This window comes from Gorilla gorilla, chromosome 12 (assembly GCF_029281585.2).
Source record: "Gorilla gorilla gorilla isolate KB3781 chromosome 12, NHGRI_mGorGor1-v2.1_pri, whole genome shotgun sequence".
Taxonomy (NCBI): domain Eukaryota; kingdom Metazoa; phylum Chordata; class Mammalia; order Primates; family Hominidae; genus Gorilla; species Gorilla gorilla.
Window position 1 is genome coordinate 68,584,106 of NC_073236.2, and position 71,760 is coordinate 68,655,865.

Genomic DNA, 71,760 nt, shown 5'->3' on the forward strand with positions numbered 1-71,760 from the left:
GCGGAGCTTGCAGTGAGCCGAGATCGCACCACTGCACTCCAGCCTGGGTGACAGAGTGAGCCTCCATCTCAAAAACAAAACAAAAAATATATATATATATATATATATATATTCACTTGTGTTCCACTAGAAGCAGAGCCTGAGTCAAGGATTTGGGTGCAAGCATTTTTTTAGAAGGTGATTCCAGGAAGCCCAGGTAAGAGGGTGGGAAGTGAAATAGGTAAGGGAAGAAAGCTAACAGACAGTGCATTAACGAGCAGGTTGCCACAAAGGGTAACTGGGGTTCAATCTCACTGGGCCCTTCAAAGTTATTCCAACTGAGGGGTGGGGAAGCTGCAATATTTATCCACCAACTCCCATTCCTCATGGCTGTTTTAAAATGCACTGAATATTTATTTTAATCAGATATGGTAAGACACACAGACATGGACATGACTGTCCTGAAGGAAAGAGTTTTTTTATACTCAAAGTTTCCTAGAAACAAGAGCCACGGCATGCTATGCAGGGATACATAGGGAGGCACCAGGGTTGGTCAAGAAGTCAAAGGAGTGAGGGGAAAACATGGGCAAGAGCTTTATTTGTGGCATCCAAGGGAAAGGCAAGGTAAGCAGGCACAGGATTAGCTATTAATAGTTTGAATAATTTCATTCAGCTCTGGGGCCCAGGGCTCTCCCCAGTTGTCTGGCTCATGGCCCTGGGATGATGAGGGCTGAGGGACAGTGGCCCAGTGTAAGAGCCCGATGAAGGAGGTGGTTGGGTCTATGGGCTTTGGATTGGCTGGTTTGCATATGGAAGGTGCACTTGCAGGTGAGTCCTTTACTATCTCTAGGAACTGGCTAGCCCTGGGAGAAGCATTCTCTCCAGGATCAGCAAGGCCCCAGCTGTCAAAACATCAGGAAATACAGGAAATGAAAAGGAATGATGAATACACTGAGTGTGCTCTTGAAGGCATGTATGTGGCTGGCAATGCTGAGGGCTATGGGGAGGGCACCAATGGTGTCTGCTACACTATTCTTGGCCCCTCAATGACTACATGAATTTTAGGATCAGCCTGTCAAATTCCACAAAAACTTCTATTGGGATTTGTGTGGGAATTGCTTGAATTTATAGATTAATTCAGTGAGAAGTAATATGTTTATAACATTGAGTCCTACCATTCATAATATATACAGTATATATTTCAATTTAGTCAGTTCTTCCTTTACGTCCCTGGGTAGTTTTTATATTTGTCTTAGTCCCTTTGTAGTGCTATGACAAAACACCTGAGACTAGGTAATTTACAAACAACTGAAGTTTATTTTCTCAGTTCTGGAAGTTCAGAAGAACAAGATCAACGCTCCAGCAGGTACAGTGTCTAGTGAGGGCCTGGTCTCTGCTTCCAAGATGGTACCTTGAATGCTGGTTCCTCTAGAGCAGACAATGCTATGGTCTCATGTGGCAGAAGGCAGATTTACCACCATCCCTAAGCCCTTTTATAAGGCACTAATCTCATGCATGAGGGCTTGCCCTTATGACTTAATCACTTTTTAAAGGCCCCACTTCTTCATACCTTGGCAATTAAGTTTTAACACATGAATTTTGGGAGACACATTCAGGCTATAGCAATACTCTTCATGAAAGGTCTCATGTATATTTTGCTAGATATATTCTCAGGATTTTGTTGCTATTGTGAATAGAATCTCTTTTTCTATTACATTTTCTTAATTTGTTATTACTGACGTATAGGAATGCTAATCTTTTTTTAAGTTGATCTTGAATTCAACAACCTTGCTAACTCTCTTACTAGTCTTAATAATTTATCTGTATATTCTTCTGGATTTTCTTCATAGGCAATTATATGGTCTGCAAGTACAGGAATTTTTCTTTCCAATTTAAAATTTTTATTTCCTTCATTTTTTTTTTTTTTTAAGATGGAGCCTCACTTTGTCGCCTAGGCTGGAGTGCAGTGGCACGATCTTGGCTCACTGTAACCTCCACCTCCCAGGTTCAAGAGATGTTCCTGCCTCAGCCTCCTGAATAGCTTGGATTACAGGCACCCACCACCATGCCCAGGTAATTTTTGTATTTTTTTTTAGTAGAGATGGAGTTTCACCATGTTGGCCATGCTGGTCTTGAACTCCTGACTTCAAGTGATCCTCCTGCCTCGGCCTCACAAAGTGCTGGGATTACAGGCATGAGCCACTGCACCTGACCTTTATTTACTTTATATATCTCACCTATTACTGCTGCAGTTTGCAGAAGAGAGGATGCCCTCAAACCTAACTTCTCCAAACCATCCCAAAGGGGAAGTCTGCTCCACATCAACAATGTTATTGTTTTTAAAGACCATAAGTCAACATGTTAGATTATAGCAAAATGATGTCCAAGGGGCAATATGAAAGCAAGACTGAGAGTCCTGGAAAGAAGGTGGCAGAGCAGCCTTTTTAAAATGGTCATCCCCTCAGACCCTACCCTTCCTGCCTTCTTCCTCCAGTTGTCAGATTTGCCTGTTGGGGTCCACACGGGGAAGGAGATAGGGGGCTGGACTGAGAGGGAGATGGAGAAGCTGCCAGAGGCCCTTTTGGATCCAGAATTGAGGCAGCAGTTCCAGCTAGGTCCAGAGGTGGGGGCTGCCCCCCAACGCCCAAGGGAATGGCACTGATTCCAAAATGTGGCAAGAACTCTCTGGCTGGGAGAGGGATGTGCTTGCTCCCTTGAATCACCTGAGCCCAGGCTGGAAGGCCCAAGGGGGAGCACAGGCCAGCCCACTCCAGCCCCATCCCCTCCCTTTAACCCTAAGCTATTCACTCTCCCAGATTCCACTCCCTTTTCCTAAGTGACCTCCCTGCAAAGTCTGCAGAGAGCAGCACTCCTTTGTGCCAGCTCACCCCGCACTGTCCTGTCTTTCAGCAACCCCCATGGGTATGAACTTGAGATGATTCATTTTCCTAAAAGCCTCTTTTGGGTGAGGGAAGGCGTGGGTGGCTCTGCAAGGTTTAGAGTGGGGGCTGCCTCTTCTCAGAGCCACTGGGAGAGCCAGTGTCACCCTCCATGGTGGGTGTCTGCAGGATGGGGAGCAGCCATGGATGACACCATCTTTGCAGGCAGCCCAGGTCATCCCCAGTGGTCTGGGAGACTGGGGGTGCACCAACTCCCACTCCCAACAGGGCCAAGGCTCCTTCCTCACCTAAGAAGTGACTTTCTTGAAGAGTGGGGACAGAGGAGCCGGCAACCTGTGCGGCGTAGGCACCTGGGAACAAATCTGCGGCTCAGTCTCAGAGAGAAGTCTCCTCCAACACAGCTATTGCAGAAATGGGGAAACTGGGCCTAGAGGGAAGGGGGCTTGCCCAAATCACCAGCCCTGGAATGTTTTGCGCTTTCAGGGTGGATCTCCCAAGAAATGCATTTTATGGCACTGCTGCCTCTGGTCACCCACCTCGAGGTGTGGTGGGCCTGGACAGTCACCTTGACTGAGGGCCAGGCTGATGAAGTCAAACCTACCACTCAGGAAGGAGACCCAGCCCTTCTCCAGGCAGAGTTCAAATGTGAAGACTGCCTTCTTTGGGCCTCAGTTTCCCCACCTGAATTGCAAGGGCCCTTCTAGCTCCTACACTCTGGGCCAGGCTTTTCCTCTGAGCCCCAGTCAGCCTGGAGGACCAGGGCTACATCTTCCTTGGACAGAGACCCACCATAGGGGTGGCAGGACATAGGGGTGGGGGTAGGCAAGGTTCCTGTAGGGAGGTGAAGCTGTCATCAGAGATGGTGTCTGCAGGCAGTGGGTGTGTCATGGCTCTGCTACTACTTGCTGGGTGATTTCCCCATTCTGGACCTCAGTTTCCCCATCTGTTTTATGGAGATAATATGCCTGCCTACATATCTGGGGACTTGGATGTGTGTGTGGGCCAGTTGCAGTGTTTCTTAGGTGTGGTCCTGGGGCAGCCTGCACCATCCCATAGAGATTTCTGGGCCCCATCCTAGGCTCACAGGATCAGAATCTCTGGGAATTTGCATTTACACAGGCATCCGGGTGATTCAGACACATGATTGAAGAAGCACTAATAGTATATTGTAAGCTCTTTATAAAAGGTAAATTCATAGCTGCCTTTTAATAAACATAAATTTCATCTTCCCTTCCTCAGTTAAGGACACACAATCCAGGTGAAAATCACTCTGCCTTTCCAGATGCGGAATCTTATCTTTCCAGTAAGATTCTGTTAACTGTTACTTTCTGTAGTTTGTATTCCAAAACAATGAGTATATCTTTCCATTTTTTCAATATAAATGTTTAGGTTGGATGTGCTTTTTCAAATGGGACACACACTCACACTGTTTAGAATTCCAGCTATGGCTTCTGTCAGGCCTCTGAGCCCAAGCCAAGCCATCGCATCCCCTGTGACTTGCACATATACACCCAGATGGCCTGAAGTAACTGAAGATCCACAAAAGAAGTAAAAATAGCCTTAACTGATGACATTCCACCATTGTGATTTGTTCCTGCCCCACCCTAACTGATCAATGTACTTTGTAATCTCCCCCACCCTTAAGAAGGTTCTCTGTAATTCTCCTCACCCTCGAGAATGTACTTTGTGAGATCCACCCCTGCCCACAAAACATTGCTCTTAACTTCACCGCCTAACCCAAAACCTATAAGAACTAATGATAATCCATCTCCCTTCACTGACTCTCTTTTCGGACTCAGCCCACCTGCACCCAGGTGAAATAAACAGCCATGTTGCTCACACAAAGCCTGTTTGGTGGTCTCTTCACAAGGACGCGCATGAAATTTGGTGCCGTGACTCGGACCAGGACCGCACCCTGTAGCCTTTCTGTGCAAACAGCTTGACCTTACTGTTTTAGCCTAACCCTCATGTCTGCGTGCAGTGGCTGCCACTGCTTTAATACTTTTAGAGGCCCTAAAAATCACAAACTATGCTCAACTCACTCTCTACATTTCTCATAACTTCCAAAATCTATTTTCTTCCTCATACCTGACGCATATACTTTCTGCTTCCCGGCTCCTTCAGCTGTACTCACTCTTTGTTAAGTCCCACAATTACCATTGTTCCTGGCCCGGACTTCAATCTGGCCTCCCACATTATTCCTGATACCACACCTGACCCCCATGACTGTATCTCTCTGATCCACCTGATATTCACCCCATTTCCCCATATTTCCTTCTCTCCGTGTCTCTACCCCTTCTCTGCTTTTCTGGGGGAGGGGCAAGTACCCCTCAACCCCTTCTTCACCCTTAGTGGCAAGTCCTGCTTTTCTGGGGAAGGGGCAAGTACCCCAACCCCTTCTCTCCTTGTCTCTACCCCTTCTCTGATTTTCTGGGGCAGGGGCAAGAACCCCTCAACCCCTTCTCCTTCACCCTCAGTGGCAAGTCCCACTTTTCTGGGGGAGGGGCAAGTACCCTAACCCCTTCTGTCTGTGTCTTTACCCCTTCTCTGCTTTTCCTGCCTTGGTCCTTCACCCTTAGCAGCAAGTCCCGCTTTTCTGGGGAAGGGGCAAGTACCCCAACCCTTTCTCTCCTTGTCTCTACCCCTTCTCTGCTTTTCTGGGGAAGGGGCAAGTACCCCAACCCCTTCTCTCCTTGTCTCTACCCCTTCTCTGATTTTCTGGGGCAGGGGAAAGAACCCCTCAACCGCTTCTCCTTCACCCATAGTGGCAAGTCCCGCTTTTCTGGGGAAGAGGCAAGTACCCCAACCCCTTCTCTCCTTGTCTCTACCCCTTCTCTGATTTTCTGGGGCAGGGGCAAGAACCCCTCAACTCCCTCTCCTTCACCCTCAGCGGCAAGTCCCACTTTTCTGGGGGAGGGGCAAGTACTCCAACCCCTTCTCTCTGTGTCTCTACCCCTTCTCTGCTTTTCTGGGGGAGAGGCAAGTACCCCAACCTCATATCTCTGCACCCCGATCCCTTATTTCTGCACCCCGACCTCGTATATCTGCACCCCAACCCCTTCTCTGCTTTTCTGGAGGGCAAGAAACCCCCACCCCTTCTCCGTGACTCTACTCTTTTCTCTGGGCTTGCCTCCTTCACTATGGGCAAGCTTCCACCTTCCATTCCTTCTTCTCCCTTAGCCTGTGTTCTTAAGAACTTAAAACCTCTTCAACTTTCACCTGGCCTAAAACCTAAATGCCTTATTTTCTTCTGCAATGCCGCTTGACCCCAATACAAATTCGACAGTAGTTCCAAATAGCCAGAAAACTGCACTTTGAATGTTTCCATCCTGCAAGATCTAAATAATTCTTGTCGTAAAATAGGCAAACGGTCTGAGGTGCCTGACGTCCGGGCATTCTTTTACACATCAGTCCCTTCCTAGTCTCTGTGCCCAGTGCAACTTGTCCCAAATCTTCCTTCTTTCCCTCCCGCCTGTCCCCTCAGTCCCAACCCCAAGCGTCGCTGAGTCTTTCTAATCTTCCTTTTCTACAGACCCATCTGACCTCTCCCCTCCTCGCCAGGCCGAGCTAGGTCCCAATTCTTCCTCAGCCTCTGCTCCTCCACCCTATAATCCTTTTATCACCTCCCCTCCTCACACCCAGTCTGGCTTACAGTTTTGTTCCGTGACTAGCCCTCCCCCACCTGCCCAGCAATTTACTCTTAAAAAGGTGGCTGGAGCTAAAGGCATAGTCAAGGTTAATGCTCCTTTTTCTTTATCAGACCTCTCCCAACTCAGTGAGCATTAGGCTCTTTCATCAAACATTAAAAACCCAGCCCAGTTCATGGCTCATTCGGCAGCAACCCTGAGACGCTTTACAGCCCTAGACCCTAAAAGGTCAAAAGGCCGTCTTATTCTCAATATACATTTTATTACCCAATCTGCTCCCGACATTAAATAAACTCCATAAATTAAATTCCAGCCCTCAAACCCCACAACAGGATTTAATTAACCTCGCCTTCAAGGTGTACAATAATAGAAAAAAGTTGCAATTCCTTGCCTCCACTGTGAGACAAACCCCAGCCACATCTCCAGCACACAAGAACTTCCAAACGCCTGAACTGCAGCAGCCAGGCATTCCTCCAGAACCTCCTCCCCCAGGAGCTTGCTACGCGTGCCGGAAATCTGGCCACTGGGCTAAAGAATGCCCATAGCCCGGGATTCCTCCTAAGCCGTGTCCCATCTGTGTAGGACCCCACTGAAAATCAGGCTGTTCAACTCACCTGGCAGCCACTCCCACAGCCCCTGGAACTCTGGCCCAAGGCTCTCTGACTCCTTCCCAGATCTTCTCAGCTTAGCGGCTGAAGACTGACGCTGCCAATCACCTCGGAAGCCCCCTAGACCATCACAGGTGCCGAGCTTCCGGTAACTCACAGTGGAGGGTAAGTCCACCCCCTTCTTAATCAATACGGAGGCTACCCACTCCACATTACCTTCTTTTCAAGGGCCTGTTTCCCTTGCCTCCATAACTGTTGTGGGTATTGACGGCCAGGCTTCTAAACCTCTTAAAACTCCCCAACTCTGGTGCCAACTTAGACAATACTCTTTTAAGCACTCCTTTTTAGTTATCCCCACCTGCCCAGTTCCCTTATTAGGCCGAGACACTTTAACTAAATTATCTGCTTCCCTGACTATTCCGGGATTACAGCTACATCTCATTGCCACCTTTCTTCCCAATCCAAAGCCTCCTTTGCGTCCTCCTCTTGTATTCCCCGACCTTAACCCACAACTATAAGATACCCCTACTCCCTCCTTGGTGACCGATCATGCACCCCTTACCATCTCATTAAAACCTAATCACCCTTACCCCACTCAATGCCAATATCCCATCCCACAGCACGCTTTAAAAGGATTAAAGCCTGTTTTCACTCGCCTGCTACAGCATAGGCTTCTAAAACCTATAAACTCTCCTTACAATTCCCCCATTTTACCTGTCCAAAAACCGGACAAGTCTTACAGATTAGTTCAGGATCTGCGCCTTATCAACCAAATTGTTTTGCCTATCCACCCTGTAGTGCCAAACCCATATACTCTCCTATCCTCAGTACCTCCCTCTACAACCCATTATTCTGTTCTAGATCTCAAACATGCTTTCTTTACTATTCCTTTGCACCCTTCATCCCAGCCTCTCTTCGCTTTCACTTGGACTGACCCTGACACCCATCAGGCTCAGCAAATTACCTGGGCTGTACTGCCGCAAGGTTTCAGGGACAGCCCTCATTACTTCAGCCAAGCTCTTTCTCATGATTTATTTTCTTTCCACCCCTCCGCTTCTCACCTTATTCAACATATTGATGACCTTCTTCTTTGTAGCCCCTCCTTTGAATCTTCTCAACAAGACACACTTCTGCTCCTTCAGCATTTGTTCTCCAAAGGATATCGGGTATTCCCCTCCAAAGCTCAAATTTCTTCCCCATCCATTACCTACCTCGGCATAATTCTTCATAAAAACACATGTGCTCTCCCTTCTGATCATGTCCGATTAATCTCCCAAACCTCAATCCCTTACAAAACAACAACTCCTTTTCTTCCTAGGCATGGTTAGTGTGGTCAGAATTCTTACACAAGAGCCAGGACCGCACCCTGTAGCCTTTCTGTGCAAACAACTTGACCTTACTGTTTTAGCCTAGCCATCATGTCTCCGTGCAGCGGCTGCCACTGCTTTAATACTTTTAGAGGCCCTAAAAATCACAAACTGTGCTCAACTCACTCTCTACATTTCTCATAACTTCTGAAATCTACTTTCTTCCTCATACCTGACGCATATACTTTCTGCTTCCCGGCTCCTTCAGCTGTACTCACTCTTTGTTAAGTCCCACAATTACCATTGTTCCTGGCCCGGACTTCAATCTGGCCTCCCACGTTATTCCTGATACCACACCTGACCCCCCATGACTGTATCTCTCTGATCCACCTGATATTCACCTGATTTCCCCATATTTCCTTCTTTCCTGTTCCTCACCCTGATCACGCTTGATTTATTGATGGCAGTTCCACCAGGCCTAATCGCCACACACCAGCAAAAGCAGGCTATGCTATAGTACAAGCCACTAGCCCGCCTCTTAGAACATCTCATTTCCTTTCCATCGTGGAAATCTATCCTCAAGGAAATAACTTCTCAGTGTTCCATCTGCTATTCTACTACTCCTCAGGGATTATTCAGGCCCCCTCCCTTCCCTACACATCAAGCTTGAAGATTTGCCCCCACCCAGGACTGGCAAATTAGCTTTACTCAACATGCCCTGAGTCAGATAACTAAAATACCTCTTAGTCTAAGTAGACACTTTCACTGAATAAGTAAAGGCCTTTCCTACAGGGTCTGAGAAGGCCACCGCAGTCATTTCTTCCCTTCTGTCAGACGTAATTCCTCAGTTTAGCCTTCCCACCTCTATACAGTCTGATAAAAGACCAGCCTTTATTAGTCAAATCAGCCAAGCAGTTTTTCAGGCTCTTAGTATTCAGTGAAACCTTTATATCCCTTACAGTCCTCCGTCTTCAAGAAAAGTAGAACAGACTAAAGGTCTTTTAAAAACACACCTCACCAAGCTCAGCCACCAACTTAAAAAGGACTGGACAATACTTTTACCACTTTCCCTTCTCAGAAGTCAGACCTGTCCTCAGAATGCTACAAGGTGCAGCCCATTTGAGCTCCTGTATAGACGCTTCTTTTTATTAGGCCTCAGTCTCATTCCAGACACCAGACCAACTTAGACTGTGCCCCAAAAAACTTGTCATCCCTACTATCTTCTGTCTAGTCATACTCCTATTCACCATTCTCAACTACTCCCACATGCCCTGCTCTTGTTTACACTGCCGGTTTACACTGTTTCTCCAAGCCATCACAGCTGATATCTCCTGGTGCTATCCCCAAGCTGCCACTCTTAACTCTTGAAGTAAATAAATAATCTTTGCTGGCAGGACTATGCTGAATCTCCTTAGGCACTCTCTAATCAGATGTCCTGGGTCCTCCCAATTCTTAGACCTTTTGTACCTGTTTTTCTCCTTCTCTTATTCCATTTAGTTTCTCAATTCATCCAAAACCATATCGAGGCCATCACCAATAATTCTAAATGACAAATGTTTCTTCTAACATCCCTACAATATCACCCCTTACCACAAGACCTCCCTTCAGCTTAATCTCTCCCATTCTAGGTTCCCACACTGCCCCTAATCCCGCCTGAAGCAGCCCTGAGAAACATCGCCCATTCTCTCTCCATACCACCCCCCAAAAATTTTCACCGCCCCAACACTTCAACACTATTTTATTTTTCTTATTAATATAAGAAGGCAGGAATGTCAGGCCTCTGAGCCCAAGCCAAGCCATCGCATCCCCTGTGACTTGCACATATACACCCAGATGGCCTGAAGTAACTGAAGATCCACAAAAGAAGTAAAAATAGCCTTAACTGATGACATTCCACCATTGTGATTTGTTCCTGCCCCACCCTAACTGATCAATGTACTTTGTAATCTCCCCCACCCTTAAGAAGGTTCTCTGTAATTCTCCTCACCCTTGAGAATGTACTTTGTGAAATCCACCCCTGCCCACAAAACATTGCTCTTAACTTCACCGCCTAACCCAAAACCTATAAGAACTAATGATAATCCATCTCCCTTCACTGACTCTCTTTTCGGACTCAGCCCACCTGCACCCAGGTGAAATAAACAGCCATGTTGCTCACACAAAGCCTGTTTGGTGGTCTCTTCACAAGGACGTGCATGAAAGCTTCCTCTCAAATTATTAGCCCTTTTCTGCCAGGGAGTAGTTTTTCCCAAGGAGGTCTGGAAGACAAGCCCCTGGACAGAGGCTGGTGGTACCCCCTGCTGCTCATCAGAATCGCTGGATCATGACTGACCCCTAGTGGCGGCTTCTCTGCTTAACTGTCAGCCCATGGACTGGGGTGTGACCCCCAATGCTGCTGCAGAAGCTTTCACCCATCCTGGGCCACCCCTGCCATCTGTGGAGAAAGGCCTGTCCTTTGTCTTCTGAGCCCAGCTGGCCTCACAGGCATTCAGCAGATTGGAAAGTCTAAGCATGTGCTGGGCTGGGCTCCCCCACGCCCCTTTTTGGAGTAAGGCAGAGTGCATTCCAGCCCCCAGCATCCCTGCTGTTTATTCCCACCCCTCACCCCCGCCCCCATACACACTCACGAGTACAAACACGGGCGCAGTCACGGGCACACACCGCCACGGAGAGCATTTCCATTTCCAGCCTCGGCAGAGCAGTCTCCTTTTAGGGAAGTTAACGAGGCAGTAAAGGCTCAGGGGTCAGGGAGGACCTCTGTCGGGAGGAGGCTGCTAGACCCAGTTCTGCCTCTGACTTGCTGGGGGCCCTTGAGAAAGTTGCTTCTCCTCTTTGGTTTCAGTTTCCCCAGCTGAGAAATGGAGGGTTTGGCCAAATGGTCTAAGGTTCTGGGAACCTCTAACTTAGAGCCCGTAACTGGTGGTCAAGATGAGGGAGAGTCCCTCGGGGTCAGCTGAATGCCTGAGAGGCAGGACAGGCCCAAAGGTGAGCAACTTGAGCACACCAGGTGGGCTCCGAGCTGGAGGTGAGCCCCACAGCCTGCAGAGCAACCCTGGACTCGTGAGCCCCATCGCACCAGTCCGGTGGGACTTCAGAGATGTGGAATCCAGCCTCCTCTAGTATTGCAGAGCTGGGGGATGGGAGCTGCGGATTCTGACACCACAGCTGCCTTATATATGCCAGATGGGCTGGGGCAAGACACACCCCTTTCTATGAAATGAGCAGTCAGTCCAAACAGATGAGCTAAAGAAAGGCTGTGGGAGGGACCCAGCTCTAGCCTGAGGCTACAGACTGGCTTCCAGGGTACTCAAGCAGCTGCCTCTGGGGGAGGGGTCCCAGGTATGAGAGGCAGGGCTCAGAATCTAGGCCAAGCCTCCACAGGACCCCACTCTGGAGAGCTCGGAGCAGTCTCGGGGGGAGGGTCAGCAGGCAGCAAGTGCACTAGGAGCATCTTTCACAAGGCACCCAATATTGCATCTGCTCCAATAGGCAGCGAGTTGGAAAGTGGATGGAATAGGCAGGGTGGCAGCTGCTCCCCAGGGCCAGGAGTCCAGCCCAGCACTCACCCAAGTCCACCTCAGGCCTGCTCAATTGGGTTGATCCGTGCTCTGGGCCCTCTGGCCCCACCCTCAGAGGGAGGGGTTTGGGGCAACCAAGTGAACTGGCCCTTGCGGGAGGCAGGCAGCCCCTCACCAGGATCCCCACCCCCACCTCTCCAGCCCCTCTCATTCCCTGATCCTTCCACCTGCTCTCCCGCCCCAGTAGTTTCCTCTGCTCACTCTCATCCCTTTTCCTGCTCCCAGGCTCACCTGCTCAGATGTCCTTGACTCTCCTCTGAGTCTCCCTCTTTCCAAGCCGCCTCCCCTCTACCTAACACAGTCTCCCTGAAGACACCAGAGTACACAAGCTCAATTTCCCGCACCTCACCTTTACTCCCAGACATGGGAGAGAGATGATAGGAAGACCCGAACGCCACTTGGCAAGAGATCTGGGGCGTGCAGGGGGCAGATCTGAGGCTGTGGAAGCTCCAGGGGCTCCCTGCAGAAGGCTGCATTTAAGCTGGCTTTTGAATGTGGCTCTGAGCTGAAACCTCTGCTTAAAGCTCCAGACCAGGAGCCAGCTGCCAGCTGGACCACTTCATTTGGTGTCTCAGAGGAATCTTGCACTCCATAGATCTAACTCTGAACCCAGAAAATGCCCCCATCTCAGCCCTGTTTCTTCTCAGGGAAAGCACTACCTCATACCCAGTTCTGCACCAAACCCAAACTATGAGCGCTCTGGATAAGCCAGTGCCAAGAGGGAAAGAGCTCTGAATGCCAAGCCAAAACATGTGAGTTTTAACTCCACCTCCAGCTCCGAGAGTTGTGGGGAGGGAAGGGCCTTAGTCCATTTTGCTGTAGAAAGACCAGTCTGGCACTGTATTGTACATGGATGACAGGGGAAGAGTGAGGGTGGAGAGACCAGAAGGAGGGCAGGACTGGGGAGGTAGGGACATGGCTGTAGCGGTGGAGATGGGAGAACAGACAGGACTTGGTGGTTACTTGGATGAACCAAGGGAGGGATCAGGAAGAGACACCCAGTTTTGTACCAGATGTCTAGAGTGTGGGATGCCATTTATTGCTCGAGGGAAGAGGAGGAGGAAGAGGTACGGCATGGGAGGAGATAGCTGAGCTCTCTCTTGAATGTCACTTGAAGTCCTCAAGGAGAGACAGGCCTGCCAGCACCTTCATGAACTGCTTCAGCCAGCCCTTGGGGCACCTGTGGTCCCTGGCCATCTCGACTCTCCCCTTTGTGCCTGTCAGCTGCCATGGGGGTCAGCTGCACAAGGGCCCAGCAGGTCTGTGTGTTTTCCCAGGGGACTGCCGCATGGCCAATGCTGAGGAGAAGCTGATGGACGACAACCTTCCCTTCTGAACAAAACCCGTTATAGCTACCTGATCCGCCCAGCCACCAGCAGAGGCCCTCACAGCTCATCTGCATTGAGATGGAGCTCTCCCTGGCCTAGCGTGTCAGCATGGTAGGTGCAGAGGGTAGCTGCGGCTCAGGCTCAGGCAAAGAGGCAGCTCATGCCCACACCCCAAGCGATCATTGGCCAGAGGAATGAAATTACTAGGGTTGACTTAGACCTACCATTACATGGCAGGGAGGCTGCAGAAGAGTCCATGAAGTTCATACGTGTCCAACATTTAATGAAGTCAAGGTTTTGTTTACAAAGAAGAAATAAGGGTGGGAGCGGGATGACCACTGGGTAGGCAGCCGATGGGCCTGCTCAGCTGAGTCTCCAGCACGACCATAAGCTTCTCCTCATCCTCACAGCCCCACCTGATTATCTCCCCCCACCCTGCTCAACAGATGACCTTACATGCTGCCTACTTGTTGGGGGAAATAAGAACCAGACTGGGGGAACTGACGGGTACAGAGGCCCAGGTGTAGGGGCAGGACCAGAGGCAGTGCAGCGCCTACTGAGCCAGGCGGGTGAGGGTCTGGACAGTGCGCGTGGCTGCTGCAGGCATGGAAAGGAGGCGCAGATGGAGGCACTCCCAGGGGCCATTGTCAGGCTCTCCATATGTGGACGTGTGCAGAGGTGGGGGTGCTGAGGAAGGAGGAGGTGCAGGGAATTTCTCTTCTCCTCTCTACTGCCTCTGAGTTGGAGATGTCAGATGAAACCATGGCCCATTGTAAATGAACACAATGTCCCCACTCACAGGGTTAGAACCCCGCCCTTGGAAGCAGCTCTGAGGGGAGCATTCACATGGGGAGAGTGAAGGAAGCTGTGTCCAGCAGGGGAAGGAGGTCACCAAGGGGGCTGACCGTCCCCTGGTGAGGTGGCTGCCTTCTGACACACCAGATGCTCTCTTTAGCATGGTTGGCCCCCACACACCCAGCCTGTCAAATTTACAGCCTTCAAGAAGGCTTTGGCCAATTAATGAGCAGCTCCCTCTCCTAGGAGGAAGGACGTCTAAAGGATGAGGAGGGTAGTAGAACCCTGTACGCTCTGCCCCCTCCCGCCACAGTTGGACCGAAAGGAAGGGGGCTTTCAGACAGGCTTGCCCAGGCTGGGGTCTGAGTGTCACTGTCCAGCCAATGGTCATCCCACTCCCATCCTCACCTTCTTGCTTAATGGGTGAGCCCAGCTGCTGCCGCAGCTGCCACCCTAGTGAGGGTGAATGAGCAGGAGGCTGCGCTGCACTTCCAGGCTCAGGCTGCCTGGCCAGATCTGCTCTGAGAGCCCTGTAGGCTGATAGAGGCTACCAGGAGGAGGACGGGATGCAGCTGCCAGCCCCCACCTGTGCAAGTCGTACTTCTAAAAGCTTGGGTATACAGTAAATATTAGGTCCTGGGCTGCGGGGCCAGGAAGGGGTATTCTCCTCCTATTTTTCAGGGTTTGTTTATTTATTTGATGAGGGAGGGTTATAGGTACAACCAGTTTAAAGATGGAAATTTTTAGAGTGCAGGCAGGGATTTAGGGTAAGCCAAGCAGACTTGTCCAAGCAGCTCTTTTGGGGAGGCCAGAGTCCTGTACCAATGTCCTCAGGCATGTTCAGCAGCTGCTGGGGGAGTGCTGGACAGGATTAAAGCACAGGAGAACTTTCTGGATGACAGAAATGCTCTATATCTTGAAAGGAAGTAGGTTACATGGGTAATGCATTTGTTAAAACTGATCAAAATGTGCACTTCACATCTGTACATTTCACTGAATATAAATTATACCTCAAATTAAAAACATTTTTTAAAAGACAGATGGGTCAGGCGCAGTGGCACACGCCTGTAATCTCAGTATTTTTGGAGGCCGAGGCGGGAGGATCACGAGATCAAGAGATTGAGACCATCCTGGCCAACACGGTGAAACCCTGTCTCTACTAAAAATGCAAAAAAATAGCTGGGTGTGGTGGCACGCGCCTGTAGTCCCAGCTATTCAGGAGGCTGAGGCAGGAGAATCGCTTGAACTCAGGAGGCGGAGGTTGTAGTGAGCCGAGATCGTGCCACTGTACTCTAGCCTGGCGACAGAGTGAGGCTCTGTCCCAAAAAAAAAAAAAAAAAAAAGCCCTGAGGTGGAAGATTGCCTAGTGGGCTCTAAGAAAACCAAGGAGGCCAGAAGACTAGAGCAGAAACAAAGCAAGGGAGGCAGCAAAGAGCCAGATCATGGAGGGCAAGTGTTAGCAAATTTGTTCTGTGAAGGGCCAGATAGTAAATATATGAGGCTTTAGGGGTCACGTGGCCTCCATCATAACTAGGCAACACTGCTATTGTAGTGTGAAAGCAGCCACAGACAATACGTAACATATGAGCGTGGTTGTGTTCCAATGAAACTTTATTTACAGAAACAGCTGGCTAACTTGCCATCCAGCTACTGTTTGCCAGCACCTGATGTAGGACCCTGCAGGTCATTGCATGGATTTGAGCATCGAGTTTGAGTGAGATGGGAGGAGGAGAGACAAAGATTTTGAGCATAAGCTCTGAAAGGACCCCTTTCCCTGTTGCATTAAGAATAGATCATGGGGTACACAAGGATGGAAGCAAGAGAGGGAGCGAGGAAAACAGAAGGCTGATGCAGTAATCCAAGGGGAGATGATGGTGACATTTTGGGTTGGGATGTTGGCATTGCCATTGATAAGAAATCGTTATATTCTGAATATATTTAGAAGACTGAGCCAGCAGGATTTGCTCATGGTGAAGGTGGTAACGTACAAGAGAAGAGTCAAGGGAAACTCTGAGGACTTTAGCCTAGCAACTGGCAGGATGGAGCAGAAAGAGTAAGAGTTCAGTTTCGGACATGTAAATGTGAGATACCACTTAGACGTTCTTGAGGATGAAAACCCTTGAACTGATGTAATCAAGTCAGGTCAGACTGGAAATACAAATTTGGGAGTTGTTGGGGTTTAAATGGTATTAATACATGGGACCAAGGATTGACTGTAGATAGAGAACTAAGAGGTCAAAAGACTGAGCATTTCATTAACAAAAGGCAGGGCAGTAAGAAGGAGCCTGCAAAGGAGACTGAGCTAGCGCAGTAGGAGGAAGAGACTTGGCAGCCAGAAAACCAAGTGAGTGATATATGTCAAGGACTGAGGGGCATCAAATGCAGGCAGAGAAATGCTGTGGGGCAGGGCCACCACAGAGAACACCTTCCCAGGCAATGCCCAGCACAGCCACTGGGGCAGGGCTGCCCCTGAGACCCTGGACCTATACAGCCACCAGTGTGCAATGCCAGGCTGGGAGAGCTGCATGCACAGGACTCCAACCAGTGAGAGCCAGGGCATGGGCTGCACCCAGTAAAGCTATGGGGGTGGAGCTGCCTGGAGCCTTGGGGACCCAACCCTCACCCCAGTGTGACTGGAAGGTGAGACATAAAGTCAAAGACTATCCTCAAGCCTCAAGACTTAATGTTGTTTACCTGGTGTGTTTTGGACTTACTTAGGACTAAGCTACTTCTTCCTTCCTATTTCTCCCCTTTAAATGGGAATATCTATCCTATGCCTATTCCACCATTGTATTTTGGAAGCACGTAACTTGTTTGATTTGACAGCTGGAGGGAAATTTGGCTCAGGATGAATCATACCTTGAGTTGGTCTTACCCATGCTTACAGACTTTGGACTTAGAATTTAAAGTTGATGCTGGAACAAGTTAAGATTTTGGGAGCTATTGGGATGGAATTAATGTGTTCATTTAAGAACGTACACTTGAGAAGCCAAGGGTGGAATGCTATGCTATGATCTGAATGTGTCCTTCAAAATTCCTGTGTAGAAACTTAATGGCCAATGAGATATTAAAAGGTAGGATCTTTAGATGATTAAGTCTTGAAGGCAGAGCCCTCGTGGATGGGATCAGCATCCTTATAAAAGGACTGAAGGAGTGAGTTTGATGGCTTTTTTGTCCTTCCACCTTCTGCCAAGTGAGGACATAAGGCACCACCTTGAAGCAGAGCAGCTCTTACCACTCAACTTGCCAGCACCTTCATCTCAGACCTCTCAGCCTCCAGAACCGTAGGAAATGTTTCTATTGTTTATAAATGACCCAGTCCCAGGTATTTTGTTATAGTAGCACAGATGGACAAAAGCCAGTGCTTAATGTAGCCCCAGCCTAGCTCTACCCTGCTGCAGCCAGCTTCTGCAGTAACAGGAATGCAGAGTGCAAACTTCCACAGGCTCTTCTGGACCACTGATTGACCCCTTGTAGACAAAAAAACCAGAAGGGCTTCACCTGTTGCTTTGGTGGAATCTTAGTCCACATTCTCTACCCATCTGGACTAAGGCTTACTGCATTTCCATCAAATCAGTATGAGAGCCTATCAGACAAAAGGCATTTTTCCCTGGATGGGGAGGTTGAAACAATGAGCACCTGGTGGTCACAGAACACTCTGCAGACTGCAGTTTACATTCCTGGCTGTATGGAGCTTCTATTGCTTCTAGATTCACTTCTCCATCATACCTGTCCTCTGCAGCTGATTGTGGATAGTGCTCTACAGCCTACATTAAACCTTTGTTCAGATGACATGAGATCATTTCCCAAAGGGGAAGGAAGTAAGGCACAGGCATGAAAATGCTACTGTTTTATGAAATGACAGGGCAATGGGAGAAGGAAATCAAGAGCCCAAAGAGTGAGGACCTCTGCTGTAGACAGCTGCTTGTGAGGGGGTTGGCTGGCTCTGTCCTCTTCACAGCCTGCAGGCCAGTGCTTGCTCACCAGCCCATGTGGACAAGCTGGCCTGGCCTTCACACAGGCCTGGGCCACGGCAAGAGCACAGCAGGATCAGCTCAGGCAGTGCCTGAACAGGAAGGGCCTGGGGAGGAGCCAGGTCCTGCTTCACACCAGTGAAAACCGGAAGGGCTTTGCAAATGGTTAGGGGTTTGTCTTTTCACACTATGGAACCCTCAAATATCTGTCATCGATGCAAAGGAAGGTTCTCAAGAATTTTATTATAAAACAGAACAATGACACAATATAAGCTTACACATTAATATTTACATTATATTCAAAATATATTACAGCTTTAATTTATGAACAGAAATATCCTGTCTTTTCTTCTTTTTCTTTTCTGTTTTCTTTGCATCATTGATTTGCATTTTTACTTGATCTTGTAATTTAGAAAAGAATGCTTGAGAGGACTTTAAGGCCTTGTCTTTACCTTCATCCTGCAATTAAAAACACCACATGCTTATGCTGTAAAATGTACTTATAAGTGAAAAAAGCCAAAAATAGTACATCACCATTACAACAATGTATGCAACCATAAATATTAAAAAGGACTAGAATTACAGAAAACTGAATCAGTTAGCATAGAGGTATTCTACACTGCTACAATGTTCTTATAATCTAAGAGAGAAAGGAGTGGAAGACAAGCTGCTGCCAGGACCCAGGTCATTGTGAGGACCCTACATGAAAAATTCTAGAACATTAAAGGTTGCGATTCCAGCCAGTCAGCATCATGCATCTCTATCCCGCAGGTGGGCTGTTGGCTGGCTCAGACATTCCAGTCACCCAGCACTTGCTATCCACTTCCCCCACAAAGGTCCCCTTGAGCAGTTTTCTTTCCCTTGTCCTTACCTTTATGAAGGAAGCTTTGCCAGTTTTGGTCAGCTGTTTTAATTTCTCCGAAGCTACTGTTTTGCTGTATTTCCCTGCTTGATCTACACTGCTCTTTTCAAGCAGTTTTCTCCGCTTCTCCTTCTCTTTTATTTTCATACGCTTTTGATATTTCTTTTTCCTTCGCTCTCGTTTCTTGTCTGTAGCTGTTTTTTCAGCAGCTGTTTTTATATCTCCAGCTTTATTTTTCTCCTATTAAAAAAATAACCACCAACATATTCGTTCATCAAGTTTAACAACTAGGAAACTGGAATGGAAGAAACTGCAGGGTAGCCAGCAAGCAGGCTGTGCATCTGTGGCCAAATGCATGAAGATGCAGAGCAATCCCCACCTGCATTCCAATGAGCGTTGGTAACTTAGCTCTTTAAAACCTGAAATGCATTCTTCGACAGGCACAGACTCTTACAGTGACGGTTCAGTTCCCAAACTAATTCACAAGAAGGCAACATGGAGAGTTGGGTTCTCAACTTAACAGCACAAGAGGAGCCAGCCCTCCACAGCATTTAGATTCCAATGGGCTTCAGGGACATGCCAGAGGCAGCCTCAGCTCTGAGCTGCTAATGACAGCAACTGGACTGAGGCCAGAGGGCAGAGACCAAGGAATAGAGGAAGGGAAGGGAAACATCTCTCTAGTGAGGATCAATTCTATCTCTTTTCTCCTCAGCTGCCAGCCTATCCTGCCAGGGCTGTCACCTGCACTGAGGTGGCAGAGGCTCAGACAGAAGGGGTGAGTGTAGGTGTAGCAAATCAAGTGAGGAGGGAAAAAGAAGGCCCTGCTGCTAAGCCAGCCAGGAAGATGAGCACCTGGCAGAAACCATTATTACTGTGTAAGGCATAAGCTTCAATGTTCACATGGCAGGGATTGCTGCATTTGATATATCTAGCCTCTTCTGATGACCAAATGCTCGATTCTAGATTCAGATTCCATTACTAATTAGCATTACACGAATAAAATAAGGGGGAAATGCTGACACTAAACTATTGCTAGTATATATGCAATGCAAGCCATTTGTTTTCAACTTAACATCACTGCTAGTATTCGGATTGGATTATAACAAGATATTGATACTAGCTATTTTAAAACTGCTCTTACAGTAACTCTCAAACCTGTACCTCATAATAAAGCCAGAATATAGGAGACTGGTATTTGAATATTATAACATTACTAGTTTGCTTATACTTAGAAACTGCTGAGATACATTGGAATAAGAACTACAAGTGCAAGGCAAATGATGTCAAATAAATGGAGTCTGGCTATGATCAACTAACTTGTAACAGACATTTAAGGTTTCAACATTGGCTTCTTACCTTGATCTCCTCTGGGGCCAGGAGAGCTGCATCACTAACACTCACTGGGGCTACTTCCTCCATGGTTATGGCTGGCAGATTTGACACAACTTTAATCTCTGGTACAGGCTAGAAAAGAGATAATACATTCAATGGGAAGCCAGAAGGGACTCTAACACAAAATGTGTGAACTGTGAACCTATTAACGTAAAGTATAATATATAAAATACTTTATGGAGATTATCTTTTTTTCACTTGCTTGAAAGTCAGCAAACCTAATGGAGACTATTTAAAATGTTAGATATGGTGACAGCCAAAGTCCTAAGTGGACTGGCATGACGGCAGTGCTGAGGGGCAGCACTGCTTCAGGATCCCAGAGACCTGGGTATTTTAGGGTTTTCTGTCTCAAAACCATTCCAACAGCATGTATTTCTTTCTTTTTTTTTTTTTTTCTTTTGAGACAGAGCCTTGCTCTGTTGCCCAGGCTGGAGTGCACTGGCGCTATCTCGGCTCACTACAAGCTCCCTCTTCCGGGTTCACGCCATTCTCCTGCCTCAGCCTCCCGAGTAGCTGGGACTACAGGCGCCTGCCATCACACCTGGCTAATTTTTTGTATTTTTAGTAGAGATGGGGTTTCACCGTGTTAGCCAGGATGATCTGGATCTCCTGACCTCGTGATCTGCCCGCCTCGGCCTCCCAAAGTGCTGGGATTACAGGCATGAGCCACCACACCCGGCATTTTCTACATTTTTACATAACATGTCTGCCATCTTCAAACATCAGTTCTTCCATCTCTTCCTCAACTATTCCTATCTACCATGCATGTGGACATTCTCAAACAACCATTAATGCTGTTTGGTAAGATTTACTGATTTCTATTAATATTATCTTGACTTTGCTTACAGAAAAAAAAGCTAGCTCTAAGAAGTATATGGAAAAAGATGCAAGGAAAGATGTTTATGGGAACAAGAGTCAAAAATAGACTACTGATAAATTTCCTCATCTTTCAACTACTGAAAACATCTCTATAAACAAATATGAAATAATACTGAAAAACTAAAACAGTATCAAAATAAATCAAAGCTATCAATTACAAAAAGGGGGAAAGAATGCAATGTTAATTGAAGGACCACCTGCTTCAGATTTTTGTCTTTTTTTGAAAGAACTACCCAAGAAATCCAGTAATTAAAACAGGTTTCATACTGATCCTGCAACTAAAATGGTGACTATATATTGCAGTTACATTAGCATTCTTTCTTCCTTATCACCATCCTGTCCATGGAGTTATTTGCTCAAGGAAACTTCACAAAGAACAAAAACAAGCCATAAACACAATAGGATCCTGGATTCTAAGTGAGAGAAAAATGAGAGTGTGAAAGAAATCATTTCTTCCACTGGACCACTGTTCAACTGTTATTAAAAACACTGTGTTCCATTCTAGCATTTAAAGAGAAATATGGAGAAAAAGAAGACAGTCCAAAAAGCCACAAAATGCTGGGCACGGTAACTCACGCCTGTAATCCCAGCACTTTGGGAGGCCAAGGCAGGCAGGTCATTTGAGGTCAGGAGTTTGAGACCAGCCTGGCTAACATGGTGAAACCCCGTCTCTACTAAAAATACAAAAATTAGCCAGCCGTGGTGGTGCATGCCTGTAGTCCCAGCTACTCGGGAGGCCGAGGCAGGAGAATCGCTTAAACTTGGGAGGCAGAGGTTGCAGTGAGCCAAGATCATGCCACTGCACTCCAGCCTGGGCAACAGAGTGAGATTCTGTCTCAAAAAAAAAAAAAAAAAAAAAGCCACAAAAAATAATGGCTGTGATTAGTAAATGGAGTCTACAGAGATGGTGTGAAATACCAACCTGAACATGAAAAAAGTAGTATCAAGGGGAACCTACACTAGCAATTCTACATCTCTTAAGGGAAAAAAGAAAGGCTTTTCATTTGGACACATAGACACATATACATTCACTTCTTCACTTCCCAGTATTCCAAGGAATGTCTAAAGGCTTCCGTGTGTTAGATCCTAGCTAGTGCGAGGAACAGAGTGGAACAGTAGATGCATTTTGTGCTGCCTGAAGACAAGTAGAGAGCAATGAACAACTAGCAAATGACTGCAAATGTGCGATGCAGCTATGAGGAAAAGGAGCCAAGTGGTGAGACATGCAGCAAGGTGGGAATGGGAGTCTACCCTAGGTAAGGAGCCAAGGAACATCTGCAAGGAGGGGAAGGCGTCTAGCCTGGGCAATAAGAAGGAGCCAGCCATGCCAAAAAGGAAGTGCAGCCTACTGGGCCAGGGGAAGAGCACAGTGAGAAAGCGCAAGGGACTTGGCCTGCTGAAGGAATCAGAAGATCAGTGGGGGTGGGGGTAGCAAGCCAAGGGAGACCAAAGGGGTGGGAAGAGCCAGATCACACAGGTAAGGCCCAGAAAGGCCCATGTCCTTCATCTCAGTAAGACCTGCTGGACAAGAGGAGTTGAGAAATTCCACTCATCTCTTCACCTGTTTATTTTACACAGCCCATAGCAGAGACTTTGGGAATCTAAAGATGGTTCCTGCCATCAAGAACTTACTTGCATGTAATTACAACTGGATTAAAAGCATACATATATACCAAAAAAAAAACACAAAAAAAAACAAAAAAAAACCAACCAGGTTAAAAAAGCTTACTGTCTGAGAAGATAAAATATTTGCATGGGAATCACCTAGCCATCAACTAATAATAAAGGATCTTGGAGATTAGCTCTTCGGTACAAATGAAACGTAAAGCGATTGCCTGTATCATAAAGCTAGTTAGGAGCAGAACTCAGCTCAGGTTCTGACTTCTAGACTAATCTTTAATTCATGACATTCCATTTCAGACAACAACACAGGCACCAAAGGGCAACAGGTGAACAAGTACCAAAGGATGGTACAAGCATGTTTTATGGGTTCACAGAAGCTGGTAAGCAGGAGATGAGGCTCCAAGGAATAGACAGGTAGAGCCAAGTCTGGGTGACAGACAGACAGGGGAGGAGCATTTGAGAGGGCTGGGCCTGGTGAAGGAACATCATGCGGAGACAGCTGGGCCCAGAGTTAGTTCTCACTCTCCCACCTCCTAAACCTTGGTTTTCTCCCCTGTGAAATGGAAACTATAGTACCTGCCTCAGTGTTGTGTGCATTAAGTGTTAGTGTATGTAAAGAACCTAATATGACACATAGCAGATACTCCATAAATGCTGGTATAGATATCCATACATCTCCAAACCCATTATACAATGAAAATGCAACAGAAGACTGAGAGGGTAGGGAAAGGAGGAGTCCCTGTGGCTACGGCTGAGGGTCTTTTAAAGTGTGAGGTAAGTTAAAACAGTAAGAGGCGGTACTAGCATGATGCCTGACCATGCCCAGCCCCAGCTGGCAGGGGCTCACTGAAGATCTGGGTAGAGCCAGAACTGTCATGGGACCAGAAGTGAGCTTTCCTCATGGAGACCCTGCCTGGAATTTACAGCAAACTACAAGTTTGTATCCTGAAACAAAATAAAGAGCTAGTCTCACAAAGGATCAAAGCTATGAAGGTCACCCTGCTCTAGCTACACACTGAACTGTTAACACACTTACCGGTTTAGGGATAAAGTGGAAGTTTGAGAGGGCATCCAATTTTAAGAAGAGGGAATCCATCATCTTCTGAATTTCTACATGTTCTGGATTTTCTTCTTCTGCTGTTTTTGGCTTAGGAAATAAGTTCAACAATGTCAAACTAAGCGACTTGATATATATCACAGGACAAAACACTAAAGGTCAATGAGGGTATTTCTAACTTCTCATCACTAAAGCTTCAGCTACAAAGAAACATTCCAAAAGCAAAATGAAAAGCAGCAGTACCATGAGGGTTCCAGCACCTACCAGAGATGTGATGTGCATTTTAGGAGCTACAGTAACCATTACCTCTAATATTCAGAACTTAAAAATTTAATTACCTTGGTATTTACTTCTGTCAAAAACTAAGCTATTCCTAAGATGGCTACAGTTGTTTTTAAAAGGAAAATAGCAAGTGATAACAAGTGTTGGCAAGGATGGAGAAACTGGAACCCTTGTGCATTGTTGATAGGTAGGAATGTAAAATGATGCGGCCACAGTGGCAACAAGCTTGGCAGGTCTTCAAAAAGCTACACAAAGAATTACCATCTGACCCAGCAATGCCACTCCTAGGTGTATAACCAGGAGAATTAAAAATAGATACTCAAACAAATACATGTACATGGCACTATTAACAGTCAAAAGGTGGAAACAGCCTGAATGTCCACCAGTGGATAAGCAGATAAACTGTGGTACATACACACAATGGAATACCGTGTAACCATAAAAAAGAAATGAAGCACTGACAAATGCCAGTCTTGAAAACACAACACTAACTGCAAGAGGTCAAAAATGGAAGGCCACATATGGTATGGTTCCATTTATATCAAATACTCAAAATAGGCCAATCCACAGATAGAATGCAGACTGGGGTTTGTTGGGGCTGGGGCAAGTGAGGAAAGGGTAGCAACTGCTTAATGCATATGGGGCTTTATTGTGGGCTGCTAAAAATGTTTTAGAACTAGAGAGAGCTAGTAGTTACATAACACTGTCCTAAATGCTCCCAATTTGTTCACTAAGTGGTTCATTTTATGTTATATAAATCTCACATCAATTAAAAAGAAAAAAAACGGCCCAGCATGGTGGCTGGCTGGGCGCGGTAGCTCATGCTTGTAATCCCAGCACTTTGGGAGGCCGAGGCGGGAGGATCACAAGGTCAGGAGATCGAGACCATCCTGGCTAACATAATGAAACCCTGTCTCTACTAAAATACAAAAAATTAGACGGGCTTGGTGGCATGTGCCTGTTACTCAGGAGGCTGAGGCAGGGGAATTGCTTGGACCCAGGAGGCAGAGGTTGCAGTGAGCTTAGATCACGCCACTGCACTCCAGCCTGGCAACCGAGCAAGACTCCGTCTCAAAAAAAAAAAAAAAAAAAAGAAAAAAAAGAAGTAAAGTGTTAATATAGACTTCATAAAATTATCCAAATACCCATTTGGATGGTAGGGACTTTTTTGTTCTTTTATTTACATGTAATGTGTTAAAGATTTATTCTCACAAATCACATTGAAAAAACTGACAGCAATTTTAATTCTACTGAAGAGAAAAAGAAAATTTCATGCTTCTCTCTCTGTCCCCTTTGGCCCCAAATGCTTATTCTAAATGCCTAAGAGGGCTTTTTGTTTGTTTGTTATTAAGACATGAAAAAAAGAAACCCACCAGAACTAGGAAATGATAGGCTCTTTGCCTCCTGATCCTGATGACAGAGATGCATTCAGGTCTGTTTCCAATGTCCATCATCAGCACCCACCTTCCAGCCATAGTCAGGCATCACGCTACTACTGCTTACTATTTTAACTTACCTCACACTTTAAAAAATCCTAAACATGTCCTTTCACCTCATTCTAGGTAACAATATCTGTAAAATCAAATATGTAGCTATATATTGGCTATACAGCATTTTTCTGAGCCACATTACATACACAAATGTGAGTAAAGGGTCCTACATGTGCTGTTTACCATCATTTCATTTCTAGAACTAGCCTAGCTACTAGAACTCCAAGTCCATCCTCAAAAACTTCTGAACTGGCTGTTGACTTCTAAGAGAGAAATGAAACTAACATTTAGAGCTGGCATAAGCTATTGCATTACCTATCTAATTTTTAATTCTCGTGGTCACCAAATACCTTCTGTATCTACCCAATCTCCTCAAAGATTCAAATGAAACTGTACACATCCTCCTTCATCTACCACCTTGGATTGCAAGGCAGCCAGGAAGAATTTTAATTCAAATCTTTTCAGTTCTTCAGTTTCACAGTGGCATCAGGGCAATTTGCTGTTGCTAACTGAGGGGCATTCATTAACAAAATCTGGTGGGAATCGTAAATGGCTTTTGCAGAAGAAAAATGCCATCTGATCCCTAAGTACCCACATTCCCAATAAATCAAATGTGAAGGAATAATTCGACTATTATATCAGCATATAATATTCCTAGGAATAGGACCTTGTCCTATTATTTAACCAGAGATTTCTTCCTTTCTTTCTTTCTTTTTTTGAGATGGAGTCTCACTCTGTCGCCCAGGCTGGAGAGCAGTGGCGCGATCTGGGCTCACTGCAACCTCCACTTCCCTGGTTCAAGCGATTCCCCTGCCTCGGCCTCCCGAGTAACTAGGATTACAGGCACATGCCACCACGCCCGTCTAATTTTTTCGTATTTTTAGTAGAGATGGGGTTTCACTATGTTGGCCAGGCAGGTCTAAAACTCCTGACCTCAAGCAATCCGCCCGCCTCAGCCTCCCAAAGTGCTGGGATTACAGATGTGAGCCACCATACCCAGCCCAGAGATTTTAGTTAAGTGAAAGAAAAAACAGACCTAAAAATCAGAATGAATTCATAATCATGTAAAATATATCAGGTACTTCAAAATATCAATGAGAAATGCTTTTAAAGTTGTAGCACCACCATAATTGCTAGAAAGTTAATGAGTTGTAAAAGTATCAGGTGACCAAAGTCTAATTGCAAAGCAACCCCCCTCAACCCCTCACATCCAGCGGGAATATTAGAACCCTTCTATTCCTAGCATGCTCTGTCTCATACTTACATGAGGTAGCCAAAGAGCTCAAGATTTCTGTTTCACGATTTCAACAGTCACAAAAAGCCTAGTTCTCTACTTCTATTTCTTTAATAATAATGGCTTGGCCTTACAGGCTTCCTCACCTGGTTGAGTTTGATGTATTCCTGTTCATAAATTTCAGCAAGGCTCAATTTACTCTTCTCATGGTCTAAGGTTAAACGCTTTTTATATTCATATGCATCCTCTTTAGGTTTTTCTTTACGTACTACATCATCCCAAGCCTGAAACATAAAGTGCAGGTAGAACATAACAAAACCTACAATTTATTTCTAGGTTCACTTAAGAATCTTCCTCTGGAATATTATTATAATAAATATTATCAATATATTAATAAATTATTAATATATCCATAGTAAATTATATCATTGTTATAATACATATTTATTATTACTTATTACAGAGTAAGCAAATTATAGCAAAAAGAAAATTTTCAACTCCTGAAATAACTATTCAAGTCACAAAGAATAAACATTAGGAAAGCAAAGAAACCATTACTCAAATATCTTTTTCTGTTTTAAATGAGTCTTCCTACCTGGTTACCAACTTTAATTCCACATTTCCCCATCACAGTTTGTTTAAAAGTCAAGCCTTGAGTTAGTTTATCATGTTTCATTTCAAATTTTAAGATGTTCTGCACATGATACTCACCCTTTAAACCCTTTCTATTTTAGACCCACAAGTGTAGGCAAACATTATACACATGTTATAAGGCCATCTCTTACTGTACATGCCATATATCTAAGTTTCATTCTAAGTTTACAAAATCAGATCCATTCTTCAACAAAAACCACTAGGTTTTTAACATTTGAAAAAAATACACCACTGAGAAATGGTTTTAAAATTGTAGTACTACCACAATGCTAGGGTTTGAATGTCCCCTCCAAAACTCATGTGGAAACTTAATCCCTGATGTGGCAACACTCAGATGTGGGGCCTTCTAGGACGTGACTGGATCACCAGGGTTTTGCCCTCATGAATGGCAGTTGCATTTATGGATTAATGGGTTATCATCAGTGGGGGAATGGTGGCTCTTAAGAAGAGCAACAGACACCTGAGCCAGCATCTTAGCATGCTCAGCCCTTTCACCATGTGATGCCCTGCACCACCTTGGGACTCTGCAGAATCCCCACTGGTAAGAAGGCCCCTCGACCTTGGACTTCTCAGCCTCCATAACTGTATTCCTTTTAAGTTACCCAGCTTCAGATATTCTAAGTAACAGAAAAAAGACTAAGACATATATACTGAATAATTTACCACACCAGATACTGTGCCTAAGCCAAGGGTTCTGGGTGCAACCATCACAGGTCAGCCACCAGCTTCACTGAGCACCGCCCAAAAGGTCAGCAAGACTCATGAGAAAGGATAATGGCTTCTTGCTCCTCTCAGGCACAATACTCGTCTTTCCTGGGTACTACTGAAGAGCAGTACCTCACACAACAAAAGCTGACTAGGTAGCCTAGATTTAAGGTTTGTGAACACTAAGTGAAAATAAAAAGCAATAGTCCTACTCTCAAAGTACTCTCGCATTATTTCTAAAAATTTCAGTGACATTTTGATTAAGTTAAATTTAATTCTTACTGACCTGATCTCTTATCCTCTGTTTAATGATATCTTCCAGTTGAAGGGTGGTTTCCTCTGTAATCACAGGTGCTAAAGGATATACAACGTTTATTCATTAGGTAGATATCCACTAGACCACTGATTCAGTGCAGTCCTTGGACCCACAGCATCAGCAACACATGGGAACTTGTTAGAAATGCAAATTCCTGGGCCACCCCCATACTTCCTGAATCAGAAAGTGGGGAAGAGGGACAGCTATCTGTGCTTTAACAAGCCTTGTGATGCTCCCTGAAGTTTGAAAACCACAAAACTAGGATACATATGGTAGTAAGTGCTAATACTTTACCCAAGGTACCCAGGGACTCTTCCCCTCTTTTCCATTCTCTCTTCCATTGAAATAAAATGAAAACTCATTTTGATGTAATGGGTACAAGAAAGAAGTCAATGAGATGACCACAGTTTCAGGTTGAAGTTCAAAATTTAATCAGTGGACCATGACAGGATGCAAGCCTTCGAAACAGATTACTACAAGAAAGCTGATTACAAACTATACATTAGGTATCATTAGCGTACTGTTAAATTTTTTGGGTGGATTAATGGTACTGTGATTACATAGGAGAATGTCCTAGTTCTTAGAAGATATCTGCAAAAGTACTTAAAAGTGAAGTGCCATGAGATTGGCAACTTACTTAAAAAAAGGGCACATATACAATCTTACATATGCTAGGGAGAGAAAGCAAATATAACAAAATGGTAACTGGTGAATCCAATTGAATAGCATATAGGTGTTCACTGTAGTATTTTTTCAGCTCTTCTGTGTTTATAAGTTGATTTTTTCTTTTTTGACAGAGTGTCGCTCTGTTGCCCAGGCTGCCCACGCTGGAGCACAGTGGCACAACCTTGGCTCACTGCAACCTCCCCTTTCTGGGTTCAAGCGATTCTCCTGCCTCAGCCTCCCGAGTAGATGGGATTCTGAAATCTGCCACCATATCTGGCTGATTTTTGTATTTTTAGTAGAGACGGGGTTTCACCATGTTGGCCAGGCTGGTCTCAAACTCCTGACCTCAGGTGATCCGTCTGCCTCGGCCTCCCAAAGTGCCGGGATTACAGGTGTGAGCTACCATGCCAAGCCATGTGTTTACAAGTTTTTAAAATAAAAAGTTGAGGGAAAAGAAACATCACCCCAAATCTTTGTATGAAATGGAACCATGGAAAAAGCACAGACATGAAAACTACAGAAGAGGGCACCATACCCATCCGGACAGCATGGTCAAAGTGTAGGGTCTCCTCCAGGAGGCTGTTCTCTGGCCTCTTCTGTGCTGTCACTTCCCCCTGAAGCTGCCACGGCTTTTTTTCTAACAACTCTTTTTCTAAAGATGCAATTTTTTCATTCATCTAAGAAAGAGATAAAATAACTAGTATACATTTAGAAAATAAAATCTTATATTTGTGTAAAAGCAAAAAATAATTTAAAAAGTGGGAAAGCAAGAAACATACTGTTCTACAATTCTGTTCTTGCCATCTTTTTATTCTGTCGATGACTTCCTATTTCTGCTGCCTACGGTGGGGTGAGCTGCAAACAATTTCTTTTCCTGATTAATTTAAAATGCCATGTTTATAATATACTAAACGCCCCCAGAAGCTTTTGAGTTTGTTTCTGGGCTCTATTCTATTCAAGTGATCTATCTATTCGCAAGTCAAGTAATTCTTTGATTAGAATATTAGTATCTGATGGAGTCTGACCCTTTTGACTCCAAACTCAAATTCTTACTCTAACTTCTTTTTTTTAAATTTTTTTGAAGCAGAGTCTCGCTCTGTCGCCTAGGCTGGAGTGCAGTGGTGTGATCTCAGCTCACTGCAACCTCCGTCTCCTGAGCAATTCTCCTGCCTCAGCCTCCCGAGTAGCTGGAATTACAGGCGTGTGCCACCACGCCCGGCTAATTTTTGTATTTTTTAGTAGAGACAGGGTTTCACCAAGTGCTTGGATTACAGGCGTGAGCCACCATGCCTGGCCATTATCTCTAACTTTTAAAAGACAACAATGATGACTTCAGTGTATAAAATGCCAGCCTTTTCAGCTACCTTACAGAATTTTCTTATTTTCCTAATATCAATTCAGTTTATCCATTCGGTTTCCTCTCCAAATACCAACACTTTCATTTTTCACTCTTAGTGGAATATAAATACATCTGCAGTATTCCTAACCTTTTTTTTTTTTTTGAGACAGTCTCGCTCAGTTGCCTAGGCTGGAGAGCAGTTGCATGATCTCAGCTCACTGCAACCTCCACCTCCTAGGCTCAAGCAATCCTCTTACCTCGGACTCCCAAATAACTGGGACCACAGGCGCATGCAACCACGCCTGACTAATTTTTGTATTTTTTGTAGAGACGAGGTCTTACCATGTTGCCCAGGCTGGTCTCGAACTCCTGAGCTCAAGCAATTCTCCTGCCTTGGTCTCCCAAAGTGTTGGGATTACAGGCATGAGCCACAGCACCTGGCAGTTTTCCTCATCTCTTATCTTTATCTTTTGTAGTTACACTGGCCTATGTGTCTAAAAGAATGTTAATCAACAGTGGTAATTCTAATACTGGACATCTTGTCTTATTCCTGATCTTAAAGGGATGTTTCTAGAATTTCACGCATCATGCATGATGGCAGTTTTTGGCTTAAATGTATTTATATTCCGCTAGGAGTGAAAAAAAAATTAGAAATGAATATTGAATTTTATCAAATGTCTTTCTGACATATATGGAGGTGACTATATGTTTTTTCTCCTTAATGTCTTGCAGTCAGGAATCATACTAGATTTTCTAATACTGATTCAAGAGAATAAGGTTCATGCAGTTGTGTGGCATAATTTTTCCACTGTGCTGTAGGATTTTTGCATCACTGTTCATGAATGAGACTGTGCTCTGTGTGTGCGCGTGTGTGTGTGTGTGTGTGTGTGTGTGTGTGTGTTTTAATGCTACCTCTGTCAGGTTTGGGTTTTCATGACCTAACAGTTTCAAAAAAAAAAAAAAAAGGTTGAAAGTTCTACTTTATTCTTTTTATGTGGAAATTGAAATAAATTATTTGTGATTTATTGAAACTTAACTTGAAGGTCTGATGTAATTTCACAATAAAACCAAACCTTTCTTTCTTTATTTGTTGGGGGAGGGCGGGAGGAGTGGGGTGGAAGGATACTAACTCATTGATATTTTATAACGGTGCTTTTTTTCCCTTAGAATTTCTCTATCTTCTGGGGACAATCTGACAACCATGGATTTAATTCAGATTCTCAGATTTTAAAAACAATTCTTTTGATATTCTTGGTATCTTTTATTCTCTGCCTGTTCTCTTTTTTTTTTAAATTTTTTCAGACAGTCTCTAGCTCTGTTGCCCAGGCTAGAGTGCTGTGGTGCAATCATAGCTCACTGCAGCCTTGAACTCCTGGACTCAAGAGATCCTCCCCCATCAGCCTCTCGAGTAGCAAAGACTATAGGCACACACTACCATTCCCAGCTAATTTTTTAAATCTTTAGTGGAGATGGGCTTTTGCCCTGTTGCCCAGGTTGGTCTCGAATTCCTGGGCTCCAAACAATCCTCCCTCCTCAGCCTCCCAAAGTGCAGGTGTGAGCCACTGTGCCTGGCCCTATTCTCATTTTTATTGTGATAAAAATTTTAAGGTAAATAAATGACAGAGCCAAATTATTAGAGCCAGACTACATCTACAAAAATTTAATGAAATTTCACTTGTCTGAAATCATTACACAAAGAAACAATTTTTACCAACTTTGAAAGATATGTCTGTGATGGTATAAATTAAAATTCTGGCTATTTGGCACTCACAAAAATCTGTGGAGCACCTTAAAGACATAGGTGGTATCCACTGGGCACAGTGGTTCACGCCTGTAATCCCAGCACTTTGGGAGGCCGAGGTGGGTGGATCACCTGAGGTCAGGAGTTTCAGACCAGCCTGGCCAACATGGTGAAACCCCGTCTCTACCAAAAATACAAAAAAATTAGTTGGGCGTGGTGGCGGGCACCTGTAATCCCAACTACTCAGGAGGCTGAGGCAGGAAAATTGATTGAACCTGGGAGGTGGAGGTTGCAGTGAGCTACGATCACGCCACTGCACTCCAGCCTGGGTGACAAGAGTGAAACTCCATCTCAAAAAAAAAAAAAAAAAGAAAAGAAAAAGAAAAGACATATGTGGTATCTCCAAAACAGTCGAAACAGTTAAGATGCTCACAGGACAGCTTTATCAGGAGAGACATCCTATACATATAAAGATATTAGGGACAGAGAAAAAAACAATTATCTTTAAAAATTTTTTTATTTTTGAGACAGAGTCACACTCTGTCGCCCAGGCTGGAGTCCAGTGACACCATCTTGGCTCACTGCAACCTCCGCCTCCTGGGTTCAAGGGATTCTCCTGCCTCAGCCTCCCGATTAGCTGGGATTACAGGTGCCTGCCACCACACCTGGCTACTTTTTTTTTTTTTTTTAGTAGAGATGGGGTTTTACCATGTTAGCCAGGCTGGTCTCGAACTCCTGACCTGAAGTGATCCACCTGCCTCAGCCCCGCAAAGTGCTGGGATTACAGGCATGAGCCACCACGCCCAGCAGAAGCAACTATTTTACTCACAGGCCCCAAACTGAAATGCAGGCACTGATTTTGCAAATCAGATGCTTTCCATATGGCAAGATTTTTGGTTTTTTGTTTTAAGACAAGGTCTTGCTCTGCCGCCCAGGCTAGAGAGCAGTGATGCAATCTTAGCCTACTGCAGCATCAACCTCCTAGGCTCAAGTGATCCTCCCACCTCAGACACCAGAGTAGCTGGACTACAGGCACACATCACCATGCCCAGCTAATTTTTGTATTTTTGGTAGAGACAAGGTCTCACTATGTTGCCTAGGCTGGTTCTGAACTCCTGAGCTCAAGCGATCCTCTTGCTTTGGACTACCAAAGTGTTAGGATTACAGGCGTGAGCCACTGCACCTGGCCAAGATATTTGTTTTCAAAGGATGGTTAATAGTTTTCAAAGGATGGTTAATATCAAGTATATTAAAAATTCCTTAAATTACTAATTACCTTTTCCTGTCTTTTTTCAAAGGAGGATTTAACTTCATCAGAATTTTTCTTTACATTTAAAACACCTGTATCTTCAGTTTCCTCGTCATCTGGTAAAGCAAAGGTCACTCTCTTCAAGCTTTCTTTATGTTGTTTATTGTCTTCATTTTCTTGAAGGTCATCATCTTCATCCCTACAATACCAAAACTCTTATAAAAAGAAATATACTACTTTCCATTAGAAAAACAAAAGGAAACAAATTTTCCCTTAATAAAGTTCTTATTTTATATACCTAATGCAACCAAATACTCAGAACTTCCAAAATCATTCAGTTATTAAGGAACAAAAGGTATTATTTAGGTAAAATGCTATGTAAGAAACAGAACAAAAAGTGTCCAACATATAGAAAATAAATTATTCATCAATCTATAATACAAATCTCTTATCTCACAAAAATAACAGGATTTTATTGACACAAAACCAAATCAAAGTTCCTGGTAAGGAAGGTTTGATTGCTACTACCAGAGATATTTTTCTTCATTGAGTGATCTCTAATGTCCCTTTACAGTCAGAGACTTTCCTCTGGCTATCTTGAGAATATCTGATATTAGAGAATCCAACTTGCTAAGACAAACACATTTGATAACTACGAGTACACATACATGATTGGGCAATTCCAGCTTACAATGTAAAGGATGGTTCAAAATACTCACGTTTCCGAAATACTTAGTTCTTCTGCTTCTTCTTCAGCAATTTCATCATCTTCTTTGTTTGAATCCAGCTCATCATCATTAACATTTGTTATGTCTTCATCACTTTCAACTGGATCAAAAAAATCTTTGTATTTCAGATTTCTGGAACTTTTACCTGACTAAAATAAAAAGATTTTAAAAACTATTAATTAGGGATAGAAAAATATATTAACACATGCATATAGATTTGCATGTATATTGTATGTATATATTACTTTCTGACTTAATAACACTACAAGCTAATAACTAATAACTAAACTAATAACTAAATAATTATTAGGTGAAAATGGCAACTAATAACACTACCACAAAATTATAAGACCAACTGGAACATAAATTGAATGGAAGTACAGATTCATTCATAACTGATAAGATAGAGCACAATATTTCTTATCACTAAATCTTCTAACTACAATTAAATCTCTCCTAGAAAAACAGAAGAAAAGCTAATTTGAGGAGGAGGAAAGTGCTCTCTCCTCTCTCAAAACTTTACCTTAAGTTTTTTACTTCCAAACAGTCCCCCTTCATCTTCATCAGAATCAATATCTTCAAAAAAATCAATATCTTCCTCCTCATCATCATTATCATCTTTTCGTTCCTCTTCTTTTTCTATGTTTTCTAAATAGGCCTCCATTTCAGAGAGTTTGAAGAATTTATCATCTACTGTGGACTTTTCTCTTGGTTTTCCATGTCCTTTGTCTTGCACCTTGCTCTGCTGTTCCAATTTGCTGATATCAAAGTCAAGGTCAGAATCCTCATCACTGAAAACGGGGCTTTTCCTCAGATCAGATTTGCTTGAGTTTTCAGCTCTCTCACCCATTTCAGGATCATCATTACCCATGTCGGACACTTCCTCCTCCTCTAAATCTTCTAGGTCCTCCTCGTCATCAGCCTCTATCTCTGAACCATCCTCTTCACGTTCCTGTTCTTCACTCTCTGGGAGAAGACTGATATCTTCATCATTAATTGTTTCACTAACTGCATTCTGAAAGTATTGTAAAATTGGTTCATTTTGCAATTCCAGTTGTTGCCAAATCTGCTCATCATCAAAATTTGCTATCACAAGTTTTTGCAAGGGGCTTCCATGGATCCTACCATTCTCTAATATTTTATTAAAGTCATAAAGCACTTTTGTTAAAGAAGTGAACTTTGATGCCAATCCCTCTTGAATCCTATTGGGAGGAATTAAGTGAGATTTAGAATTATAGGTAATAATTTCACAGCACTCTTAATAAAAATAAAAAAAACCCAACTCTTTTGTAAAATAAAATTTGAATGAAGTATAAGTATAGATTCTGGCCCCCAACAACATATAAGCTGATGAGCTACACTGATATATAAAACCTGTCAACCAAGTATCTGTGAATCGGCTGTATAGATTTTAGGCAGGAAAACCATTATAAATCTATTTGCTTGGAGATATATAGTGAATTAACCTTAAATTATCAATTCTGCTACATTATATACCACTCCATTCATTCATTCACTTATTCATTCAATGATCAACATTTGCTTTGGCTACAGTGGTCAAGGAAAACCTCTCTTAGATGTCACATCTGAGAGGAAACCTACAGATAAGGAGATAGTCTTATAAAGGTTGGGAAACATGTATTCCAGGCAGAAGAAATCCTCTAAGATGCAAATCCTCTAGAGGTGAGCTTGAGGAACAAAAAGGTGAGCATGGCTAGAGTGTGAAGGAGGCAGAGGGTGAAGCTGGAGAGACTGATGGGAGCCAAATTATGCATGGTTCAGGAGTAAGAATTTGTCATTTAAAGTGTAAAGAGAAAACATTTTAAGCAGAGGGATGAAATGATGATTTACACGAAGGAAGGAGAAAGGGAGGAGGGAGGAGGAGGAAAGTACAGTGATTAGAAGGTTGATGCAGCATTCCAGCGAAAGGATAATGGTGATTTAGACTGGAGTTAGAGCAGTGAATATGCTGAGTATAGTTTGGAGGTAGAACTGACAGGATTGCTAAAGAATTAGATATAGAATAGAGAAAAATGAAGACATTAAAGTAGCAGCCTAGTTTTATGTTTGAGTACCTGAAAAGACACAAGTGCCATTTACTGAGATAGGGAAGGCTTGGGTGGTTGTGTCAGGCCTCTGAGCCGAAGCTCAGCCATTGTAACCCCTGTGACCTGCACATATATGTCCAGATGGCCTGCAGGAGCCAAGAAGTCTGGGGCAGCCGAAAAACCACAAAAGAAATAAAACAGCCAGTTCCTGCCTTAATTGATTAACCAACATTACAACATTCCTCCATTGTGACTTGTCCCTGCCCTACCTTAACTGATCAATCGACCTTGTGACATTCTTCTTCTGGACAATAAGTCTATGATCTCCCCACCATGTACCTTGTGACCCCCTCCTCCTCTGCTAATAGATAACCACCTTCTACTGTAATTTTCCATTACCTACCCAACTCCTATAAAGCAACCCCTTCCCCATCACCATTCGCTGACTCTCTTTTCGGACTCAGCCCATTTGCACCCAAGTGAATAAACAGCCTTGTTGCTCACACAAAGCCTGTTTTAGTGGTCTCTTCACACGGACGCGCTTGACAGGTGGAGCATGGGAAAAGGACTTCAGGGGATGGGCAGAGTATAGGTGGGTAGAAACAACAATTCTATTAAACAGACACAACAGCTCTATTTCGGACGCAGTGAATTTGAGATGCTTGACAGTACCAAAATTTTAAAAATCGTTAAAAGTTGTACAGTGCAGATATCCCAGTTGTGTGCTACGGAATTCAAACTAAGCTCAGTCTGCTGTTGCTGTGAGCTGGGAACTCAGGGAAAGGTTGGGGTTTGAAACATAAACGAGTAATAATTTCATAGATCACATTTTAAATTCTTCAACAAAATACATATAAAACGCTTGTGTTGGGAAGAGACATGGAAGTTCTATTTCTGAAGAAGCTTAGTCACGGGGGGTGGACAGACGAGTGACAAGTTCATACTTTCAATAAAGTATGCTAAGCGCTAAATGCTTTGGGAGCACATAGGAGGAAGGAGAAACCAACAGTCTGTGTGTAGAGGGATGGGGGCGTAAGAAGCCCAAGGGAAGCTTCTAGCTGTTAATAATTGAGGTTAGAGTGATTTCAATAACATTCAACTGAGAGATCCATCTATACAAATTTTAACAGTTTTTAAAATTTTGATAGCCTAGGAAAGCATAAACTCTGAAATTTGCGGAAAACCGATTTTACGTTTCCCCTTACCTTCCCCCAGCTCCACAATTTGCCGGAGGCCTGCAACCCGCGTCCACGTGAGACCCCGGTCGCACCCCGAGCCCGGGATCTGCGTACTTACGTGAGGAAGCACTCGGGCCGACCCGTGGCTTTGCCGACTTCCGTCAGACACCGCTCCAGGGTCCGTCGACGCCAGACCTGCGGCGCCATGGCTGTCAGCAACTCCCGACACAATGCAGCATGCAAGGGAAGGGAGTCGCCCGGAAACCGCGCGGCAAAGATGCGCCCAGCGCACCTTGGATTTCAGAGCCGAAAGTTCCGCGGCGCACAGGTTCCGGACTCGCCCTCAGCCAGAGCCAATGGCAGCGCGAGCGCTTTCGCAGGAGGGCGGGAAACAAAAATCTCCATGGTCAGCCCAAGCGCCTTTCAACTCTCTCCAAACTTCGTTTTGTATTTTTCAGGGGCCCACAAAGGGTGACCCGTCCTGGCCTTACGTTTCTGTTTTAGCTAAAGTAGGCGCGTTCCAGCAGGAAAGCAGCGACCTTCGCCACGCCCCTGACCTGTCTGTCCCCGCCCCCTCTGCCTCCCGCCCCGCCCTCTGCCGCGCGTCTCTCACCATCCGTGGCTAGTCTGGACGTGGCGGGTTGCTTTCCAAAATGGCGCGGGTGCTGAAGGCTGCAGCCGCGAATGCCGTAGGTGAATACCGGGCACCGGCGACCTTCGCCATGGGACAGGGCGCGTGGGAACGGCAGTCGGGGGCGGAGGAGGCCTCGGCGTGGCCAAAGCACCTTGATCTAATGTCCTCCCCCGGAGGCGCGTTCCACGGCAGCTGCTGGCACTTAGGCAGAGGGTGCCTTCCAGAAGCGCCACCGCTTAGTAGCGGGGATTGCCTTGTGCATGAGTCCCATTTCCATCCGAGAGCTGTGCGCCTTGGGCTCTGCACCTTCCAGTATGTGGGCGGGAGAGTCGAGGGAACTTGCCCGGCAGGTCAGGCAGGGCAGGGACAGAAATAAATAGAAGCGGATCGGTAAGTTATTTTACCGCGCACCAATAAAGAGACTGGGGAGAAACCAGAAAGGAGAGCACGTTCTGTAAAAACAACAACTACTAGTCGGCCGAACTCCAAGCATGACCAGCTTTCTGTTGGGAACACTCAAAGGTCAGTGGTGTAAAGAATACAAAAGGAGTGATTTTTCCACGTGCACTAATATATTTATCGCATACACAGATAAAAGCATGTGGATTTGGAAACTTTCTTGAGTTCTCTCCCCCTTCATTTTTTTTTAAATACGTACATAGAATCAGTTATGACAGAAATAACTGTAATAATTGTCACATTTTCTGACTCACTTTCTCCTCTTTTTATCCTTTTTTTTTCTCTTCCTCCTTTTATGAGAGGGCAAGTATTTCCCTTAATCTGAGATTCCCTATTAGGAAGAAGGTGCCAAGTGGTAATGCCCCAGAGTTACTCCGGGACATTCGTAATAAATCCTTCTAGCATCAGAGCCCACATTCTTAACCGTAAGGCATACCTTCCTCTTAGGTGATACACAAGATAGGAACGTAAAACTATAAATAAATGAATATTTGGGAAAAGGCATTTTTATGTCTATTTTTAGAACTGCACACTTTAATGATTGACAGTTTGGGAAAAAGTATGACTTCCAACAGGTCATAGACATACTGCAAGAACTCAATACAGTTAAAGGTGCATGCATGTTTGTTTTGTGCTTACATACACATCTTGGCATAAACGAAAAATGAAGACAGTGTATTCCAAAGATTGCCTTTGATTTGTCCTATTAAGATACTTGAAGCTTAATGTCTCCACTTGTGTGTGTGTGTGGTTGAATATACATAAAGTAAAATTTACCTTTTTTTTTGAGACAGAGTCTCACTCTGTCGCCCAGGCTGGAGTGCAGTGGCGTTAGCTCACTGCAACCTCTGCCTCCCAGGTTCAAGCCATTCTTCCGCCTCAGCCTCCGGAGTAGCTGGGATTACAGGCACCCGGCACCACGCCCGGCTAATTTTTTGCATTTTTAGTGGAGACGAGATTTCACCATGTTGGCCAGGCTGGTTTGGAACTCCTGGCCTCAGGTGATCCGCCCACCTCGTCTTCCCAAAGTGCTGGGATTACAGGCGTGAGCCCGTCTCTACTAAAAATACAAAAATTAGCCGGGCGTGGTAGCACACGCCTGTAATCCCGGGTACTCGGGAGGCTGAGGCAGGATAATCGCTTGAACCCGGGAGGCGGAGGTTGGCGTGAGCCAAGATCGCGCCACTGCACTCCAGCCTGGGCAACCAAAGCGAATCTCCGTCTCAAAAAAAAAAAAAAAAAAATTGCTTTTTAAGACTGAATAATATTCCATTGTGTGTGTATACCACATTTTGTTTATCCATTCGTCTCTTGATAGACATTTGGGTTATCCCCACCTTTTGGCTATTGTAATACAGCTATGAACGTGGGTGTACAAATACTTCTGAATTCCCGCTTCTTTGGGGGTGTGTATACTCATAAGTGGAATTGCTGGATTACATGGTAATTCTATGTTATGGCCCCTCTTTTAAGGAACATAAAACTTCGCCGAAAAACAAAAGCACAGAAAAATCAGAGTGAACACGTAGAAAAGTTCTGAAAATGGAAATTGAACCTGTTAGGTGGGAGACAAGAATGACCAACTTACATGACTGCATAGGTTTACTTTCATTAATCGTCTGTAAATGGGCTAACAGAAATGTAATCTGTTTACTTACTGTAATGAATAAAAAAATTTGATCATAGTTTGAAACAAGTTGAAGATATATATATATGGTGCTGTGAAATTAACTGGTCAAATGTTTAAGAGAAAACTTACCAGACTAACTTGAAAGCACTTCTAATGAATGACTTTCTAAATACGTATGTTTCCTCAAACCAGATATTCAGTGAAAATTCAGACTTATGTTCGGCCAGGCGCGGTGACTCACGCCTGTAATCCCAGCACTTTGGGAGGCTGAGGCAGGTGGATCACCTGAGGTCAGGAGTTCAAGACCAGCCTGGCCAACATGGCAAAACCCATCTCTACTAAAAATACAAAAATTAACCGGGCGTGGTGGCATGCTCCTGTAATCCCGGCTACTCCGGAGGCTGAGGCAGGACAATTGCTTGAACCTGGGAAGCAGAGGTTGCACTGAGCCAAGATTGCGCCATTGCACTCCAGCCTGGGCTACAGAGCCAGACTCGTTTCAAAAAAACAAACAAACTTATTACGTGTTCTAAAATTAGATTATGTGAAGGTCGCACAACTTTGCAAATATGCAAAGAAATGAATTGTACACTTCAAATGGGTGAACTTTATGGTATATAAATTTTAAGTCTGTTTAAAAACTATTAAGAGATAAAGCTGTTAAAAAACCTATTACAAGTGATTATTCACTTTTATAATACTTTTTATACAAATTTAACATCTAATGTCTTTAAATAGTAATACTCTTAATGCATTTGAGTATAGATCCTTGCAGCTAAACCTTTATGTATTCAGGGACAGTGTCTAAAAAGTGTGATCTGAAATAAATGCAAAATCTGAACTGAAAGAAATGCAATGTTATTTTTAAGTCAGGACACTAAAAGTGATTAACGAGAATTGATATTGAAAGGAAGATTGGAATGAGAGTTAACATACACATCCGATTTTGATCTTTTACTTGTATACCAGCTTCCTGACATGTGAAAATAGTTTCTTAAATCTGTATTCATCTTTACAAGCGTTTTTTATTAACACTTCTGTTTTTAAATATCTTATGCATTTATTTGCACATGGTTTTACACTGTAGTATATTCATGCAAAGCAACCTTTATTGGAATAATCACAAATTAAACATTACAGAATTCAAAATAATGCAATTCTGCTGCACTATTCTGAAATGGGAGGCAGAGAAACCTAAAACTAAAGAGCTGTGAATTCCTACCAGATGGAGGGCAACCTGAAATAAAAATAGCTTTAAAAAGTTAGCTTCAGTGTTGGTAATCATTTTCATAATTTATGCATTTATTAAAACATCACATTGTATACCTTAAAGATACACCATTTCTATTAGTCATCATACCTCAAGCTGGAAAAAAGTTTCTACAAGTCAAAGGAGAAATATAATAATTAAGAGTTCAATTCACAACAAACTTTTCAGGAACACATTTTTATTAAATATAAAGCTCTGTCTCATTTTAACTCCTTTATTTAGTGTTCTCTACCCAGTTTGCTTGGTCTACACAATTTCACCTTTGGATTTTTATTGTTGGATTTTTTTTTTTTTTTTTTTGGTAAAATGTACATAACAAAACCCTTCAAAAATGTACAGTTTAGGCTGGGCACAGTGGCTCATGCCTGTGATCCCGGCACTTTGGGAGGCCGAGGTGGGCAGATCACAAGGTCAGGAGTTCGAGACCAGCCTGGCCAACATGGTGAAACCCTGTCTCTACTAAAAATACAAAAATTAGCTGGGTGCGGTGGCACGCGCCTGTAATCCCAATTATTCAGGAGGCTGAGGCAGGAGAATCGCTTGAACCCGGGAGGTGGAGGTTGCAGTGAGCCAAGATCACATCATTGCACTCCAGACTGGGTGAAAGAGCAAGAGTTCGTCTCAAAAAAAAAAAAAATAAATAAAGTACAGTTTAACAGTAATTATTACATTCACTGGGTTAGTGCAACTATCACATTTGTCTATTTCAAAACATTTTCACTGGCCTGGTGCTGTGGCTCACATCTGTAGTCCCAGCACTTTGGGAAGCCAAGGTCGGAGGATCGCTTGAGCCCAGGAGCAACATGGGCAGCCTGGGCAACATGGTGAAACCCCATCTCTACAAAACGTACAAAAATTAGCCAGGCATCGTGGCTCATGCCTGTGGTTCCAGCTACTCAGGAGGCTGAGGTGGAAGGTATTCTTTTTTTGCAATTTAGTTTCAATTGTACATTTATGTATATGTGTACTCGGTTGTAATCCACTTGGATTTCTTGATAACAATGAAACTTACTAAGTTTCTAACTTGGTTTGTTGTGAATATTAGATAGTTGGTGTAAAAAAATAAATACAGTGCCAGACAGTAGGTGCACAGTAAATTCAGGCCATTCTTGTTGTTAATGACATGCAATGACCGTTTGCTAAATGAATGGAAACCCCATCTCTACTAAAAATACAAAAATTAGGGTGGGCACAGTGGCTCACATCTCTAATCCTATCACTTTGGGAGGCCGAGGTGGGTGGATCACCTGAGGTCAGGAGTTCGAGACCAGCCTGGCCAACGTGGCGAAACCCCATCTCTACTAAAAATACAACATTAGCCAGGCATGTGGCAGGTGCCTGTAATTCCAGCTACTCGGGAGGCTGAGGCAGGAGAATCGCTTGAACCTGGGGGGCGGAGGTTGCAGTGAGCCCAGATCGTGCCACTTCACTCCATTCTGGGCGAAAGAGTGAGACTCCGTCTCAAAAAAAAAAAAAAATATATATATATATATATTTATATATATACACACACACATACACACACACACACACAAATTAGCTGGGTATGGTGGCAGGCACCTGTAATCCCAGCTACTTGGGAGGCTGAGGCCAGTGAATCACTTGAACCCAGGAGGCAGAGGTTGCAGTGAGCTGAGATCGCACTGTTGCACTCCAGCACTCCGGCCTGGGCAACAGAGCATTAAAGAGTACTGTATGTACTCTTTTAATGTATGTTTATACCTTTAATGAACTTATTACAAAATATAAGACAAAAAATTGGGTACAGGTAGAGAAATTGCTTGCTCTTGTTAAATATATGTTGTTTCATTGTGAAATGCAGAGAATAGCAAGTAATTCTTAATATGCCACTATTTAAGTGTTACCAGTAAATATGAATTGTATGAAAAAATGTTATCCTGTGTTTTAAATCTAACTGCAGCTCAGAATTAGCTTTTTTATTCCAGTCAGTTATTTGAATGGGCAGAGCAGAGTAATTCTGATGTAAGTTTTTCCATTTATCTCCTGGTTTCATTTCAATAATTAAAAAGAACAGATATATAAATAATGAATTTTTGCATGCATTATTTGTTTAGTTTTTAAAATTCAATTTAGAAGTGCGTTAATTCTCAAAAGAAGGATATCAATGGCTGTTCAATTTTTCAGGGCTTTTTTCCAGACTTCAAGCTCCCATTCCAACAGTAAGAGCTTCTTCCACATCACAGCCCTTGGATCAAGTGACAGGTTCTGTGTGGAACCTGGGTCGACTCAACCATGTAGCCATAGCAGTGCCAGATTTGGAAAAGGCTGCAGCATTTTATAAGAATATTCTGGGGGCCCAGGTAAGTGAAGCGGTCCCTCTTCCTGAACATGGAGTATCTGTTGTTTTTGTCAACCTGGGAAATACCAAGATGGAACTGCTTCATCCATTGGGGCGTGACAGTCCAATTGCAGGTTTTCTGCAGAAAAACAAGGCTGGAGGAATGCATCACATCTGCATCGAGGTATTTTAATTATTTTAATGCCTGGTATTTTAAATCTCTCTTTTAAAAAGTGTCTTCTACTTTTTAAATCTATTTATGGTCACTGTCATTAGAAACTTTTGTAAAGTTCTTTAAGGAGAATGATAATATTCATCCTCCTCAAAGGTGGATCCTTACATACATTTCTTTTCCCTTTAGAAAATTCTAACATATAATATTAATATATTTTTTTGAATTCTGGATTCAGTGACCACTGTAAGTGCCACCAAAGTTAGCCACAATGTAGAGTCTGCTTTAGAATTGATCATGTTTGACCTCCCATGTAACAGGAATACAGCTGTTTTCACTGTCATAAGGCAATTAGGAGAAACAAATGAAAAGACTTTAAAGCTTTCAGTGTACATGCTAAGTATTCTTTATAACTCTTTTCTCTCTTTAAAATGCTAATAACTTCTTCGTTATTACAAAGTCAATACATTTTCAATTACTGTAATTTTTGAATTGCACCTGCCAACAATTTTTAAAGGAATGTGAAGAAATGTTAGACAAGAAAAGTCCATTAGAGAACATTTCTATAGATGTTCATGTTCAGATAACTGCCTTTTAGAATATCAGCAATGACAATTATGCATCGATTTAATTTGCTAGGACAATTCTTTTTATAGAAAGAATGACATAATTGTTAAGCCAAATTTCTTTTTCTTTTCTTTTTTTTTTTTTTGAGACGGAATCTTACTCTGTCGCCCAGGCTGGAGTGCAGTGTGGCGTGATCTCGGCTCACTGCAACCTCCGCCTCCTGGGTTCAAGTGATTCTCCTGCCTCAGCCTACCAGGTAGCTGGGATTACAGGCATGTGCCACCATGCCCGGCTAATTTTGTATTTTTAGTAGAGATGAGGTTTCACCATGTTGGTCAGGCTGGTCTCAAACTCCTGACCTCAGGTGATTCACCTACGTCAGCCTCTCAAAGTGCTGGGATTACAGGCGTGAGCCACCTTGCCTGGCCTGTTAGGCCAAATTTCTAATACAGAGGAGAGGTCATTTGATTCTAGAGTGAATTCAAGGATGTGTTCAGTTCATTATTGCAAACATGTATGAGACCCTATAATGTGTATTCTGCCAAGTACTTGGGATTTAGCAGTGAATAAGACATGAGTCATGTCCATAGTGAGGAGGGTCAGAAATTTAAACACCCAAGTGCAATATACTATGATAAGTAGAATTGATATATGTGACTTTGCAGTAGCACAGATGAAGGAGATTGATTGCTCCTGGCAGATTGAGTTGCTGGGAAGGCCTCACAGAGCATAAGTTACAATGAATGTGAAGGAATTCCCTAGGTGAACAAAAGGAGAAAGTTATTTCAGGCAGAGGGAATTGCATGTGGAGAGGCATAGAGTTGTCATAACAGCTAACACTTAGTGGCTGGGTGTGGTGGCTTATGCCTTGACATGGCTTGGCTGTGTCCCCACCCAAATCTCATCTTGAATTCCCACGTGTTGTGGGAGGGACCAGTGGGAGGTAATTGAATCATGGGGGCAGGTCTTTCCATGCTGTTCTTGTGATAGTGAATAAGTTTCACAAGATCTGACAGTTTTATAAGGGGGATTTTCCCTGCCCAATCTCTGTCTCTTTGCTTGCTGCCATCCATGTAAGATGTGACTTGCTCCTCCTTGCTTTCTGCCATGAGTGTGAGGCCTCCCCAGCCATGTGGAACTGTAAATCATTAAACCTGTTTCTTTTGTAAATTGCCCAGTCTCGGGTATGTCTTTATCAATAGCGTGAAAATGGACTAATACACACCTGTAATCTTAGCACTTTGGGAGGCCAAGGTGGGCAGATTGCTTGAGCCCAGGAGTTTGAGACCAGCCTGGGCCAAATGGCAAAACTGCGTCTCTACTAAAAATACAAAAAGCTAGTCAGGTGTGGTGGTATGCACCTGTAGTCCCAGCTACTTGGGAGGCTGATGTGGGAGCATCACTTGAGCCCAGGAAGTGCTGAGGTGGAGGTTATAGTGAGCTGTGATCACACCACTGCACTCTAGCCTGAATGAAAGAGCGAGACCCTGTCTCAAAAAAAAAGAACTAACATTTAGTGAGTCCTCTAGTAGTATGTCTACAAAGTAACTCAACACATACTATTTTCTTGAATTCTCATAGCTACCCTGTGAGGGCCCTATTATCCCCATTTGACAGGAAAGGAAACTGAGACAGAGTAGTTAATTTGCCCACAGTCATATCAATAGCAGGTATGGGGCTGAATCCCAGATTGGTTCTGATTCCAGGGTCTGCACTCTTACCCATGATGCCAGTTGCCTTCATTATATTAACTGAGTTTTAAATTTGTGGTGGGGAAGCTATAAGACCTTAAGCAGGGAACTAAACAAGTCCTAATATTAGCCTTTATTTTATTTTTAGGGAGTTACTTTTGGCTGCAGGTCTTTGTCAGTGGACCTGAGGGTTTGTCTAAGCCCTACCCCACCCCCCAGGATGAGAAGCAGGACCTTTGAATCCACTCCCCCTCTCTCCCACACTGCACTATCAGTATTCCATCAAGAGAGCCCATGCCTTCAAAGGAGTTCAGCTATGTGATTTATTTCAGTTAAGTAAGGAATAGTGGAAGTTCAGTAATGGCAGATTCAAAAGCAGAGATTAGAAGGGGGACATGCAAATGTATTGGATATAAAATGAAGGTAGGTAAGAGGAGAAGGTGTGAACAGTGGTTAGTTAGGTGCTATTTTAGTATAATACCCCCATCATCATTCTCTGCCCTCCACAAAAAAATTAAGTGGCTTAACACGATTTTATTTTTCTGTTTTCAGTCTAATATTAGCTATCCCAGGCTGATGGGCAGCTCTGCTGTCCGTGACACATGACTTACAAGGTTGCTCCAGGCATCACCATTTGCCAGCCAGAGGGAAGGGAAGGGAAGGTGGAGTGGGAATACCTGGCAAGTGGCTTTAAGGAGATGCTCTAGGATCACTTCTGTCCTTATCCCATTGGCCCAAGCTTAGTTACATGACACACTTCTCTGCAAGGGAGGCTGGGGAATGTAGTCTCTAGCTAGGCAGTTATGTGCCCTGCTGAAACTTGGGGGTTGCTGTAATTAAAAGGAGGAAAAGGAGAAAGGTACTGGAGGCCATCAGTGGATGCCGCACTTGGTGATTTTTAAAAAGTGGTGTGTCACCTGGGCACGGTGGCTCATGCTTATTACAGCACTTTGGGAGGCCGAGGTGGGCGGATTGCCTGAGCTCAGGAGTTTGAGACCAACCTGGGCAACACGGTGAAACCCCATCTCTACTAAAATACGAAAATTAGCTGGACGTGGCGGCGCACACCTGTAATTCCAGCTACTTGGGAGGCTGAGGCAGGAGAATCGTTTGAACCTGGGAGGCAGAGGTTGCACTGAGCCAAGATCATGCCACTTCACTCCAGCCTGGGCAATAGAGCAAGACTCCGTCTCAGGAAAAAAAAAAAATGTTGAACCACTCATCAGAGAATTGGCTTTCCCCTCTGTAATCACAGGGCTACTTTCTGTCCTTTTTCACCAGGATCTTATAAAACCTCTGACTTAGCATATATCTGTTTGTGCATGCTCCATAGTTTTCGGTGACTCACTTGACGAAATGTCCCTTTCTCACATGTGGATTACGATCTCAATAGTTAATTAGCATTTTTCTGTCGAGGTTGAGTTGGTTTCTACTTTCTCTTTTGAGGTTTACTCATATTTCTTGTGTGTCTTTGCCTCTCACTAGAGGAAGTTTAGAGGGCATCTTGTCCCATCTCTTCTCTTGCTCAAGTATGGACTGAATCACCCACTGTTTTCTGGCACAGCTTGTGTTTGTGCTCCTAACTGCTGCCTGCGATGGCAAGAGGGGGGTCACCTTCCCTGCCTTCTGCGTGCCTCTGCTTGAGGAGACAAAGCTGGCCGTGCTTTCTCTGGAGAACTTACCCAGACAGCACAGTGTTTCACAGTGAAGACTTTAAGGGCCACCAGAAATACTTACTCAAATTTGTATTGAGTTTGTAAAAATATTTAAATGCTTCCGTGCTGGTTGGTAAACAGCTGCTGCTCTGTAACCCCTAAGTAACATTCCTTTTCCGGAAGGACCCTTTTCTGGGACCCTTTAGACACCCTTCTCCCTGTACAATTTTTTTCCTTCAGAGAGAGGGTCTCACTCTGTCACCCATGCTGGAGTGCAGTGGCACAATCGTTACGCACTGTAACCTGGAACTCCTGAGCTCAAGCGACCCTCCTACCTCAGCCTCCTGAGTAGCTACGGCTACAGGCAGCACACCATCATGCCCAGCTAATTTTTTTTTTTTTTAAGAGACAAATTCTTGCTATATTGCCCAGGCTGGTCTCAAACTCTTGGCTCAAGCAATCCTTCTACCTCAGCCCTTCCAAAGCACTGGGATTACAGGCATGAACCACCATGCTCAGCCGCACAATTCTATCTGATTAGTATCTTTGTATTTTCCTGATTGTTAAGTATTTTTGGTATCACTCTGTCCTTCACTGTACAAGATGCTGGGGATATGTGGCTGAACAAGCAGAAAGTTCCTGTCTACCCAGAGCTTGCCTGCTTGCTTCATTTATTCACACATGCTCCTCATTTTCCAGAGAGGATTAAAGGTGACTGACTAAAACACAGCCTACAAAGTACAAAAGGATAAACAGAAGTAATAGTGCTAGTTGAAACACAGAGGAAATATAAGGGATGATTAGCATACCTTACTAGTTTAGCCAAATACAGTCCCACACCGCATAACAATGTTTCAGTCAGTGATGAGTCCACATGAGGTCCCATAAGGTTATACACTGTATTTTTATTGTACCTTGTCTGTGTTGAAATGTGTTTAGACACCATTGTGTTACACTTGCCTACAGTTTTCAGTAACATGCTGTACAGGTTTGTAGCCAAGGAGCAATAGGCTGTACCCTGTAGCCTAGGTGTGTAGTAGGCGCCACCATCCAGGTGTGGTGATGTTCGCACAACAATGAAATTGCCTAGCGATGCATTTCTCAGGACTCGTACCCATCAAGTGACACATGACTGTATTTCTTTCTACTTACCAAAAACAAAAAAGGAAATAAACAGTATTGAGTACCTATGACCCCTCCCCATTCCTTCCCTTTCTGAAGACTTCAGGTAGGACAGAGCAGAAGAGTCATTTTTGTTGATGGGGAGAACCAGACTGGCCTAAAGCAGGGTGTTGGGATCCTGGCAAGGTGAGGAGGGCATCAATGAGTGCCAGCTGCCTGCCCCGGGGAAGCCAGAGACTGAGTGCCTATGCATGGGGAGTTCCAGTGCAAGGTGTCCAAGTCTGAGCAGGGTTTGTGTGTTTGTGCCCAAGGGAGCATCTTGACTTGCAGTGTCAGAGCGAGGAGGGCATCAGCATGGGAGGCCAGCTTAGAACTAAATGCTTATGTCCCCTCAAAATTCATATGTCGAAATCATAACCCCAAAGTGATGGTGTTAGGTGGTGTGGCCTTAGGGAGATGATTCCTGAGGCCCCATTCATGAGCAGTAGGCCTATCCCTCATGAATGGGATTAGTGTCCTTATAAAAGAGGCCTCAGAGACACCCATTGCCCCTTCCGCTACGGGAGGACAGTGAGAAGGTGCTGTCTGTGAACCACCAATCCCCCACCAGATGTTGAATCTGCCAGCACTTAGATCTTGGACTTCCCAGGCTCTCAAACTGACAAATTTCTGTTTTTTCTGAGCCACCTAGTTTAGGTATTTTGTTCTAACAGCCCGAATGGACTGAGACACAGCTCAGAGCAGGGAGCTGGAGCCCAAGGATGTTGAGAAGGGCGTCCACCTGAGGGGCAGCGGCAGCAAGGAGTGGGAGAGCCAGAGCAGGGTAGGGGCACCGACACTGTGGGGAGGGCACGCCCAGCATGGAGGGCCAGGGCTGGTCCTGTGGGGAGTGCATCGTTGCAGGGGAAAATGGTGACTAATGTGGGGAGTTGAAGCCCAGGTGGGATAAGCTGGGTGTCCTCGCAGGGGGTGGCCTGGTATGGGAGCAGGGCCTGAGAAGGGTGAGGCAGATGTTCACATGGGGTAGGGGGCAGGTATGGGGAGTCAGAGCCACACAGGGTGAGGAGGATGTGTATCCACTGGGACGCCTCCGGGCGGGATGTTGAATCCCACAAAAGGCAAGGAGGACTGCAGCACAGGGAGTGGCCCAGCTCACATGGGGTAACAGGCCTCTGTGCAGGGGTGGTGTGGCCTGGAATTGTGAGTGGGAGCTCAGATGGGATGAAGAGGGCAGCCCCACGGTTGGAGCACATGTGTTAGATGAGTAGGTAGTAAGGATCATGGGAGCCTGGCTTCCCAGTGGCAGACAGAGATGTTGGATTTGATTTCAAGGTAATCTTGAAATTACTGTTGCAGGCTGCTGGGGAAAAGCACATGAGAAAAATATTAATAGTATTTAAAAACTAAGACAAAAGGTAGAGAAATGCAGCAATTATAACAGTTTTATTTTCTGAGTGATCAGACAATAGATGACTCATTTTCTTGTTTGTGCTTTTATATGTTTTGCAGATCTTTTTTGACAGCATATATTCCTTAGGAAAGAAAAAATTTATAATTTCAAAGTAACAGGCTAGTGAGGTAACTCATTTCCTACATACTGGGTAATGTTTGTTCTTCAATCAAGAAAGGAAAATATTCTCCTTTTTAAAAAATTTTATTCTCATTTTGGCTTTTCACAATAAACTAGGGAATTAAAAAAATATTTTACTATCAACTGTGAAAATTTCAGCAGAGACAAGCATTTGAGGGATACTCCACATAGCCCCCACTAGACTATATAGTCAGTGTGGAAGCTTAGGTAACATGTGCTCTTCTGAAATAAATCCAAGAAGACAGGAACCATCTGAACCCTATGTAAAGTGAGACAGTGTTAGGCTTGCATAATTCACTTAGCTTTTAGCTTTTGAGGAGATACAGTTGGAACAAATACAACAAATACTTAATCCAGACTTTTCACTTTAACTTTCATGGATTTATACCAATTTGAGGATTGAAGTCATTCATTATATCAGCACCATTACAACTGTATATAAAATAAAAGCTTATGTTTGTTAAATCTGTCCAAATGTCATGTACAGTTAAGAGGGGTACATTATTACTTTTTCATAAAATTTGGTCATTGAGGATTACATACCTTAAGGTTGGAGTTATTTAGCCCAATTACTTGGCTTCAAACAAACAAGATTGTATTGCCATTTTCAGATGGGGAAGCTGAGGACCAAAGAGGTTATGAGATGTACCTGAAGATTGTGAATTCTGGCCGGGTGCAGTGGCTCACGCATGTAATCCCAGCACTTTGGGAGGCCGAGGCAGGATCACCTGAGGTCAGGAGTTGGAGACCAGCTTGGCCGACATGGTGAAACCTATCTCTACTAAAAATATAAAAATTAGCCATGGTGGCACGCGCCTGTAATCCCAGCTACTCGGGAGGCCGAGGCAGGAGAATTGCTTGAGCCTGGGAGGTGGAGGTTGCAGTGAACTGAGATCGCACCACTGCATTCTAGCCTGGTAACAGAGCGAGACTCCGTCTCAAAAAAAAAAAAAGTTTTGAATTCTGATTGTGACAATCCAAACATTTTTTTATTCGGGTTATTGTCACTCTTAATTTGCAGGTGAAGGGGCAAAATCAAGATAAACTCTCAGATACAGATAAATACCAAAAAAAAGAAAGAAAAAGGAAATAGCTGGTAAGAAGTTGAAGTGAAAAGTAAAGGGTCGGGCGTGGTGGCTCACGCCTGTAATCCCAGCACTTTGGGAGGCCGAGGCAGGTGGATCACGAGGTCAGGAGATCGAGACCATCCTGGCTAACACGGTGAAACCCTGTCTCTACTAAAAATACAAAAAAATTAGCCAGGCGTGGTGGCGGGCACCTACTACTTGGGAGGCTGAGGCAGGAGAACGGCATGAACCCGGGAGGCAGAGCTTGCAGTGAGGTGAGATTGCACCACTGCACTCCAGCCTGGGCGACAGAGCAAGACTCTATCTCAAAAAAAAGAAAAGAAAAGTAAATAGCCCCGATTTTCACTAGTGGCATGCAAAGTCTTCCAGAACTATATGGTACACTCTGTAATTGTTTGAAGGACTATAAAAGCAGTTTTAAAAAACCATAACCCCCCCCCTTTTTTAAATTAATACTTTAAGTTCTGGGATACATGTGCAGAACGTGCAGGTTTGTTACATAAGGTACACATGTGCCATAGTGGTTTGCTGCACCCATTAACCCGTTGTCTACATTAGATATTTCTCTTACTGTTATCCCCCCTTTCCCCCACCCCCCAACAGGCCCCGGTATGTGACTCCCCACCCTGCGTCCATGTGTTCTCATTCTTCAACTCCCACTTATGAGTGAGAACATGCAGTGTTTGAAAACCTGCCTTTTTTAAAAAGATGGGTTATTACTGACTGTGTTACTTTCATCCTTACTTAGAGGGACTGATTTAATTTCCCAAATCAAATTGCTCTGCATTTCTTACAACTATTGCATCTGCTTTCAATTCAGAAAATTAAGACATTTTAATTTTATTCTTTTTATTACTGCCAAACAAAGCATTAGGAGTACTCTTAAAAGAATCATAAAATGTATAGCAACACTAACAGAAGGATAAATATGGTAAAAGAGCTTTAAAATCGAAGTTAGTGATAGAAATAGTAACAGAAGTAGAAATAGATGCTAGTGCAATGTCATTTAGACATTTATTAGTTTTTTAAGACAGGGTCTCACTCTGTTACCCAGGCTGGAGTGCAGTGGCACCATCATAGCTCACTTCAGCCTCAACCTGGGCTCAAGCAATCCTCTCATCTCAGCCTCCTGAGTAGCTAAGACTACAGGTGTGTGCCACCACACCTGACTGATTGATTGATTATAGAGATGGGGCTTCACTATGTTTCCCAGGCTGGTGTCAAACTCCTGGGTTCAAGCCATCCTCCCACCTTGGCCCCACCTAAGTGCTGGGATTATAGGCATGAACCACTGTGCCCAGCATGAAACACTGTGCCCAGGCTTGAAGTAATTCATGATTGAGGGATATTGAAGAAGGAGTATACTAAAACATTGGGTTGCAATGTCAAAATTATAGATACTTGTACTTGGATAGAATGTTCCATAAATGAAAATATTCATAATCACATGTAGCATAGGAGTTATCAAAAGGGCACTATGGAAAAAGTCATGATTATATCATGAAATTGTTCAAACATATGAGAAGTAGAAAAAAAATCATGTCAGTACTTTCATCACCCAGGTTCAACAGTTTTCAAGCTCTTGCTACATGTCATCTTTTTGTCTTTTTTCCTTAAATTATTTTAAATGAACAACATGTCATTTTACCCTTACTCAGTTTGGGTCTCTAAGAAATACAAAAATAACCACGGTGACATCATCTTTATTTTCTGGCACTTCAGTCAAAATTAAAGGGAAATCTTTTGGCACCATCTATACACAGCTCATAAATTAAATTTCCCAGATTGATTTACAAATGTCTTTTTATAGTTGATTTGCTCTAATCAGGATAAAAACAAGATCCACTCATTATAAACAGTGGTTAATCTCATCAGACGCTTTAAAAAAATTATGAACATCTTATAATAGTTTGATACATTTATCACAATTAGTGAACCAATACCAATTCATTGTTATTAGCTAAAGTCTGTACTTTATTCTGATTCCTTTAGTTCTTACCCAGTGTCCCTTTTCTATTCCAGGATCCCATCTAGGATTTCACATCACATTTTTTTTTTTTTAATTTTATTTTAAGTTCCAGGATACAAGTGTAGGACATGCAGGTTTGTTACATAGGTAAACGTATGCCATGGTGGTTTGCTGCACCTGACAATGCATTACCTAGATATTAAGCCTTGTATGCATTAGCTATTTATCCTGATGCTCTCCCTTCCCCCACTCCTCCACCCCTAGCACATCACATTTAGTCATCGTATCTGCTGAGGCTCCTCTTGCATGTGGCAGTTTCTCAAACTTTCCTTGTTTTTTTGTTTTGTTTTGTTTTCTAACCTTTTTCTAGGATCTCCTTTCCTTGTTTCTGATGACCTTAACACTTTTGAAGATTACTGGTCAGTTATTTTGTAAACTGTCCCTCAGTTGAGATTTGTGTGATATTTTTCTTATTAGACTCATGTTATTGATTTTGGGAAGACCATAGAGGTAAAGTGTCATTTTCATCACATCATATCAAGGATTCATACTATCAACATGACTTACTACTGTTGATATTAACCTTGATCTCCCAGGTGAGGAGGTGTTGTCAGGTTTCTCCACTGGAAAGCTGTTCTTTTTTTCTCCTCCATACTATCCTCTTTTGGAAGGAAGTCATTATGCAAGGCCCACACTTAAGGAATAGAGAGTTATATCAGTATGGACTTGTGGATATTTATTTTATGACTTGCATTACAATCTAATACTACTTTTTTTCCCCTCAGATTGTTCCAGCTTTGGCCATTAGGAGCTCTTTCAGTTGATTCTTGTGTCCCTTTGACATACCCCCATCATTTTTGGTTTTGTGTTTTGTGTTTGTTTTTTAAGCACTTCCTTTCTTTTTCTGGCACTGTAAGATGCTCCAAATTCATCTTCTATATGAGATGCTCCAAATTCATCTTCTTTACTCTTTGCCCTAGCCATATAATTAGACATTTCATCTAGGAGCCCTGGTTCCTACTACTGGAGAATGGTATTAGAAGCCAAGATCTGGGTTCTAAGTGTGCTTATTGCTACTGGGTGTGTCATTGGGGGTTCTTGCCCTACTGAGCCAGGACAACAGGGAGATATATATGTGTGTATACTGTATATATACACATATCTATACACATTTCTGTATATAACTATATTATAGAATTCATGAAATGTCATAAACTCCTCAGAGCATACTGACGTCTCCAGCTCTAATCCATTACCACATAGACCACACTAGCCTTTATCTTCTCATTCCAACAGTGAGAAACTTAGCTCCCACTATCAGCCATCCATCTACTTCGTTGTTCAATTTCGGTATGATGTGTGGTAGTTATATTTGTCTTCTAGGGCTGCTATAATAAATGATCACAAACTTAGTGGCTTAAAACAGAAATTATTCTTTTCACAGTTCTAGAAACTAGAATTCCAAAATCAAGATGTAAAAAATATGGAAGAAAAAGAAAACAGAATAGAGCATAAGACAGATGTAGGACATGGTCAAAAGTTCTAGCAGAATATAGTTGGAGTCCCAGAAAAGGAAGAGAGAGAAAATAGAACAGAAGCAGTAATTGAAAAAATAGTTGACAAGGACACTACCAATCTGATGTAAAACATCACTCTATGGTTTCAAGAAAGTCAGCAACCCCAAGTAGGGCAAACAGAAAACCACACCAGGCCGGGCAACGGTGGCTCACGCCTGTAATCCCAGCACTGTGGGAGGCCAAGTCGGGCAGATCACTTGAGTTCAGGAGTTCGAGACCAGCCTGGCCAACATGGTGAAACCCAGTCTCTACTAAAAATACAAAAATTAGCCAGGCATGGTGGCACATGCCTATAATCCTAGCTACTCAGGAGGCTGAGGCAGGAGAATCACTTGAACCCAGGAGGCAGAGGCTGCAGTAAGCCAAGATCATGCCATTGCACTCCAGCCTAGGTGACAGAGTGAGACTCTGTCTCAAAAAAAAAAAAGACAGGTGCAGTGGCTCACGCCTGTAATCCCAGCACTTTGGGAGGCAGAGGCGGGCACATCACAAGGTCAAAAGATCGAGACCATCCTGGCCAACATGGTGAAACCCCTTCTCTACTAAAAATATAAAAATTAGCTGGGCATGGTGGTGTGTGCCTATAGTCCCAGCTACTCTGGAGGCTGAGGCAGGAGAATTGCTTGAACCCTGGAGGCAGGGGTTGCAGTGAGCTGAGATCGCACTACTACACTCCAGCCTGGGTGACAGAGTGAGACTCTGTCTCAGAAGAAAGAAAACCACACCTAAGCACACCATAGTCAAACTGAAAATCAAAGATGACAAGAAAATCTTAAAAGCAATCAAAGTAAAAAAGACATATTATAGAATGACATGTAATGACACTTTTTAGTTGCTGACAGAAAAAACCTGCCAATTTAGAAATCTGATTCCGGCCAAGTTGGTGTAAAAGAGATCAGTTTATCCTCCCTGAAACAAACAAGCAACCTAGACAAAATACATGAAATAATGGATTTCTGGCATTGGACATCAGGCAGCACAGGAATTTATTTCTGAGAGAGGGTAAACAAACAAGATGAGCCCTACGATTACCCAGTTTACTGGCTGTAAAGAGTTTCCAGACTGCAGTGCAGGAAGGGGGAATCCACGTGGAACTTAGTGGTCTCCCTGAGTTGAGGAGATAGGAGTTGGAAGTCTGAGGAGGCCATGGTGCTAGAGTTCACAGCTCTCTCCTGGAAAGGAGAGCTGCACAGAGAGTGAACTCTAAAGATCTGTAGTACCTTTCATGTCTTCATCTGAGCTTCGAGTATTGCACACATGTTAGGAAGCTAGAATAGAACCCCTTGAAAGGATTAGAGGGAATAATCCACACACAGAGGTGGGGATAGTTTTTTCTTACTAGTCATAGTAATTTCCGTAACATTGGGAAGAGTACTCAGAAGGGCTTTGGCTTGGTAGTGAGGAAAATTAGTCCTAGACTAAAAGCTGCTCCAATCCCACCTAACGCAGCAGAAAAAAAGCTTAATAATATTGATATGAATTTAAAAATAAGATAAAATTGACAATGTCTGACATCAGGGAGGACCAATTTTCCTCACTAAGTGGGTCGAGCCGTTCCTGCCATGAGCTTCTAGTGCGTGTTCTATTCTGAAAAAGATGAGAATTAACCAGCTACAGTGCAAGATGTCATGAAATGAGCTGTGTTCAGAATGTAGGCACGTGTGACTTTGACATACCTATGAGGTTTAAAAAAGAAATATCAGGAATACAAGTAGAATATGTGCCATATGAAGAAATCATAGCTTATTTATGTAACATTTAGTATCCTCATTAGCTGTTTGACTGGTTTTAGAATTCAGCATATAATCCTTGGCTCTTTGGAAATAAAATTGTATAAATACTAATATTTATTAGATCTGAATGGTAGGTACATGGGTGTTAAACTAGTCTCTGTGCTTTTGTGTGTTTTTTTTTATTAAACTAGTGATTTTAATTAAACTAGTGATTTATGACTGCCTAGGAATGTGGCCATTCATATCATACCTTTTCATCCATTTCTTAGGTTCCCAGTCTAAGTGGGTGACTTTCCAAGATAGAGGCAGATCATTTCTCCGTCAAGTATAGAGAGACACATCTGCTCCTCCTGGAGTGTCCATAAGTATGAAGAAAATAGAAATAACTTAGAAGAGGCTGCAAAAACATTAAAGTTTGAATTTTTTTTGGATGGGGAATAACATTTTGAAGGCAATTTAATAGTGATTTTCATGTGTGTCTTGATAATGTCAAAGGTAATAACCAGGTGTTTTGGCAGGGCAAGTTTTGGGGATCAGGGAAACACTCATATTTGCTAAGTACCTATTATGCCATAAACTGTACTGAAAGCTTTTTATCTGTTACCTCATTTTAATCTGCAGTCAATTTATGTGGTAGACCTCATTTGCCTGTTATAGATGAGGACTCAGGGTTCTCAGGAAAAAGCAATGTCTTCAATCTCACTAATAGTACTGCCAGAATAAACTATTATAAAGTATATCATACATGATTTAGATTATAAGAAGAAACATTTACTAATGGTGAAAATTCTAAGCATTGTGGTTGCTTACCTAGAAAAATTTAGTAACTTCTTTTACTTCTCTGAAAATTTTAAGCTTATTTTTTATGATGATTTAAGAATGGTCCTGCCCACAGGCAGAGGAGATAGACTGCATGAGCTCTCAAAGTTTTTTCTAAGTCTTATGATACTATAAGTTGGTATTTTTATGATCTCAAATGTGTTCAATTTATTTCCCTTTCTTAAGGTGGATAATATTAATGCAGCTGTGATGGATTTGAAAAAAAAGAAGATCCGCAGTCTAAGTGAAGAGGTCAAAATAGGAGCACATGGAAAACCAGTGATTTTTCTCCATCCTAAAGACTGTGGTGGAGTCCTTGTGGAACTGGAGCAAGCTTGATTTATATTTGCAAGCAACTAAATTAATTGACCTGAAAAAGCCTATCAAATACTATCAAAATGTACTATGACATTGAGTCCTTCACTGCTTCCATCATGTAAAAGTTCACAGTTAAAAACTGAATTACAGAAAGATTAAAATATATACATACAAATACATAAATATGTGTATTATTTAGATTAACAAACATATTTGTTAATTTGAATTTGAAGAAAATCTTGATTACTAATTACTTAGGGAACATTATTAAAATCATATAGAAATAAATTATTCCTCTTCTACAATGGGGTAATTGAATGTAATGTGTTAGCTGTGTACAAGGGTATGTGTGTGATGGATGGATACACAAAGGAGTTATGAAAGTATGACAATTTTGTGGCTAATATTTGGGGCAAAAGTTTCTAAGAATGTTTTGGAATACTTTTTTAGAGCAAACTGTTTAAGATTAGGGAATTTTGATCTCAGAAGTTTTGCTCTTCAAAAACAACTCGTGGTCACAGTTTCCTCAGGGTCCAGGTGTTTTGGGTGCTAGGGATAGATGTATAGGAAGTTTTGTGGAAAACCTGGTGCGTCATCTAGTAGGCGTGTAGATGTCTGAATTATTTTTTTAAATCAGTAGTAATTTGTAGAGTTAGGTATCACGTAGATGCTAGAACACCACAACAGGTCCTAGGGGAATATACAAAATGAATAGAAATCCACTGCCAAGATGCTTTTGGTTCAGTTGGGGAGAGTACTGCTTGAAATAAATGTAAACACTTACAAAACAACATCTGAATGAATTAAAAAGGAAAGGAAAGAGAGAATAGATCTCAGAGGATAGTCAGACTCAAACATGTTAGAAACAAGTTTCAGATGAATTTCAAGGATTACAGATGGATGCATTGAATGCATAGTGGATGGAAAAGTGGCTAACAAGTTCATGGATGAATGGATGTTGAGTAAATGAGTAGATACGTAGACACTGAACTTGTTATGGAAGACAAGTATAATATCCAATTATACTTTTCATTTAAAAGTTAAGGTAAAAATTACAACATTGATGTGGTTCTCAGTGTATGTAGAGGAAGTATTTTAGACAATTACATCACAGACTGGGGGCAGTAAAAGGGACTTAAATGGTGGTTAAATATCCACATTCCACTTCAAGTGGTAGATGTTGATAATAGTAGACTGCAGTAAACTTCATGTGTGTATTGCAGTCTGTAACCACTGAAAAACTATACGAAGAGATACACTCAAAAATGTAGATAAATCAAAATGGACTACTAAAGAATGCCCAAATAACCCACTTGAAGACAGGTAAGAGGAAACAGGAAAAAAGCAAAACAATAAAATGACTGACCTATAACCTCACATATCAGTAATTACATTCAATGTAAATGGTCTAAACACACCAAGATTGTGAGAGTGAATTTAAAAACCTAACCCAACCAAATGCTAACTACAAGAAACTCAAAATATCGGTAAATTAACAATGATTTATCAGTAAATCTCAGTATCAATAAACTAAGAGTAAAAGGATAGAAAAAGATACACCTTGCAAACAGTAATTCAGAGAAAGCTGGAGTGGATGACTTACTATCAGACAAGGTAGACTTTAGGACAAAAGAAAATTGCCAGGGACAAAGAAATACATAATGATGAAGAGGTCAGATCACAAAAAGACAACAGGTGTGCATTAACCAAATAACACAGCTGCAAAGTATATGATCTAAGAATTGATAGAACTAAAAGGAAAAAATGGACAAGTTTACAGTTTGCAGTTGGGGACTTCAACACCCCTTGTTTAGTAATGGATAAACCCACTAGACAAAAAGCAAGTGCGTGGAAGAACCGAACAGTACTATCAGCCAATACGTAATACACATTTTTTGGGCATTTATGGGACATTCACCAAGATAGACCATATCTTGGGTTATGAAACAAACTCTAACACATTTAAAATAAGTGAAACATATAAAATATGTGACATTAAATGAATCAAACTAGAAATCAATAACAACAGAAAAACCTCCCCAAACTTGTAAGTTGTCAAAGAGGAAGTCTCAAGAGAAGTAAAATACATCCTGAGCTGAATGAACTTGGAAATACAACAATCATTTTTTATAAAAGGTATTTATTGCTTTAATCTATGAATCAATAAAATTTTGCTTTCATAAGAAGAATGAAATGTGATCACAAGAAATGCAAAACAGTATGTTTAGTAGATGCTGGTGTTAGCACCCATCCACTATTTCTTCTTTAATAGAGTTCTGACTTGGTTAGGTTCCCATCCTTATCCTCTCCCACACAGGTAAAATTCTCAGGTAAAGCCCCAGGATTAGACTGAAATTACATCACCCTTGCCAGTGATGGGTTCAATGATGTGGTTCATAACTACATCTGGTTATGTAATTCATATGTGGACTAAAAGCATGAAGAAAGGTTTTCTAGAGACATCTGGAAATGTTCTTTCCCACATCTAGGTGAGAACTATGAGAAGTCAGCCTCTCTCCCAACAGAGTTGAACAAGGAAAACAGGTAATTTGGTTGCTACCAGCAACTATCCAACAACTAGGGGACAAACAAAAACCCAAAAACCTTTAGGATAATGGTGATCCTGGTTGGCAGAGTAGAGAGGCAGAAAAAAAAAAACTTTTCAATGACACTTTTAAAAAAATTAATTCATTGGCTGGGATTGGTGGCTCACTCCTGTAATCCCAGCACTTTGGGAGGCCATGGCAAGTGGATTGCCTGAGCTCAGGAGTTCAAGACCAGCTTGGGCAATATGGCTAAACCTTGTCTCCACAAAAAATAGAAAAATTAGCTGGGCATGGTGGTGTGCACCTGTAGTCTCAGCTACTCAGGAGGCTGAGGTGGGAGGATCATTTGAGCCTGGGAGGTCAAGGCTGCAGTGAGGTGTGATTGTGCCACTGCACTCCAGCCTGGGTGACAGGGTGAGACCCTTTCTCAAAAACAAACAAACAACAAAAAATTTATTGATTAACAAGTTTAATTTATCAGTGGGCTTTTTAAAATTAAGAAACTTTTCACTAATCAAAATTTTTAAAGATAACAATTATCCAGAATGTTTACATAATTGTAAAAGCTTGATATGGATTATTTGAACATTAAAAACAATAGGCCGGGCATGGTGGCTCACACCTGTAATCCCAGCACTTTGGGAAGCCGAGGTGGGTGGATCACCTGAGGTCAGGAGTTCGAGGCCAGCCTGGCCAACACGGTGAAACCCCGACTCTACTAAAAATACAAAAAATTAGCCAGGCATGGTGGTGGGCGCCTGTAATTGCAGCTTCTCGGGAGGCTAAGGCAGGATAATTGCTTGAACCTGGGAGGTGGAAGTTGCAGTGAGCCAAGATCACACCACTGCACTCCAGCCTGGGTAATAGAGCAAGAAACTGCCTCAAAAAATAATAGTAATTCTTGTTATTTATATACTTCAATCAGTGCCTTAGCCATGTCCGTTTGTAACACCTTGTTGCATTTTCCTGAAAAATTTTTTTTCAGTATAGTCATTTAATTTTTTTAAATAAAATTGTTTACAGTTTTCTTCAAATTACAGTTTATAGTTTACATATTGGAAATTGTTGATATACCTAATTGACTCTTCTCTTCCTATCTAACTGAAACTTCATACTTTTAGACCAACATCTCCCTCTTCCCCCCACCTTCTTCAGTCCCTGGCATTTCTACTCTCTGCTTCTATGGGTTCAACCTTTTTAGAGTCCTTGTATAAGTGAGAGCATGCAGTATTTTTCTTTCTGTGCCTGGCTTATCTCACTTAGTATAACATCCTCCAGATTCATCCATGTTGTCACAAATGACAGGACTTCTTTCTTTTTTAAGGCTGAGTAGTATTCCACTGTGTGTGTGTGTGTGTGTGTGTGTGTGTGTGTGTGTGTGTGTAACATTTTCTTTATCCATTCATGCATTGATGGACACTTAGGTTGATTCTGTGTCTTGGCTATTATGAATGATGCTGCAACAAATATGGGAGTGCAGATATCTATTGGACATACTGGTTTCATTTCGTTTGGAAATATACCCAAGTGTATATACTCAAGTGGAATTGCTGGATCATACGTGCCATGGTTTGGATATGGTTTGTTTGACCCTGCCAAGTCTCATGTTGATATTTGATCCCCATTGTTGGAGGTGGGACCTGGTGGGAGGTGTTTGAGTCATTGGATCCCTAAGGAATGACTTGGTGCTATCCTCAAGGTAATGTATGAGTTCTCACTCTATTAGTTACCATGAGAACTGGTTGTTAAAAAGAGCCTAGTGCCTGCCTCCTCTCTCTCTTGCTCTCTCTTTCTCTCTCACCATGTGATCTCTGTACATGCCTGCTCCCATTTGCTTTCCACCATAAGTGGAAGCAGTTTGATGTAGATGCCAGTACTGCGTCTTGTACAGCCTACAGAACTCTGAGCCAAATAAACTTATTTCCTATGTAAATTATCCAGCCTCGGCAGAGCGCAGTGGCTCACACCTGTAATAGTACTTTGGGAGGCTGAGACAGGAGGATTGCTTGAGGCCAGGAGATAAAGACCAGCTTGCACAACATAGTGAGACTCCTGTCTCTACAAAAAATAAAATAATAATTTACCCAACCTCAAGTATTCCTCTGTAGCAACACAAATGGACTAAGACAATATGGTAGTTCTATTTTTTAATTTTTTGAGCAACCTCTATACTGTTTGCCATAATGACTGTACTAATTTACCTTCTCACCAAAAGTGTACAATGAGTTTTCTTTTCTCCACATCCTTATCAACCTATCTTTGTCTTTTCAATAGTAACCTTTTTTTTTTTTTTTGGGATGGGGTTTCAGTCTGTCGCCCAGGCTGGTGTGCACTGGCATGACCTCGGCTCACTGCAACCTCTGCCTCCCGGGTTCAAGTGATTTTCCAGCCTCAGCACCCCCAAGTAGCTAGAATTACAGGTATGTACCACCACACCCAACTAAATTTTGTATTTTAGTAGAGATGGAGTTTCACTATGTTGCCCAGGCTGGTCTCGAACTCCTGACCTCAAGTGATCTAGCCATCTCGGCCTCCCGAAGTGCTGGGATTACAGGTGTGAGCCACTAGGCCTGGCTTTTTTTTTTTTTTTTTAAGACAGAATCTCAATCTGTCACCCAGGCTGGAGGGATAACTCAGCTCACTGCCGCCTCCACCTCCTGGGTTCAAGCGATTCTCTTGCTTCAGTAGCTGGGACCGAGTAGCTGGGATTATAGGCATGCAGCACCATGCCTGATTAATTGTCGTATTTTTAGTATTTTTAGTAAGGACAGGGTTTCACCATGTTGGCCAGGCTAGTCTTGAACTCCTCACCTCAAGTGATCTGCCCACCTCAGCCTCCCAAAGTGCTGGGATTACGTGTGTGAGCCACCATGCCCAGCCAATAGTAGCCATTTTAATAGGTATGAGATGATATCTCTGTGGTTTTGATTTGCATTTCCTGATGATTAGTGATGTTGGGCGTTTTTTCATATACCAGTTGGCCGTTTGTATGTCTTCTTCTGAGAAATGTCTATTTAGTTTTGGAAATTTCTATTGACTTATCCTCAAGTTCAGAAATTCTTTCCTCAGCCATGTTCAGGTTACCTTTGATGCAGGATTTTTCTCAGCCCCTTTGCTGGACTCATGGAAGGGGTGCCCATCTACTCCGCCCACCATGCTCAACCCCTTGTGGGAGGGAGAACATGAGAGAGTGACTGCAGGCTCTGGCTGGCTGCTTCAGGCACTGACACAGGAGCAAGCTCTGTGCAGGGCCTGCACAGACCAGGCGTGTCGCCTTGAGGGGAACATGGTGGCACCCAGGTGAGGGTGCCCACAACCTTCCTTCCTGAAGTCCCAAGGAAGTGTTAGAGTGCTCCTTTAGTTCTGCACTGCGGACGGTGGTGTATTAGCAGCTCAGTTGGCCCCTTGCCTTGTTGTGTGGGGTGGCTGCCCTGCACTGACAAGCACAAAGGGCTGATGTGACAGCCTTTTTGGGGACTTGCATTCCATGGGTCCTGATCATTTGTCTGGTTTCCAAGAAGAATGAGATCATGCAGATGAAGGATGGTGAAGGCAGAGAATTTTATTGAGTGATGAAAACTGCTCTCAATAGAGAGGGGAGCTGGAGAGGAGATGGGAAGGGCAGGTCATCTTCCCTGGAGTTAAGTCATCTTTTCCCCAAAGTCAGGCCATCTCCTCCTCTTCCAACTGAGTCTGGGGTCTTTATAGGCACAGGATGGGGAGTGGATGCTGATTGGTTTGTGTGTATGCAAGAAAGGTTAAAGTGAAGCCTCCACTCAAAGGTGGGCATGACAGTGTAGAAAACCTATTAGAAAAGGATAGGTATATGTAAAATAGGTGAAGGGTGGGGCCCAATCAGAGGAAAGCATGCCAAACAGGAAGATGATTTCTCAATCCGTTCCAAGGATTTAACCTGTAGCTTGGCTTTCAGGCTTTAAACTGTCTTCAGCTTGGAGGTGGGGTTTCACTGGAGATCCACCCCTATCTGCCCAGGAATTTGGCTGCCTGCTGTCACTATCACCTTGAGCTCATCAAAGGCATTCTTCATTGTTGTTTATAGCAGTTTTGATTGTGTGTTAGGCTGTTTTTGCATTACTATAAAGAATACCGCAGGCTGAGTAATTTATAAAGAAAAGAGAGTTAATTAGCTCATAGTTCTGTAGCCTTTACAGCAAGTGTGGTGTTGGCATCTGCTTGGCTTCTGGTGAGGGCCTCAGGAAAGTTTTACACTTGGCAGAAGGTGAAGTTGGAGCAGGAATGTCACATGGTGAGAGCAGGAGCAAGAAAGCAAGGAGGGTGGTGCCACACACATTTAAACAATGAGATCTCTCGTGAACTCACTCATCACCAAGGGGATGGTGCTAAGCCATTCATGAGGCATCCACCCCCATGATCCATATACCTCCCACCAGGCCCCACCTCCAACAACTGGGGGTCACATTTCAACTTGAGATTTGGAGGAGACAAATACCCAAACCATAGCAGATCTCTAGCATTTCTTTTTCATTCTTTCTTAGAATTTATATCTCTCTGCTTACATTATCTATCTGTTCTTGCAGTTTGTCCAATTTTTTCATTAGAGCCCTTAGCATATTAATTTAATTAAGCAATTAAAGTTGTTTTAAATTCCCAGTCTGATCATTCCAACATCCTTTGCATGTCTAAGTCTGGTTCCATGCTTGCTCTGTCTCTTCAAACTGTGTTTTTTGCCTTTTAGTGTGCATTGTAATTTTTTATTGAAAATTGGACATAATGGGCTGGGTGAAAAGGAACTCTGATAAATAGGTCTTTATTACTAATGTGTTTGTATGTGCTTGATGGGTCATAGTCCTACGATTAAGTCAGTCTTTTAGTGACCCTGTGTACCTAAGCTATAAATTTTGAAGTGCCTGTCAGTTTTTCCCCACCGTAGGTGGGATGGGGGGCTGAAGTTGGGTATCGCTTCCCCTAGGTTAGTTAGATCCAGATAAAACACCAACAGGTTAGGCTCTAGTAAACTAGTTTATCTTGAGGACAGGCCTTTTAAGAAAGAACAGAATGCCAGTCGCGGTGGCTCACACCTGTAATCCCAGCAGTTTGGGAGGCCGAGGCGGGCGGATCACGAGGTCAGAAGCTCAAGACCAGCCTGACCAACATTGCGAAACCCCGTCTCTACTAAAAATACAAAAATTAGCCAGATGTGGTGGCACGTGCCTGTAGTCCCAGCTACTCAGGAGGCTGAGGGAGGAGAATCGCTTGAACCCAAGAGGCGGAGGTAGCAATGAGCTGAGATTGTGCCACTGCACTCCAGCTTGGGCGACAGAGCAAAACTCTGTCTCAAAGTAAAAAAAAAAAGAACAGAATGCTCTGGTATATTTTTTTAAATGATTACTTCCCACTCTTTCTGCTGGAAGCCAGAAGGGATTTTTCTGCTATGCACTGAAAGAACTTGGTAGAGGTCCCAGAGGAAAAAGTCACAAGAGAGCAGTGGGGGTGGGGGCTATGACTGAGTCATGTTGGAGTTTTTAACTCATAGACTTGTCCATACAGAACCATAAACGATTTGTCAATTACAGGGCAGCTTTCCTGCCCTGGAATGGTTCCCACAAAGCTTTCTGCTTGTGAGTTTCCTCCCCAGTAAGTTGTGGTTCTCTGTGTCCACCTGTCTGTTTCTCTGGGGGCAACAGTTTGCCCTGTGACCTCACTTCCCTGACAGACCTGAGAAGAGTTGTTTATTTTTCAGTTTGTCCAGCTTTTGACGTACTAGGATGGAGTGGCATCTTTGAAGTCCTTACATGTTAGATCAGGATTTCAATGGCATTTTAATCTGCTGGATTATTCAGTCCTGAAATCACCCTCTCTGAACTGCTTTTTATATGGGCTAATTTCTTTATTTTTTGAAGTCAGTTCGAGTTGAGGTTTTGGTAACTTGAAACTGAAAGCATTCCAATAAAGTACAGTTGACCATAAAAATGAGACAAAAACCCTCACAATTACGTGAGGAAGCTCTAATTAGTATCAAATACAGAACAGAAGACCAAGTACTCATGGCTGACTAACTCGGGCGCAGTGGCTCATGCCTATAATCCCAGCACTTTTGGAGGCCTAGGCGGGCAGATCACGAGGTCAGGAAATCGAGATCATCCTGGCTAACACGGTGAAACCCCTTCTCTACTAAAAATCCAAAAAAATTAGCTGGGCATGGTGGCGGGCGCAGTTATCCACCCGCCATGGCCTCCAGAATTAACATTTTAATGAAAGAGATCTAGTCTTGAAAAGTATCCTTGGAGTCTGGGGTAAGAGAGTAAACTTTTTTTCCTGTATCTCTGCCAAAATGTATCCCAAGTTACCTGTCTCAGAAATGTTGAAGCAGCTATAAAATTATCAAGATGAACTGAGAGCTTTATAAATTTATATGTCCTCTTCAGTCAGATAACCATATTCACCTGGAAGTTACAGAAACAACAGGTTTCTATGTCTCAAGGTGACCTATAAATGTGACACAGAAAACCAGCACTATAGGTGTGCTAGTATAGATCACATGAATCTGCTGAGTTTTAAGCCGGAATAGCTGTTAGTGCTGTGCCTTTCACCCATTGGACATATATTTTATTTTAAAATGCATATTGTATTCAGAAAGCTACCTCTCCGTTTTAATTTAAACCTTAGTTATTTAAAAGCCAAATTTATTCTAGATTTTTATAAACAACAAGAAATAGTTTTAGTAAGGGAAGACGGCTGCCATGTTTTTGCTGAGGTTCCAAGAAGTGCCTCCTGAGAACCTGGGGATGAGGGAAGTAGGGTCGCCCTCTGCCGGGTACACATGGAACAAGGAATGGAAGTGATTGGTGATCCTTTTCAGGGAATAAACCAAGAGATTGTTTTCAAATGTTTGACTAAGTCGTTATCCCCAAACTCCTGTTAAGGTGATGAGAATAGAGACTGAGGCTCAAAGTGGAAGACAGCAATGTAGACATAATTTACCAACTAAAAATTTAATCTTTTGGAATGAGACTAAAGGGACATAATAAGGTCAATCCACTGGGAGCCAGAAGAGAGATGCCCAGAGAGCTGGAGGTTGGCAGGACCTTTCTAACCACCATCCCTGAGCACACCATCCCATGTGTGTGTCCTGGGCCCTGGGGTTTTTGTATTCCTGTTGTTGGGCATGATATTAACTCCCTTTGTTGTCATTCCATCTTCATCAAACATGTCAGTGCCAGCATTTGAGGTCTACTTGACAGATACATCTTTCATTATAAACTCATAATATGAAATTCTGGTTTATATATCCATCTCTAATGAGTTTGGTTAATGTGAATCTACCCCATAAGACAAAATCAGTCAGGCTATGCCCAAATCTGTCTTTTGAGCTAGCAGGTTGGGAGACAGACCAAAGTAAATGTTGCTTCCAAGACTCTTGGCAGTTAAAGTGCTGGTCCTCTCAGTCAGTACTCATTTCTGCAACACAGCTTAATATGAACTGCAGCAGAAGACAATGGAAAATGCAGTTCAACATTTCACTCGCTTTTGGCTCTGAATGCATTTTATACAACATTTCCTCATTTGAGGGCAACACTATGTATGTATGTACATTACAAAGATACATACAATGCAACAATTAAATAGATTTTAGATGTCACAGTAAATAGAAATTTAGGGTATGATAGTCAAGTAACATACTTCATCAGTGCCTGTGCAATTTCCAAAGGACAGCCATACATTTGTCTCTGATCTTAGCAGCCAGATACAGGAGAACAATTAATTCCAAATTTAATGGGTTCCAAAAGATAAAAGTTAGCTTGTTGTCTAAGACAAGCCAACTCTACCCAATAGAGCTGAGAGAGTATTTTCCTCAGGTTCCCATAAGGAAGACACTTTGAGCTTATAGAAAATATTCTCAACAGCTGGGTGTGGAGGCAGGAGAATCATTGGAACCCAGGAGGTGGAGGTTGCAGTGAGCCAAGATCGTGCCACTGCACTCTGGCCTGGGCAACAGAGTGAGACTGTCTCAAAAAAAGAAAAAAAAAAAGTGTTCTCCACAGCACCCCTATGATAAATAAGGAACACATTTCAAATAGTGCTTTCTTTCTTGTAATGTCTCTTTGTGCAGACTAATGGCATACTCTGCAGTCCAGTAAACAGCAATTCTATGAGGCATCAAGACTCCCCAATCCACATGAAATAAAATGAGAAATGTCATCGTGCAGGACTTCAGGGCCTACTCCCGTGGGAGAGAAGCTGTCAGAGTGGGACACCAGGCCCTGCCTCTCAGGGGCGCCCTGAGGGACAGAAGTCAGGAGCAGAGTGCAGGGGCCGCTGAGCTGGAGAACAAGAGAGGAACACTGTGTGCAGGAGTCACAACGAGGGGCCCAATGAGAGAGACGCTGGAGTAACTGCTGTGCAAACTTTGGGGAGCAGATGGGCCAAGGACTATTTTAGGAAGTTAAGATGTTTGTTGTGTAAACAACAGCCTGGCCATACCCTTCAAGACAACCAGGCAACTTGGCATGGTGGTTTGGAGCAGTGGCTTCAGAGTTATAGACTTGCACACCTCATAAAATTACTAGGAAAAAATTGTGTGCCTCCTTTCTCATTTTAACAAATGTGACAAAAAATTGTTTTATCGCAAGTTCAAATAATTATGAAGTATATAATTTCTGGGGTACTGTAAACACTGACATTTTAAAACAAAACTGTCTCATCAGTCTTTTTACATGTATAGTAGAATATTAACACAATAGCAATTTGAAACCCTCCATTATCCACTTACAAATTACCATAGGCCCATCTCTACTAAAAATATAAAAATTAGCCAAGGGTAGTGGCGGGCGCCTGTAATCCCAGCTATTCAGGAGGCTGAGGCAAAAGAATCACTTGAGCCCGGGAGGTGGAGGTTGCAGTGAGCCGGAGATCATGCCATTGCACTACAGCCTGGGCGGCAGAGTGAGACTCTGTCTCATAAATAAATATAAATAATAAAATAAAATACCATAAACAAGCTCTTCATTAAGGGTCAGAAATTGTACCTTGTGCATTTTACCTACTGAAATTTAACTTCCATTCCAACTCTCCCACATAACTTTACAAATTTTATATATTTTTTATGCATGAAAGTCTTATTTTGATCATCCAGTTAACCAACAGAATGTGACACTGGCGATGAGATATTACTGCTGAGATTTGGTTGCATAAAGACTCTGGCTTCTGTCTTGCCAGTGTTGTTCCACTCCCACACTTGCTGGCTTGCCCTAGCCAGCTGACGTGTTGTGGACTGCCCCATGGAGAGGTGCGTGTGGCCAAGAACTGAGGGAGGTTTCCAGCCAACAGTGAGGAGCTCAGGCCTTCAGTCCAATTGCCTGGGAATAACTGAGTCCTGCCAACAACCCCATGAGCTTAGAACTACATTCTCTCTCAGGCTGGGTGCGGTGGCTCACGCCTGTAATGCCAGCACTTTGGGAGGCCGAGGCTGGTGGATCACGTGAGGTCAGGAGTTTGAGACCAACCTGGCCAACATGATGAAAACCCGTCTCTACTAAAAATACAAAAATTAGCTGGGTATGGTGGCACACACCTGTAATCCCAGCTACTCAGGAGGCTGAGATGGGGAATCACTCATTGAGATGGGGAATCAAGCCCAGGAGGCAGAGGTTGCACTGAGCTGAGACTGTGCCACCACACTCCAGCCTGGGCAATACAGTGAGACTCAGTCTCAAAAAAAAAAAAAAAAAAAAAAGTACATTCTCTCTTAGTTGAGCCTTCAGCTGACACCTTGACTGCACACCTTGAGGTCACATTCAGATTCTAGACTCACAGAAACTTCTCATTAACTGTGTGATAATGTCTGATGAGTGGTTTATCAATTATATTGATCTCAAAGTACGAGACTTTGATTTCATTGATTGTCTCTATTATTTTTCTGTTTTCTATTGTACTGACTTTCACTCTGATCTTCATTATTTCCTTCCCTCGTCTTACCTTGGGTTTAATTTGCTCTTCTTTTTCTATTCCTCCCCCCCTCCCTTCCTTCCTTCCTTCTTTCCTTCCTTCCTTTATTTTTCCTTCCTTCTTTTCTTTTCTTTTCGACAGAGTCTTTCTCTGCTGCCCAGGCTGGAGTGCAGTGGTGGGATCTTGGCTCACTGCAACTTCTACCTTCTGGGTTCAAGCGATTCTCATGCCTCAGCCTCCTGAGTAGCTGGGACTACAGGGCGACATCATGCCTGGCTAACTTTTGTATTTTTAGTAGAGACGGGATTTCACCATGTTGGCCAGGCTGGTCTCCAACTCCTGACCTCAAGTGATCCACCTGCCTCGGCCTCCCAAAGTGCTGGGATTACAGGCATGAGCAGCTGTGCCTAGCCATGCTCTTCTTTTTCTGGTTTTTAAAGGTGGAAGTTGAAGTAAGTGATTTGAGACCTTTCTTCTTTTCTGTTATAGGCACCCAGCATTGTAAATTTTGCTCTAAGTACTGTTTTAGTTGGATCCTGCAATGGAAAATTATAAGCTGTCTAGAAACAATGAAAAGTTAGACATTACATGCCAAAATCTATGGGACACAGGGAACGTTTAATGTACAATACAATAAATATTATAAACCTAAACATCTTAGTAATTAAAGATGCTTAAAAATAAGATACGTGCCCATCTTTAGGAACAGACAATACAAAAATATAGGTTAATAGGAATGAGAAAGAAGACATAATAAAAATCTAGGGAGGATTATAAACTAATTGTACAAACTGGCCAGGCATGGTGGTTTATGCCTGTAATCCCAGCACTTTGGGAGGCCAGGGCAGGTGCATTGCTTGAGCTCAGAAGTTTGAGGCCAGCCTAGGCAACATGGTGAAACTCTATTTCTAGAAAAAATAGAAAAATTAGTCGGGCATGGTGGTGCACACCTGTAGTCCCAGCTACTTGGGAGGCCGAGTTGGCAGGATCACTTGTGCCACGGAGGTCGAGGCTGTAGTGAGCTGTGATCGTGCCACTGCAAGTCAAGGCTGCAGCGAACCGTGATTACCCCACTGCACTCCAACCTGGGTGACAAGTGAGACTGTGTCTCAAATAAAATAAAGTAAAATAAAA

At 43.3% G+C, this 71,760-nt stretch overlaps 2 protein-coding genes and 1 pseudogene across 4 annotated transcripts; 2 read left to right on the top strand and 1 right to left on the bottom strand.

Annotated features, from left to right (window-relative positions):
• The first annotated feature begins 740 nt into the window (after positions 1–740).
• On the top strand, positions 741–12,499 carry LOC101125871 (uncharacterized; annotated as a pseudogene).
• Positions 12,500–18,339: 5,840 nt separating this feature from the next.
• Positions 18,340–38,186, bottom strand: MPHOSPH10 (M-phase phosphoprotein 10). The gene is made up of 11 exons (XM_019020971.3): positions 37,678–38,186; positions 34,857–35,535; positions 34,325–34,482; positions 33,633–33,804; positions 29,812–29,953; positions 28,581–28,648; positions 27,082–27,219; positions 23,909–24,019; positions 20,335–20,442; positions 18,988–19,218; positions 18,340–18,575 (listed from the first exon to the last, which is right to left on the bottom strand). The coding sequence occupies exons 1-11, from the start codon at positions 37,764–37,766 to the stop codon at positions 18,426–18,428; spliced, it is 2,046 nt and encodes a 681-aa protein (XP_018876516.2). The 5' UTR covers positions 37,767–38,186; the 3' UTR covers positions 18,340–18,425.
• Positions 38,167–58,328, top strand: MCEE (methylmalonyl-CoA epimerase). 3 transcript variants are annotated; one of them, XM_019020972.4, is made up of 3 exons: positions 38,167–38,252; positions 43,698–44,035; positions 58,022–58,328. In XM_019020972.4, the coding sequence occupies exons 1-3, from the start codon at positions 38,213–38,215 to the stop codon at positions 58,172–58,174; spliced, it is 531 nt and encodes a 176-aa protein (XP_018876517.1). In that variant the 5' UTR covers positions 38,167–38,212; the 3' UTR covers positions 58,175–58,328. The 3 variants fall into 3 exon arrangements, with proteins under 3 accessions (XP_018876517.1, XP_018876519.1, XP_018876518.1); XM_019020974.3 differs by having other exon boundaries at positions 43,698–43,873; XM_019020973.3 differs by lacking the exon at positions 38,167–38,252 and adding an exon at positions 38,583–38,715.
• The last annotated feature ends 13,432 nt before the right edge of the window (positions 58,329–71,760 follow it).

Coding starts and splice junctions, on each gene's coding strand:
- MPHOSPH10 (XM_019020971.3), bottom strand. CDS start 37,766: ATGGCGCCGCAGGTCTGGCGTCGACGGACCCTGGAGCGGTGTCTGACG. Junction 29,954..33,632: donor TTGAAAAAAGACAGGAAAAG/GTAATTAGTAAT, acceptor TCTCTTTCTTAG/ATGAATGAAAAAATTGCATC. Junction 20,443..23,908: donor TCCACTTTATCCCTAAACCG/GTAAGTGTGTTA, acceptor TCTCTTTTCTAG/CCTGTACCAGAGATTAAAGT.
- MCEE (XM_019020972.4), top strand. CDS start 38,213: ATGGCGCGGGTGCTGAAGGCTGCAGCCGCGAATGCCGTAG. Junction 38,253..43,697: donor TGCAGCCGCGAATGCCGTAG/GTGAATACCGGG, acceptor TCAATTTTTCAG/GGCTTTTTTCCAGACTTCAA. Junction 44,036..58,021: donor TGCATCACATCTGCATCGAG/GTATTTTAATTA, acceptor CCCTTTCTTAAG/GTGGATAATATTAATGCAGC.